The sequence below is a fragment of the Salvelinus fontinalis genome, chromosome 5, assembly GCF_029448725.1.
Source record: "Salvelinus fontinalis isolate EN_2023a chromosome 5, ASM2944872v1, whole genome shotgun sequence".
Taxonomy (NCBI): domain Eukaryota; kingdom Metazoa; phylum Chordata; class Actinopteri; order Salmoniformes; family Salmonidae; genus Salvelinus; species Salvelinus fontinalis.
Window position 1 is genome coordinate 53,846,377 of NC_074669.1, and position 71,870 is coordinate 53,918,246.

The window sequence follows — 71,870 nt, forward strand, 5'->3', positions numbered from 1 at the left end:
CCATACTCGGCCAAAAACAAAGAAATAGACAACATAGAAGGCCCACCCCAAATCACACCCTGACCTAACCAAATAGAGAAATAAAACAGCTCTCTAAGGTCAGGGCGTGACAGTGGTTCCCACCGTGAAGCACGGAGGAGGAGGCGTGATGGTGTGGGGGTGGTTACACTTTGCTGGTTACACTGTCTGTGATTTATTTAGAATTCAAGGCACACTTAACCAGGATGGCTATCACAGCATTCTGCAGCGATATGCCATCCCATCTGGTTTGTGCTTAGTGGGACTATCATTTGTTTTTCAACAGGAAAATGACCCAAAACACACCTCCATGCTGTGTAAGGGCTATTTGACCAAGAAGGAGAGTGATGGAGTGCTGCATCAGATGACCTGGACTCCACAATCACCCAACCTCAACCCAATTGAGATGGTTTGGGATGAGTTGGACTTCAGAGTGAAGGAAAAGCAGCCAACAAGTGCTCAGCATATGTGGGAAGTCCTTCAAGACTGTTGGAAAAACATTCCAGGTGAAGCTGTTTGAGAGAATGTAAAGAGTGTGCAAAGCTCTCATCAATTCAAAGGGTGGCTACTTTGTAGAAATATATAAATATGAAATATATTTTGATTTCTTTAACACTGTTTTGGTTACTACATGATTCCATATGTGTTATTTCATAGTTGTGATGTCTTCACTATTATTCTACAATATAGAAAGTAGTAAAAATAAAGACAAACCCTTGAATGAGCAGGTGTGTCCAAACGTTTGACTGGTAATGTATGTTTGAGAAGAGTAGTTTTCACATACTGACTCCACCAGTAGACAAATGCACTCCAATGGCCGAAGGTAAAGGTGCTGGGGTTTAACATTTGAGATGATATTGTCCGCAGTTGCTCCATGCCAGTCAGGAGAAGCCTACTTCTGCAATGCCTTTCATAGATTTGAAAACTGTAGTCGTAGCTATGTTTATGTACAGCACTTTGTGACATCTGCTGATGTGAAAAGGCTTTATAAATACATTTGATTGATTGGTTGATGTGGATTCTCACGCTGTTACCGTTGTTTGACAAATAAAGCAGCACAGAGACACTATTGAGTCGAGGTTCGAACTAGTGTTACCCCAGACGTGTCGATAACATTATTGATCGAATAGGAATACGCTTAGCAATTACATTAGTGTTACCATTCATTCGAGTGTCTTTTAAAACACTAACATATAAACACAGTTCAACCTAAACTTGTGTTTTTACAGAAATGAGGGCTAGAAATGTTGTTTCCTCTGTTGTTTTACTACTGTTACTGAAAGTCATGTGACCTCTTCAACTCTTTCACTTTCTCAGGCAAACAAACACGCACGCACACACACACACAGTCAAGGTCTCTGCACGTTACTATCTTCACATTATCATGGTGATTCATTAAACTGTTATCACTCCCAATAATCCTTCTCAACATTCTTTTGGAGGTTTGGATTGAATATCAGCATGGGTGGGGTTCAAGTGGAGAATATCCATATAAAAACAATGTTACTGTTATATGTTTAATTATGATGCCCAGATCAGGAGGTCTCTTGATGATGTGAGACCTGAGCCAATTGCCTATTCTGCCTAATGGTAAGTCAGCCAGTGATTAACAACTCACAACTTGGCTGTCAGGTTTTTATTGTTGCTCGGTTTCTGGTGCAGGTTGTTGTTAGAGAGTTATAACTCTATGCCCTTTGCCTATCTGATGGCACTGGTACCAGGAGTCATGACAGCTCGCGGAAATCACCTGACAAATTGGATCATGCTGGCTATACTCCAGAGAAGTGAATGGTGGCCAAATGGTAGATTATTATTATAGTTTTCTTCATGCATAAGTACTTCCACACTATGACGTCATAGATGTTAAAGCTGTAGTGATTGGTTACATAGTATTGTTTAGAGTTTTTATTTATTTAGAAGACATGTATTAGTCATCAATTTTGAAATTGTAAGCACTATTTCTTGTGCCAAAAAGTAAAATGTGTGTGAGAGGGTTTTTCTTTTATCATGGTATCATCGGTATGACACTGTAACAGAAACTGAAAGCAGGCATAGTGCAGTGCATGAAATAAACAAATCTGTGGCATATTCTGGCATTTTTTATATTGCAAAAGTGATGTTCATTGAAGTAGTGTATCAGAAAAGGAGGAAGAGGATTAACAACCTTGACGTTCTTGTTTTAGATTCCGTCTCTCACAGTTGAAGTGTACCTATGACAAAAACTACAGACCTCTACATGCTTTGTAAGTAGGAAAACCTGCAAAATCAGCAGTGTATCAAATACTTGTTCTCCCCACTGTATGAGGAAATAGCAAGCATTTTTTAAACAGCCTGTTTGAGATACAATTTTGAATAGTTTTTTCTCCAATTTTTGCTTTGGCCACAAATACAAGTATTGGACAAATCAACAACATTATTTGGATATGTGAGAACATGCACTTTTAAAAGTGAGATGTTCACTGGGCAGTTACTTTAACTCCACCCAGCACAGCCAGAAGAGGACTGGCCACCCCTAAGAGCCTGTTTCTGCATTAGGTTTCTTCCTAGGTTCCTGCCTTTCGAGGGAGTTTTTCCTAGCCACCGTGCGTCTACATCTGCATTGCTTAATGTTTGGGGTTTTAGTCTGGGTTTCTGAATAAGCACTTTGTGACATCGGCTTTCTAAATACATTTGATTGTTTGACTGATTTAACTGTCTTGTTTTGCTCTTGCCTGGTACTAGCTATACTATACGCCGGTCACCAATCAATGTGAGTTAGTTCACCAAGTTAAATGTACCGTTTGTGAGGGTTTACTGATCATTTTGATAAACCATTGTCATTTAAGAGTGGGCTACTACTGTATCAGAAATAGCTTAGTACTGATTTCTTACTTTATTGTACATATACATATTTGTGCAATAGAATTATGTTTTCAATGACAACCAATAAGGCTAGCCAATCAGGAGGATGATGAACAAAATATACTACGTTTAAACATATATATTTTTTATTTTATCTGCATATATGGACATTCTATTCACCCTTAAATAAACACCTACATATTTCAAGTGTATGCCATCTGTGTTTGTTGACATTTTCACGATTAAACATTGGCCAATAACTGGTTCATAAAATAAATTAACCACATTTGTGGCCACATCGACCTGAGCTAGCATAGGTGTTGCACAAATCTAATGATCTGTTGATGCTCACTCGTTTGGTTGTCACCTGTTCTAGTAGCAGTAGAAGGACAGTCTTCATGGAAATCACCTGACAAAGACAATGGTGCCAAAAATACCAAAAGGAAAGTGTGGTGTTCCTTAATGGACATGGCTTGGATTTCCCCTTGTAGATTAAAGGTTTACATTCAACGGAACAGAAAGAGAAACTCTATGGTTGAGAAGAATATATTTTACATACTGACTCCACCAGTAATAATGGCAAATGCACACCAATGGCCAAAGGTAAAGGTGCTGGGGTTTAACATTAGAGATGATATGGTCTGCAGTTTGCTCCAAGCAGCACAGAAGGAGACTGCTTCTACAATGCCCCTCATAGATTTGGAATCTATAGTGCTTACTATTGATTAATATGCATTTAGAGGAAATATTAGCACACACTGCCACAGCACCATAATCACATAACATTCTTCAACTGGTCGTTCAGAACAGCACCGTTTCCGTTGAATTAATGTTGCTCACTGTAGTGTCCTGCTGAATGCGGCTCTGGCCAAACCGACCGTCGAGCAAATACACAAATGAAATGGTCCTCTCTATTTACCACAATCAGAAAATCATAAACCCCGCCTGTTTCTACAATTTTGATTAAAATGTCATTTTAACCTTTAACCCTAACCTTAACCATGACCTCAACCACACTGAAAACCTTATGCCTAACTCGTGTCACCCCAGATACTTGTTGATAATAGTTGTGATCGAATGGGGAATAAGCTTAGCATTTACATTATTGTTACCAATCATTTGTCCGACTTCTAAAACATTAATGCATAAACACAGTTCAAATTAAAACGTGTGTTTTCACAGAAATGAAGGTTGGAAATGGTGGCGGATTGCACTGTTGTTTTATTAGCTATTATTACTATGACCTCTTCATCTCTTTCCCTTTCACAGGTTTTTATTGTTGCTCTGCATTATCTGTTCCTGGTGCAGGTTGCTGTTAGAGAGTTATACCTCTATGCCCTTTGCCTATCTGATGGAACTGGTACCAGGATGACATCATGACAGCTCGCGGAAACCACCTGCCAAGTAGGATCATGCTGGCTATACTCCAGACAGAGGAATGGTGGCTAAATGTGAATACACTTTGAATTTGGGGAGCTAGGGACTTCCCTCTGGCTTCGGCAGCTTCTGGACCTCCCCTATTGATTTAGTATAAATACAGTTCAAGGTAAAAGAGGATAAGGTTGCTGAATATTCTTCACAAACCCTCTGCAAAATGGCAACGGCACAGCTACAATGGCCAATGGTAAGGTTTATTTATTTATGCACCGGTACTTCAACACTATAATGTCATACTGTCGTGGTTGGTAACATACTTTAGTATTGTTTTGAGTAAAACATTTTTTTTTAGAGGAGATATATATTGGTCATCAATGTTGAAAATGTAGGGACTATTTCTTGTGCCAAAAAGGAAAATGTGTGTCAGAGGATTTTTCTTTTATCGTTCACAATTCTTTATCATGATATCAACTGTACGACACAGTAACAGAAACTGAAAGCAGGCATAGTGGAGTGCATGAAAAAAAACAAATGTGTGGCATTCTCCGTCATTGTTTTACATTGAAAAAGTGATGTTCATTGATGTAGTACGTCAGAAAAGAATAAAGAGGATTAACAACCTTGACGTTCTTGATGATATAGCAAGTGTTTACAGTATGCCATATCTCTCTCCTCTCACACACACTCGATATCTCTCTCTAACCCCCTGTCTCTTTCTCTCTCTCTGTCCCAGGCCTTACCTGTTAGACTCCACGATTGCCCCAGAGGAGACCCACCGATCCCTGTTCCGTACGATCCAACATTCCTGAAGGCAACTCACGCCTCTCTACTGGTTGTCCAAGACCACAAACCGAACCGAGCCTCTCGTTTAACTGTCACCGTGCTCAACGGCTCAGACGGCAAAAGAGTCCCATTGGTCCTCAAGAGCACAGACACCATCGGCAAACTTCAGAGGAGGTTCCTACAGAAGCGGCCTGACCTGACGGGAAGCCTGAACCTCGCCTACAACGGCAAGCCCGTCCAGGGGCACCAGAGCCTGGGAGAGCTGGGGGTGAAGAATGGGGCTACCTTCATTACCTTTCAGAGGTGTAATGGAGGGTAGACGTGGAGCAATACATGTGGAGGAGGGCTGTTTCCGTTCGTCTATCCCTTGGCATACAATATGAACAATATCTGTTAAAGAGTTAGTGATCTATAAAGCATAATTGCATTAGCCACATCAGATGTTCTTTTTGCACTACACGGTAGATTCTTTATTGATTAGAATACCAACCAAAGTGATGCTGTAGCCTATTGAGGGAGAATGCACAATGAATAATATCAATGCATCTCTGTTCTTTCTTTATTTTAAACTAACTTTCCAGTATTTCCAAACTTTTATGAAATATGATCTATCATTACAGACAATATGAGTGAAAAAAAAATTCTTCCAGAAAATGGGAATTAAGTATGTCAAAAAGCATATTTTCTGAGTTGGAATGGTGTGGGCGTATACCGTACGCAAAAAATAGGAATGCGAGTAGACCACTGATTGGCCAGATTATCCTCCTGAGGTTGATAACATCCTTCCTACAGTATGAGGAAATACCAAATGTATTTTAAACGGCATGTTTGAGATACACGTTTGAGGTATGGTTTTTAAAGTGTTTTTTCCCCTCCAATTTATGCTTCGACCACAAATGCAAGTATTGGACGAATGAACAGCATTATTTGGGTATGTGTTAAGAGAATACGAACTTTTAAAAGTGAGATTTTCACTGGGCAGTTACTTTAACTCCACCCAGCACAGCCGGAAGAGGACTGGCCACCCCTCCACTCTAGGTTTCTTCTTAGGTTCCCACCTTTCTACTTCTGCATTGCTTGCTGTTTGAGGCTTTAGGCTGGGTTTCTGAATAAGCACTTGGTGACATCGGCTGTCTAAATGCATTTGATTGATTGACTGATTTAACTCTCTTGTTTTTTTTTAAACTGTCTTATCTGCATACATGTACATTCTATTCACCCTTAAATAAATACCTAAATATTTCAAGTGTATGCCATCTGTGTTTGGTGACATTTTCATGATTAAACATTGGCCAATAACTGGTTCAGAAAATAAATTAACCACACTTGTGGCCACATCGACCTGAGCTAGCATAGGTGTTGCACAAATCTAATGATCTGTTGACACTGACTCGTTTGGTTGTCACCTGACAAAGAGGATGGTGCTGGCTATACATCAGGAAATGGTTTGGCAAAAATAACCAAAAATAAAATCACGGTGTTCCTTAAATGAACATGAGGGGGATACCCTTTGTCTTAGATTTCCCCCTGCAGATTACAGGTATAAAATCCTTATCTTCAAAGGAACAGCAAGAGAAATATATATGTTTGAGAATAATCGTTTTTACATACTGACTCCACCAGTTGACAAATGTACTCCAATGGGCGACGGTAAAGGTGCTGGGGTTTAACATTTGAGATGATATTCAAATCAAATCAAATTTATTTATATAGCCCTTCTTACATCAGCTGATATCTCAAAGTGCTGTACAGAAACCCAGCCTAAAACCCCAAACAGCAAGGAGTAATTGTAATTGTACAAGGAGTCCTATTTCCAGAATAAATCGTTGTTTGGTTTTAGAATGTCCATTTCCTCTGTCGAATTCGTGCCACAATGCTAGCCAAGGTTGCTAACTTTCCCATCCTCTCCTGGCGCAAAGAACGGAAAACTCCAAAAGTCCCAATAACGTTGAATAAACTGATAAAACTCGGTTGAAAAAACCTACTTTATGATGTTATTATCATATGTATCAAATAAAATCAGAGCCGGAGATATTCGCCGTGTATACCAAACGCTTTTCAGAAGACAATGTCGAGGTCCCTCGCGCGCCGTCGAAGACAAAGAAAATACTGGACCTGTCACTCCAAAAGTTCTTATTCGACCTCAGATCAAGCTAGACACCCCATTCCACCTTCCACTGCCTGTTGACATCTAGTGGAAGGCGTATGACGTGCATACATATCGATAAATAAAAGCCAGTTGAATAGGCAGGCCCTGAAACAGAGCCTCGTTTTCAGATTTTTCACTTCCTATATGGAAGTTTGCTGCCAAATGAGTTCTGTTTTACTCACAGATATAATTCAAACAGTTTTAGAAACTTCACACTGTTTTCTATCCAATAGTAATAATAATATACATTTTGTTTGATCTAGAATAGAGTACGAGGCCGTTTAAATTGGGCACCATTTTTTTTCCAAAGTGAAAACAGCGCCCCCCTATTGAGAAGAAGATATAGTACTAAAACACTTGAGTGTCTCTCTTGATCCTAGGTCCTGGCAGAGTTGTGCAGACTCAGGACAACTGAGCTTTGGAGGAATACGCAGATTTAAGGAGGAGTCCGTAATTTGCTTTCTAATGATCATGATCTTTTCCTCAAAGAAGTTCCTGAATTTATTACTGCTGAAGTGAAAGCCATCCTCTCTTGGGGAATGCTGCTTTTTAGTTAGCTTTGCGACAGTATCAAAAATACATTTCAGATTGTTCTTATTTTCCTCAATTAATTAATTAAGTTGGAAAAATAGGATGATCGAGCAGCAGTGAGGGCTCTTCGATACTGCACGGTACTGTCTTTCCAAGCTAGTCGAAAGACTTCCAGTTTGGTGTGGCGCCATTTCCGTTCCAATTTTCTGGAAGCTTGCTTCAGAGCTCGGGTATTTTCTGTATACAAGGGAGCTAGTTTCTTATAACAAAGATTTTTAGTTTTTAGGGGTGCAACTGCATCTAGGGTATTGCGCAAGGTTAAATTGAGTTCCTCAGTTAGGTGGTTAACGGACTTTTGTCCTCTGACGTCTTTGGGTAGGCAGAGGGAGTCTGGAAGGGCATCAAGGAATCTTTAGGTTGTCTGAGAATTTATAGCACGACTTTTGATGCTCCTTGGTTGGGGTCTGAGCAGATTATTTGTTGCGATTGCAAACATAATAAAATGGTGGTCCGATAGTCCAGGATTATGAGGAAAAACATTAAAATCCACAATATTTATTTACAAAACTAGGTCCAGAGTATGACTGTGACAGTCAGTAGGTCCAGAGACATGTTGGACAAAACCCACTGAGTCGATGATTGCTCCGAAAGCCTTTTGGAGTGGGTCTGTGGACTTTTCCATGTGAATATTAAAATCACCAAAAATGTGAATATTATCTGCTATGACTACAAGGTCCGATAGGAATTCAGGGAACTCAGAGAGGAACGCTGAATATGGCCCAGTAGGCCTGTAAACAGTAGCTATAAAAAGTGATTGAGTAGGCTGCATAGATTTCATGACTAGAAGCTCAAAAGACGAAAACGTCATTTTTTTTTGTAAATTGAAATTTGCTATCGTAAATGTTAGCAACACCTCCGCCTTTGAGGGATGCACGGGGGATATGGTCACTAGTGTAACCAGGAGGTGAGGCCTCATTTAACACAGTAAATTAATCAGGCTTCAGCCATGTTTCAGTCAGGCCAATCACATCAAGATTATGATCAGTGATAAGTTCATTGACTATAACTGCCTTTGAAGTGAGGGATCTAACATTAAGTACCCCTATTTTGAGATGTGAGGTATCACGATCTCTTTCAATAATGGCAGGAATGGAGGAGGTCTTTATTCTAGTGATATTGCAAAGGCGAACACCGCCATGTTTAGTTTTGCCCAACCTAGGTCGAGGCACAGACACGGTCTCAATGGGGATAGCTGAGCTGACTACACTGACTGTGCTGGTGGCAGACTCCACTAAGCTGGCAGGCTGGCTAACAGCCTGCTGCCTGGCCTGCACCCTATTTCATTGTGGAGCTAGAGGAGTTAGAGCCCTGTCTATGTCGGTAGATACGACGAGAGCACCCCTCCAGCTAGGATGGAGTCTGTCACTCCTCAGCAGGCCAGGCTTGGTCCTGTTTGTGGCTGAGTTCCAGAAAGAGGGCCAATTATCTACAAATTCTATCTTTTGGGAGGAGCAGAAAGCAGTTTTCAACCAGCGATTGAGTTTTGAGACTCTGCTGTAGAGCTCATCACTCCCCCTAACTGGGAGGGGGCCAGAGACAATTACTTGATGCCGACACATCTTTGTAGCTGATTTACACGCTGAAGCTATGTTGCGCTTGGTGACCTCTGACTGTTTCATCCTAACATCGTTGGTGCTGACGTGGATAACAATATCTCTATATTCTCTACACTCGCCAGTATTAGCCTTAGCCAGCACCATCTTCAGATTAGCCTTAACGTCGGTAGCCCTGCCCCCTGGTAAACAGTGTATGATCGCTGGATGATTCGTTTTAAGTCTAATACTGCGGGTAATGGAGTCGCCAATGACTAGGGTTTTCAATTTGTCAGAGCTAATGGTGGGAAGCTTCGGCGTCTCAGACCCCCGTAACGGGAGGAGTAGAGACCAGAGAAGGCTCGGCCTCAGACTCCGACTCGTTGCTTAATGGGGAGAACTGGTTGAAAGTTTCTGTCGGCTGAATGAGTGACACCGGTTGAGCATTCCTACAGCATTTCCCTCCAGAAGCCATGAGAAAGTTGTCCGGCTGCGGGGACCGTGCAAGGGGATTTATACTAACGTTACTATCTGTACTTAATTTTAAAATGTATCTGTTATTTTACCAGGTAAGTTGACTGAGAACACGTTCTCATTTGCAGCAACGACCTGGGGAATAGTTACAGGGGAGAGGAGGGGGATGAATGAGCCAATTGTAAACTGGGGATTATTAGGTGACCGTGATGGTTGAGGGCCAGATTGGGAATTTAGCCAGGACACCGGGGTTAACACCCCTACTCTTACGACAAGTGCCATGGGATCTTTAATGACCTCAGAGAGTCAGGACACCCCCTTTTAACGTCCCATCCGAAAGACGGCACCCTACACAGAGCATTGTCCCCAATCACTGCCCTGGGGTATTGGGATCTTTGTTTAGACCAGAGGAAAGAGTGCCTCCTACTGGCCCTCCAACACCACTTAATGGTGGCACAGACGCTGTTTCATCCTTTCCTACACTGAAATTACCCTTGCCTAACGATTGCGTCTGAAGCTGGGCTTGCAGCACAGCTATCATCGCCGCAAGGCGATCGTTCTCCTGTATATTATGAGTACAGCGACTGCAATTAGAAGGCATCATGTTAATGTTACTACTTAGCTTCGGCTGTTGGAAGTCCTGACGAACCAACAGCCAATGAAAAAAAAAAAAGTTGAGTGAGGGGAAAACTAAAAATATAAACGGTAATTGAAAAGTAAAAACCGTAAAGTTGTCAGGTAGCAAAGTAAGGTTGACAACAAAACGCACAGCAACACGTAAACAAGTCTGCAAGTTGTGACCGGAAATGACCTTGTCTGCAGTTTGCTCCCTGTCTGCACAGGAGAAGCCTACTTCCGCAATGCTTTTCACAGATTTTGAAACTGGATTGGTTGCTACTGATTAATATGCTCTTAGAGGAAATACTAGCACACACAGCCACAACACCATAATCACATACCATTCTTCAACTGGTCATTCAGAACAACACAGTTTCCGTTGAATTAACGCTGCACACCGTAGAGTCCTGCTGAATGGAGCTCTGGCCAAACCGACTGTTGCGGAAGTGCACTAATTAAAATGTTGCCAATTTTAAACCTAACCTTAACCCTGACCTTAACCACGTCGCTAACCTCATGCCTAACCCTAACCTTAAATGAAGATCAAAAAGCAAATGTTTGTTCACTCAGTGCCACTCAGTCCGGAGCTGCCACTCAGTCCGGAGCTGCCACTCAGTCCGGAGCTGCCACTCAGTCCGGAGCTGCCAATCAGTCCGGAGCTGCCATTCAGTCCGGAGCTGCCATTCAGTCCGGAGCTGCCATTCAGTCCGGAGCTGCCATTAGTCCGGAGCTGCCTCTCTGTCCGGAGTTGCCCCTCTGTCTTGAGCTACCTCTCTGTCCTGAGCTACCTCTCTGTCCTGAGCTACCTCCCTGTCCTGAGCTACCTCTCTGTCCTGAGCTACCTCTCTGTCCTGAGCTGTCTCCTCTATCTAGGGGGGACCTTTGTGAAGGTTCATAGACCAGGGTTGGGGGCGAGGGTCGCCACTCGAAGGACGCTAAGGAGGGGGACAAAGACAATGGTGGAGTGGTGTCCTCGTCCTGCACCGGAGCCGCCACCACGGACAGATGCCCACCCAGACCCTCCCCTTGAGATTTAGGGGTGCGTTCGGAGTCCGCACCTCAGGAGGGGGGTACTGTCACGTCCTGACCATAGTTCTTATGTGTTTTGCTTGTTTAGTGTTGGTCAGGACGTGAGCTAAGTGGGAATTCTATGTTGTGTGTCTAGTTTGTCTGTTTCTGTGTTCAGCCTAATATAGTTCTCAATCAGAGGCAGCTGTCAATCGTTGTCCCTGATTGAAAATCATATATAGGTGGCTTGTTTTGTGTTGGGATTTTGTGGGTAATTGTTTCCTGTCTCTGTGTTTTGTCTGCACCAGATAGGACTGTTTCGGTTTTCCACATTTTGTTGTTTTGTATCGTTGTAAGTGTTCACTGTTTTCGTTAAACATGTTGAGCACTGGCTACGCTGCGTGTTGGTCCGATCCCTGCTACACTCTCTCTTCTAGTGAAGAGAGGGAAGGCTGCCGTTACATAAATATATACAGTAGGGAGAAGAAGTATTTGATACACTGCCGATTTTGCAGGTTTTCCTACTTACAAAGCATGTAGAGGTCTGTAATTTTGATCATAGGTACACTTCAACTGTGAGAGACGGAATCTAAAACAAAAATCCAGAAAATCACATTGTATGATTTTTAAGTAATTCATTTGCATTTTATTGCATGACATAAGTATTTTATACATCAGAAAAGCAGAACTTAAAATTTGTTACAGAAACCTTTGTTTGCAATTACAGAGATCATACGTTTCCTGTAGTTCTTGACCAGGTTTGCACACACTGCAGCAGGGATTTTGGCCCACTCCTCCATACAGACCTTCTTTCGGGGCTGTCGCTGGGCAATACGGACTTTCAGCTCCCTCCAAAGATTTTCTATTGGGTTCAGGTCTGGAGACTGGCTAGGCCACTCCAGGACCTTGATGTTTCTTACGGAGCCACTCCTTAGTTGCCCTGGCTGTGTGTTTTGGGTCGTTGTCATGCTGGAAGACCCAGCCACGACCCATCTTCAATGCTCTTACTGAGGGAAGGAGGTTGTTGGCCAAGATCTTGCGATACATGACCCCATCCATCCTCCCCTCAATATGGTGCAGTCGTCCTGTCCCCTTTGCAGAAAAGCATCCCCAAAGAATGATGTTTCCACCTCCATGCTTCACGGTTGGGATGGTGTTCTTGGGATTGTACTCATCCTTCTTCTTCCTCCAAACACGGCGAGCGGAGTTTAGACCAAAAAGCTCTATTTTTGTCTCATCAGACCACATGACCTTCTCCCATTCCTCCTCTGGATCATCCAGATGGTCATTGGCAAACTTCAGACGGGCCTGGACATGCGCTGGCTTGAGCAGGGGGACCTTGCGTGCGCTGTAGGATTTTAATCCATGACGAGTTCAAACAGGTGCAGTTAATACAGGTAATGAGTGGAGAACAGGAGGGCTTCTTAAAGAAAAACTAACAGGTCTGTGAGAGCCAGAGTTCTTACTGGTTGGTAGGTGATCAAATACTTATGTCATGCAATAAAATGCTAATGAATTACTTAAAAATCATACAATGTGATTTTCTGGATTTTTGTTTTAGATTCCGTCTCTAACAGTTGAAGTGTACCTATGATAAAAATTACAGACCTCTACATGCTTTGTAAGTAGGAAAACCTGCAAAATCGGCAGTGTATCAAATACTTCTTCTCCCCACTGTATATATATATATATGCTATTTTAATTATCAAAGTCAATCAATTTCCCTGTGTGAAAAAGTAATTGTCCCCTTACACTTAATAACTGTTTGTGCCACCTTTAGCTGCATTGACTGCAAAGCATCCCCAAACCATCACACCGCCACCATGCTTGACCATTGGTATGAGGTGCTTACTATGAAATGCAGTATTTGGTTTCCGCCAGGCAAAAAGTTGACTCAAGTTTGCCAAAAAGCATCTGGAAGCACCTTGGTGATCATCAAGACTCTTGGAAGAATGTTCTACGGACAGATGAATCAAAAGTATAACTTTTTGGACAACATGGGTCCCCATTATGCCTGGTGAAAATCAAACACTGCATTCCACATTAAGAACCAAACAGTCAAGCATGGTGGTGGTGTTGTGATGGTTTGGGGATGCTTTGCTGCCTCGGTACGTGGACGACTTGCCTTAATAGAAAGAACCATGAATTCTGCTCGTTCTCAGAGAATTCTAATGGAGACTGTCAGGCTATCCATCTGTGACCCTAAGCTGAAGTCAGACCTAATCCCAATTGTGATGTTGTGGCAGGACTTGAAATGAGCAGTTCATACTTGAAAACCGACAAATGTCGCTAAGTTACAGAAGTTCTGCATGGAAGAGTGTTCCAAAATTCACACCTATGATCTCCACCCGGCACATCCAGAAGAGGACTGCCCAAACTTCAGAGCCTGGTTCCTCTTAAGGTTTCTTCTTGGGTTCCTGCCATTCTAGTGGGTTTTTCCTAGCCACTGTGCTTCTACATCTGCATTGCTTTGCTGTTTAGAGTTTTAGGTTGGGTTTCTATATAAGCACCTTGTGACATCTGCTGATGTAAACAGGGATTGATATATAAAATTGATTGATTGTATATAATGATGCTCATGTCTTAACAATGCAAGTCGTTGTCCCAAAAAGGCAGGAATGCAGGAAACATACTAAGGTCTGCATATTATGCTCATTGAAACACATTGGGCTTATTTAAGGACAGATTTTGGCGAGACTGAGCCCTTTCACTTCTCCTCTTCCTCTCTGCTGAAACTAGCAAGGAAAACAGTGCCCGCCTCTCTTACTATATGCATCCTATGTACCTGATGTTGTCTAACCAGAAAAAAGTTTAACGTGCCATACTTCTTTTGTCCAGAAGATAGCCTGAATGGTCTACATACAGAGACAGAGGGGCGCTGTTTCGCTTGCTCGGATGCTTTATCTGAGATGGATGCATCTTTCTGTCGGCGCGTGTCTCGGTCAAATAGATTATCAATTTGGATGGGCAAGGAAATACAGTAGGGCGGGCCAGTCCCCATAGCCCTGAGGCAATGTGCAACTGGAAAGGAGGGAGATGTAGAAGGGGCTTCCTTTTAACATTAGCCAGCCCGGGGAAAGGGTAGACATTGCATTATACGTGCATGAAAGATAGAAATACTCATTGATTTCAAGAGTTAATTCATATTGACCTTGTCATTTATTGGCCAGAGGTCATAAAGATACACCTCTGTAATGTTACCACACCCTCATTTTAATTACTTGCCAGTATTTTGGCATTCCTTGAGTCTTACCTGCTTGGTGTGCCGGGATGGCTTTAAGAAATGCGTAAATGTGAGTATTTTTTGAAACTCCACTCTAGGTGAGCTGAAACTCAAGGGATTTTGCAGATGTAATCACGTGGTCAATAATTTTGCAACAGATGAAAAACCCCTAATACAAAGATGAGGAACCTAAACAAGGAGCGAGTTTGAATCCTTGTATCTCAGTACTACAAAGGAATAATCGAACAGCGAATCGTTTGTTGAATTACTCCACAGTCAACAGGATGATACATACTCCGAAATCGAAGTTGCTCAGTCGTTTTCATTTAATTCTATTCTATGACTCTTTCAGGTCTAGATGTAGTGCCTAGGAGTATGGTCTAGGGGTCAATTTGGAACGCATCTAGGCCTAAACTTTGATTTTTGGGTTTAACTATCGCTTTGATATCACAGGTTTTCTTTTATTGTGTTACAGCCTCATAAGCCAGTGCAAGGCTCGAGTACATGTAAATCTATGCTCAATCGGACGTAACAAATTATCTTGATATTTGCTAGCAATACTGCATCTTTCATTCGTTCATTTGTATGTTCATTCATTGATCAATTCAGTTATTACACTTTTTTTCAGTTGGCCTCCCCATTGTCAAGACAACTGAAACACAGCACAAACCAGAATAGTCCCAGGTCTGGATAAAATAATAGTTGGTTAGGCCTAGTACCTGGCGTCAATATCCTAAAAAAATACTCTTGGTTACGCCATCGTGGGGTGTTTTCACAGCAGACTTGGGAGAACAAAGGGTTTAGTATGAGGTGTGTGTGTGTTGCAGTACTTGTTATCCTTTGACGGTTTACTTCTTTGTTACTGATATGATCTAAGAGCTCTGGATGTGTAGATGTCTGCGACTGTACTGGGCAACACTTATCTGGACAGTCCATCTGTAGGGTCTCTACAGACTATTAGTAACATTTCAACTACCTATCTACTAACCTTAGGCCTAACCATAACCTTAACCCATATTCTAAACCTTATTCTAACCCTAATCGCAACCTTAGCAAGCAGTTGCTTATCAGCAGACATAGTTTGCTGATAGAATGACCATCTGTATAGCGTCTACAGATGGACAATCCAGACTATCCAATTAAAGTGTGACCCTGCACTGTAATACAATCATGTGCTGCTCTTACTCTCTTACTGTGTGCATGCATGCGTGTGTGTCACACAACCATAGGTTTGATATCGGGGGTATTCCAGAAAGACGGTTTAACAAATTCAGGACATGTTGAACATTTCCGAGGTTCTCTTAACCAGATGAGGAAGTCCAGGATTTGTTTGGTTCCAGAACGGCTGCTTCTAATGAGCAGATTGGTTGATCCGACAACTGGCACACGCACGCAACATTCAAAAAGGTCCTCATGTCGATGACAGAAAAAATGATCGATACAAAATCAAAAGACAGAGCCCAATATTTCACAAGTCTAGAACAAGAAGCAATTGTAACATCGGATATGTTTACGTATTTCCCCAAAAACCCAGAGAGGGAGCCTGGCAATGGAAGAAAATTGAAGACAGAGTAAATGCGCAAGTGAAGTGGAATGATTACAATATCTAACAGCCCTAGCTTGCACACATGGGTTATTAGTAATAATGCTTCCACTTCATAGAGCACTTTTATTGCAACGCTGGTGATGTTACACATCAAGACTATAGACTACTACAACTTACATATTAGGCTATGTCACAATTGTAATGGTAGGCCCAAGTTATTTATTGAATTCATAGTGCTTTTTAATGAGACGGGCAGCAATGTGTTATATCTTTATTTGTAACCCCATGGGAGCAAAAATAACCTGGCAGCAGATCAAAACTAAATGCAAGAACATCATACATACAGGTAGGTGTATTAAATGATTTGTTAGGGATATTTCATGGAAATCAGATGGCTCCCTGAGCTGAAAGTAGCCTCTGGGCCAGGAGAAACTGTAACTCATGTTCTCCCCTGGCCCACAGGCTAATGGTAAGTAAACATCTGACTATCACATAAAATGATGGAACTTGTTATTTAAAGTAATCCCATTCTTTGATTTATCTAAATGTCAATTTGGCTGATTATATGGTTGATTGTGCCGTAAAACCATAACGTTCCAAAAGACAAGCTTCTTAATTAATGACCTCAAGGAGGTCCCTTTGTAATGCACGGCAAACAATGCAGGATTCAATGTCATTGTCACGTTCCTGACCTATTTCTGTTAGTTTGTTGTATGTGTTAGTTGGTCAGGACGTGAGTTTGGGTGGGCATTCTATGTTGTCTGTTTCTATGTTGGTTTATGGGTTGCCTGGTATGGCTTTTAATTAGAGGCAGGTGTTTGGCGTTCCTCTAATTAAGAGTCATATTTAGGTAGGTTGTTTCACAGTGTTCGTTGTGGGTGGTTGTCTCCTGTGTCAGTGTTTGTCGCACCATACGGGACTGTTCGGTTTGTTTGTTCATCGTCATTTATGTGTAGGCTATTTTCCCTGTTCGTGCGTTCTTCGTGTTTATGTGAGTTCGTTGTCCAGGTCTGTCTACACCGTTTGTTGTTTTGTTAGTTTTTAGTCGAGTTCGTGTTTTCGTGTTTTCTTTGAATAAATTATGTGTTCACAACCCGCTGCGCCTTGGTTCCATCACTACTCCTCCTTTTCGGTTGAAGAGGAGGAGGACCACCGTTACAGAACCACCCACCAAATCTCCAGAACCAAGCAGCGGATGTTCGAGCGGGATTATACACAGGACTACTGGACTTGGGAGGACGAGCTGGATGGAAAAGGTCCTTGGGCTCAACCAGGGGAATATCGCCGCCCTAAAGCTGAGCTGGAGGCAGCGAGAGCAGAGAGGCGGCGATATGAGGAGGCAGCAAGGAAGCAAGGCTGGAGACCGGAGAATCAAGCCCAAAACCGGCGTTATGAGGGGACGCGTCTTGCACGGAAGCCCGAAAAGCCCGTGAGTACCACCCAAAAATTTCTTGGAGGGGGGCTAAGAGGTAGTGGGCCAAGGGCAGGTAGGAGACCTGCGCCCACTTACCAGGCTAACCGTGGAGAGCGGGAGTACGGGCAGACGCCGTGTTAAGCAGTAGAGCGCACGGTGTCTCCTGTACGGGTGCATAGCCCAGTGCGTGTTATTCCACCTCCCCGCACTGGTAGGGCTAGATTGGGCATTGAGCCAAATGTCATGAAGCCGGCCCTACATATCTGGCCACCAGTACGTCTCCTTGGGCCGGCTTACATGGCACCAGCCTTACGCATGGTGTCCCCGGTTCGCCTACATAGCCCGGTGCGGGTTATTCCACCTCCCCGCACTGGTCGGGCGACGGGGAGCATTCAACCAGGTAAGGTTGGGCAGGCTCGGTGCTCAAGAGAGCCAGTACGCCTGCACGGTCCGGTATTTCCGGCACTACCTCCCCGCCCCAGCCCAGTACCACCAGTGCCTACACCACGCACCAGGCTTCCAGTGCGTTTCCAGAGCCCTGTTCCTCCTCCACGCACTCTCTCTATGGTGCGTGTCTCCAGTCCGGTGCCTCCAGTTCCGGCACCACGCACTAAGCCACCTGTGCGTCTCCAGAGCCCTGTACACACTGTTCCTTCTCCCCGTACTCGTCCTGATGTGCGTGCACTCAGTCCGGTGCCTCCAGTTCCGGCACCACGCACCAGGCCTACAGTGCGTCTCAGCTGGCCAGAGTCTGCCGTCTGCCCAACGGCGCATGAACTGCCCGTCTGCCATGAGCCTGCAAAGCCGCCCGTCTGCCATGAGCCTGCAAAGCCGCCCGTCTGCCATGAGCCTGCAAAGCTGCCCGTCTGCCATGAGCCTACAGAGCCTTCCGCCAGACAGGAGCCGCTAGAGCCTTCCGCCAGACAGGAGCAGCCAAAGCCTTCCGCCAGACAGGATCAGTCTGAGCCATCCGTCTCCGCAGCGCCATCTGAGCCATCCGTCTCCTCAGCGCCATCTGAGCCATCCGTCTCCTCAGCGCCATCTGAGCCATCTGTCTCCCCAGCGCCATCTGAGCCATCCGTCTCCCCAGCGCCGTCTGAGCCATCCGTCTGTCCCGAGCCATTAGAGCCGCCCGTCTGTCCCGAGCCGTCAGAGCCGTTAGTCAGTCAGGAGCCGCTGAGCCATTCGTCAGTCAGGATCTGCCAGAGCCGCCAACCAGACAGGATCTGCCAGAGCCGCCAACCAGACAGGATCTGCCAGAGCCGCCAACCAGACAGGATCTGCCAGAGCCGCCAACCAGACAGGATCTGCCAGAGCCGCCAACCAGACTGGATCTGCCAGAGCCGTCAGCGAGCCATGAGCGTCCAGAGCCGTCAGCCAGCCATGAGCGTCCAGAGCCGTCAGCCAGCCATGAGCGTCCAGAGCCGTCAGCCAGCCATGAGCGTCCAGAGCCGTCAGCCAGCCATGAGCGTCCAGAGCCGTCAGCCAGCAATGAGCGTCCAGAGCCGTCAGCCAGCCATGAGCGTCCAGAGCCGTCAGCCAGCCATGAGCGTCCAGAGCCGTCAGCCAGCCATGAGCGTCCAGAGCCGTCAGCCAGTCATGAGCTGTCCCTCAGCCCAGAGTGGCTATTTATTCAGAACTGCCCCTCAGTCCAGAGCTGTCTCTCTGTCCGGAGCTGCCTTTCAGTCCGGAGTTGCCCCTCTATCCTGAGCTACCTCTCTATCCTGAGTTACCTCGCTATCCCTCTGTCCTGAGCTATCCCTCTATCCCGGTGCTGCCTCTGGTGTCGATGTTACCTAAAGGATTTAGTGGATGTAAGATGAGGGTGGTCATTTGTAGGGGGAAATGTAAGCTGGGATTGACTATGGTGGGGTGGGGACCTCACCCTGAGCCCGAGCCACCACCGTGGTCAGATGCCCACCCAGACCCTCCCCTAGACTTTGTGCTGGTGCGCCCGGAGTTCGCACCTTATGGGGGGGGGGGGGGTTATGTCACGTTCCTGACCTATTTCTGTTAGTTTGTTGTATGTGTTAGTTGGTCAGGACGTGAGTTTGGGTGGGCATTCTATGTTGTCTGTTTCTATGTTGGTTTATGGGTTGCCTGGTATGGCTCTTAATTAGAGGCAGGTGTTTGGCGTTCCTCTAATTAAGAGTCATATTTAGGTAGGTTGTTTCACAGTGTTCGTTGTGGGTGGTTGTCTCCTGTGTCAGTGTTTGTCGCACCATACGGGACTGTTCGGTTTGTTTGTTCATCGTCATTTATGTGTAGGCTATTTTCCCTGTTTGTGCGTTCTTCTTGTTTATGTGAGTTCGTCGTCCAGGTCTGTCTACACCGTTTGTTGTTTTGTTAGTTTTTAGTCGAGTTCGTGTTTTCGTGTTTTCTTTGAATAAATGATGTGTTCACAACCCGCTGCGCCTTGGTTCCATCACTACTCCTCCTTTTCGGTTGAAGAGGAGGAGGACCACCGTTACAGTCATTTGGATTTACCGTAAAGGGACAGGCCATAGTGACTGACAAGAATTTGATTGGTGGAAAAGACCCATCTTTATTCACCAGAACAGGCCAAGATCAAGCTAAACAAGTAGGTAGCAGGTTTGCTTCAGAGCATTCGTTGCTGTGGTTTCTGATGAGGCTATACATGAGCTCTTTTTCTGGAACTGGAATTCTGAGTTTGCTCAAATTCTGGTTTGACAGATCTCACTAACTCACTAATCCCGCTTTCTGGAACACCCCTCTGGCCATGAATCAAACGTTTTAAAACCTCTTACTGGCATTCTAACTTAAGCTGTTTATCATTTCCAATAAAATCAATTCAAAACTAAAATGTCCAGATTCATTGATTCCCATGTTTTATTTCCACAATGTCCACATCGTCAGTTTACAGGTCATAAATACAGCACAGGCATAAACTCACTATTTATTTTGTGAACACATTGTTCATTGCAGTGGCTTAATTGCCTTGTACTTTTTTTAGTACCTAAAGTGGCTTAGTAACTTTAGGCTCAAAGTTCAACTCTATCGTTCAGCATACATAGTCTAAATCTATTTCTTGTCTCAATATATATAGTCCCTTCAGAAAGTTTTCAGGCCCTTTTACTTTTTCCACATTTTGTTGTGCTACAGCTTAAATAAACAATTTATGAAATTGAGATTTTGTGTCACAGATCTACACACAATACCCCAGAATGTCAAAGTGGAATTTTGTTTGTAGAGCATTTTTTAAATTAATACAAAATTAAAAGCTGAAAATGTCTTGAGTCAATAAGTAGTCAAACCCTTCGTTATGGCAAGTATAAATAAGTTCAGGTGTAAACATTTGCTTAACAAATCGCATTCTGTGTTCAATAAGGGATAATCAATGAGGGGCTATGCGTTCTATGGAAAATAATGAATTACGTGGGAGGTGTGTTCCATATCGCGCTAGCAGAGTGGAACTGACCTTCCACGGAGTTGCATTATTTTCCAGAGAACGCATAGAGCCACGAGTTGATTATACCTTTCATACCATGGCTATATTTTAACACATTTGCCCCAGAGATGTGTTCATTTGCCATTAGAAATGTGTTCAACATCCACTAAAGTAGCTAGCAAGTTTACTAGAAAGCTACAGTAGTTGTTGTGTTAACCAAATAAACAGACTTGCAAGTTTAGCTAACCAAACCATCAGTCCTAACTTGAAATTATGAAAATCAAATTCAACAATGCCAATAATGTTTTAAATTAGACTTTTGCTTTTAAAAGCAGCTCAAACATAGAACATGTAAGATCGAACTACAGCCATTGAATTACACCGTGCAAATATACTGTGCGTTATAGGGAAATAATACACACTCTAGAATGCCCTTCAAGCCAATAAGAAACAATTATACAATGGTATAATTAAGCAATAAGGCCCGAGGAGGTGTGGTATATGGCCAATATACCACGGCTAAGGGCTTTTCTTAATCACGACGCAACGCGGAGTTCCTGGACACAGCACTTAGCCGTGGTATATTGGCCATATATCACAAACCCCTGAGGTACCTTATTGCTATTATAAACTGGTTACCAATGTAATTAGAACAGTAAAAATACATGTTTTGTCATACCTGTGGTATACGGTCTGATATACCACGGCTGTCAGCCAATCAGCACTCAGGGCTCAAACCACCCAGTTTATAATAGTGGTTATACCACAGAATTGTTGAGTACTCATTTCTGATTGGTTAGAAAGGTATTCTAGAATGGACATTAACCTTTGACTGCAGTGGGCTAAAACAGGGTAACAGAGTGTTTCTTGTTAGTCTTAAGCAAATCTATTTTGAAACAAAAGCATACACCTCACACACATGGCTATGTTCTTAAAAAAGAAGACACCTGTAGCATGTCAGATATAGAGTTGCAATGTATTCAATTTTGAGTTTGTGTCCCAATGTTACACTTTATATACATCACAGAAGACTGAAATATAACAAAACTGTTTGACATAGAAACACAGGATTTCCATCTAGATCAGTATTTCTTACTATTTTTTTAAAGAAAAGCTAATTTTTTGACCATTAAAATAACATAAAATTGATCGGAAATACAGTGTAGACATTGTTAATGTTGAAAATTACTATTGTAGCTGGAAATTATAGTATTGAATGCCAGCATCCCGGAGTCACCTCTTCACTGTTGACACTGAGACTGTTGTTTTGCAGGTACAATTTAATGCCACTGATTTGTTTAACACTTTTTTTTGGTTACTTCATGATTCATATGTGTTATTTCATAGTATTGATGTATTCACTATTATTATACAATATAGATAATAGTCAAAATAAGGAAAAACCCTGGAATGAGTAGGTGTCCAGACTTTTGACTGGTACTGTATACCTACAGATAAATGTGTGCTTTCATTTAGTAAAAAGAAAATCCAATGTGGGTATAAGCGGTATAAACCCCTTTGTTTTGTACATTACCTTTGGACAAATGAACTCTGCAAAGGGACTAGGCCCCGACTCAATCTGCTGCGTTGTCCATTTTTTCCAAGGTAATGTGCAGAACATTGGCATTTATCCCTTACTTAACATGATTTTGTATAACTATCCCGTCTTTGTACCCCAAAAATACAATTGAGTAGTGCATTTTTTTCAATGCCTCACAAAAAAGGGCACCAATTGCTAGATGTGAAAGTTTTCTTCTTTTTTAAAGAAGACGCCTATTACCCCTTTGAGCGTGGTGAAGTAATTCATTAGGTTCTGGATGGTGTACCAATACACCCACTCACTACAAAGATACAGTAGGATTTCACCATGAGGCCAATGCTGATTTGATTTTAAAACAGTCACAGTTTAATGGTTGTGATATCAGATCTGAGCATGGATCAAAAACATTGTAGTTACTCCACAATACTAACCTAAATGACAGATTGAAAAGGAAGCTTTTTACAGAATAAAAATATTCCAAAACATGCATCCTGTTTGCAACAAAGCACTTCAGTAATACTTGATTGACAACAGTCACCTTGTCCAAGAGAGATTTAATGTACATGGTTATCAAAATGTCACGCCAGGGTAAGCCTACACGAAAAACACAGGCCTTATTTTATGTATTTCTAAAATTCCTTATGGGAAAAATGAAACCATTTTCCTGTATGACCGCTATGTTTTATGGGTATTATGACACCTCCACTGTGGGACTCTATGCTGGTTGTGGGGGGTGCCTGACGCTCTAAGTGGTAGCTTTCTCCGGGCACATCAATGGGTTATATATTATATGTTTGGATAAAAATAGAAAAATTCATGTACAGTGTGTGCAAATGTAGAAGAGTAGGGAGGTAGGCAATAAATAGGCCCTAGAGGCGAAAATCATTTCAATTTAGCATTAATATTGGAGGAATAGATGTGCAGATGATGATGTGCAAGTAGAGCTACTGGGGTGCAAAAGAGCAAGAGGCTAAGTAATACTATGGGGATGAGGTAGTCGGGTGTGCTATTTACAGATTGGCTGTGTACAGGTAGAGTGATCGGTAAACTGTTCAGGCAGCTGATGCTTAAAGTTAGAAAGGGGGATATAAGACTCCAGCTTCAGAGATTTTTGGAAGGAACTGTAAGGAAAGGCGGCCAAAGGAAGTGTTGGCTTTGGGGATGACCAGTGCAATATACCTGCTGCAGCGCGTGCTACGGGTGGGTGACCAGTGAGCTGAGATAATGCAGGGCTTAACCTAGCAAAGACTTATAGATGACCTGGAGCCAGTGGGTTTGGCGACGGATATGTAGTGAGGTCCAGCCAACAAGAGCATACAGTTCGCAGTGGTGGGTAGTATATGGGGCTTTGGTGATTAAACGAATGGCACTCTGATAGACTACATTCAATTTGCTGAGTAGGGTGTTGGAGGCAATTTTGTAAATGACATTGCCAAAGTCAAGGATCAGTAGGATAGTCAATTTTACGAGGGTATGTTTGGCGGCCTAGTTCTACATTTTTTGAATTGGGCATGCTTATTTAAGATGGAAAGGAAAGCACTTTTGAAGAGAAACCAGGCATCCTCTACTGACGGGATGAGGTCAATGTCCATCCAGGTTGATTAGAAAGGCCTGCTGGCTGAAGTGTTTTAGGGAGATTTTGACAGTGATGAAGGGTGGTCATTTGACCGCAGACCCAGTACGCACGCAGGCAATGAGGCAGTGATTGCTAAGATCCTGGTTGAAGACAGCAGAGGTGTATTTAGAGGGCAGGATGATATCTAAGAGGGTGCCCATGGTTATGGATTTAGGGTTGTACCTGGTAGGTTCCTTGATGATTTGTGTGAGATTGAGGGCATCTAGCTTAGATTGTAGGATGGCCGGGGTGTTAGGCATGTCCCAGTTTAGGTAACCTAAGTACGAACTCTGAAGATAGATAGGGGTCAATCAGTTCACATATGGTGTCCATGACACAGCTGGGGGCAGAGGGTGGCCTATAGCAAGAGGCAACGGTGAGAGACTTGTTTCTGGAAAGGTGGATTTTTAAAAGTAGAAGCTCAAATTGTTTGGGTACAGACCTGGATAGTATGACAGAACTCTGCAGGCTATCTCTGCAGTAGATTGCAACTCCGCCCCCTTTGGCAGTTCTATCTTGTCGGAAAATGTTTTTGTTTGGGATGGAAATCTCAGGGTTTTTGGTAGTCTTCCTGAGCGAGGATTCAGACATGGCTAGGACATCTGGGTTGGCAGAGTGTGCTAGGGCAATGAATAAAACAAACTTAGGGAGGAGGCTTCTAATGTAATGTTAACATGCATGAAACCAAGGCTTTTATGGTTACAGAAATCAACAAATGATAGCGCCTGGGGAATGGGAGTGGAGTTAGACACTGCAGGGCCTAGGTTAACCTCCACATCACCAGAGGAACAGAGGAGGAGTAGGATAAGGGTACGGCTAAAGGCTAAAAGAACTGTACGCCTAGTACGTTCAGAACAGAGAGTTAAAGGAACAAATTTCTGGGAGCGGTAGAAAATATTCAGGGCATAATATACAGACAAAGATGTGAATACAGTGGGGGTAAACCTGTGCATAGAGTGACGATGAAAGAGATATTGTCTCTAGGAATATCATTTAACCCAGGTGATGTCACCGAATGTGTTTGAGGTGGAATTAAAGTGTTCACTAAGGCGTATTGAGCAGGGCTAGAGGCTCTACAGTAAAATAAGGAAATATATACTAACCAGAACAGCATTGGACAAGGCATATTGACGTTAGGGAGAGGCTTTCGTAGCCGAGTAATCATCAGGCAGCTAGAGTGCCGGGGCTAGCAGCTAGCAGAAGGGCCTTAGAAGGACGTCGCGACGGAAGAAAGTCTGTTGTGCCCCCCTCGTGCTGAATATGTCGGCAGACGGATCGACAGGGCTCCGTGTGGTAAACCAGGCCAATAGGCAAAATAGGTATAGTGGCCGAAGAATTTGTCCGATAGGTCTCTTAAGCTAACAGTCCGGTGTGCTCTAGACAGCTAACGTTAGCGGGCCGCGGCTAGCAGTTCTGCGGAGCCAGTTTGAGTACCCCCTCGAGCAGATTTCGTCAGTAGTCCAGTTGTGAAGGATAAGCGGGGTTCCGTGCCCCGTACCGGCAGTAGAAGGGGGTCCGGGTCAGTTGGCAAAAAGGGTATTATAGCCCAGGAGTGGCTGTTGGGCTTCTTCTGCTAGCCGGGATATGGGCCTAGCTCCTGGCTAATTGGTGCTAGCTTCAGGACAGGGACGTGACGTTAAACCAGGAATAGTCACTCGGGTTGCAGCTAACCACTGTCTATGATTTTGTTGCCGTTGTACATAAATGGCCTGTTTAGCTTGAAATGTATATACGGTTAGGACTCAAACTCAAAGTAAATGAAGAAATCTTTATTATCACAAACTCAGTACAGGCTTGATGAACAACTCTGAAAGGGAGGTTATACTGCTACACATCAGCATGGTTGGTTCCTGTATGTGACTAACACCACATCAGGCTTTTTCATCAGGCCTTGAAACTCCAGTTCCCAGAGCAATGTTCTGGGCGTACTGCCAAATTACTTATGAGTGATAATTTGGTTTCCTCTGTGCAGTCATACACACAGAAACATTTCCATCACAGGTTGCTCATAAAAATCTAATTTGTACACACTTAGAAAGGTGCTGTCTAGAACCTAAAAGGGTTTCCCATAGAAAAACCCTTTGAAGAAACCTTTCGGTTGGAGGTATAAATAACCCTGTTGAGTTCCATGTAGAGCCCTTTCCACAGAGTTTTCTACATGGAACCCAAAATAGTTCTACCTGGAACCAAAAAGGGTTATCCTACGCGGACAACTGTAGAACCCTTTTTCAACCCTTTTATCATAGAAATAAAGTGATATTTGTGCTCTGTGAACAAGGCATGACATACCGGAGATTCTTTTCACGTCATGGAATGCATTGAATTTCATTTCTTAATGAACCTGTTACAGAAAATGAAATCCAGCATTTTCTTCTTTCAAAGTGTGGATAATACTGAAATCCCAAACAATATAAATACACATTCCAGTTATAATACATTTTACATATACACAAAGTTAAATATCAAGGTAGTGCAGTAAGTAGAAGGATAACTACCCAGATTCACAGACTTGTGTTGATAATTGTCAATACTGCTGTTTTTTACTTTGTCAACAAGCTGTTCAATGCTCTTGTGTTGTCCATAGCAATTCATGTTTACCCTGTACATTTGTGGATAATATATAACAAAGAATACTATACAATTATATGATAATATTAAATATGATTCGATTGTCTGGTAAGTTGCACTGTCACTGTGGTCATCAGTCTATGAGTTTTAGTGAAGAAATTGTGACAATACAACCAAACAGATAGTGAGAAGACTTGTCTTGTAGCTTATTCCACTGGAGGCAGAAGCTGTGGTTGTTGTTGCAACACCTAATGTTGTTGAAGCAGCTGTGTTTGCTGTAGGACCAGCTGTTGTTGTTGTCGGGGTGGCTGTGGTTGTTGTAGTTGTTGTCCCTGTAACACCACAGAAGTTATCTCATTAAAATGCACCCAATATAGAGTGCCATGAGTCAATGTTGAGAGTGACGACAATGACAAGGTCAGCAGTGACGGCTTAACTTACTTGCAGTGATGGAGGTTGTATCAACGTTGAGGAAGGTGTTCCCGTGAGACAGAGAGTCAGTCAATCCCTGCTCTGCACTAGTTGCATTGGGAACCACTGTCTGGTTCTTGAAAATAAGGATCATGTTGACAATAATTGAGCCACTCCTGTAAACAAGAAATGTGTTTTTCTTTTCAGGTCAGATGCTTAAACAGTTATTTCCCCCAAAAAGTATTAAGAAAACAAAACAATGTGTATTGTAATTATTTTGAAGTGTTGTTTATGTAATATTCAAACTTGTTATATCACTGTATCACTGTTATTTCTAGATCATTGTATTTGAATGGAGACATTCTCCGACTTACAGAAAACAATGAATTGTTACTTACGCAAATGTAATAATCCTACACCTTAGGTATGTTAAAGGGAAAATGATTTTGTAACCATGATTCACCTGTGAAAAAAGTATTCTATTAGTATCAATAATATCAATCAATAATTTCAGCAGTGAAGTCAGAATGTTGTTCAAAGACGCGCTGATTACCTCTGTGCTAACATTTGCCGCCAGTTCCTGATATGCTGTTGTGGAAGAATCAGTATAGTCACTTTGGAATGTACGGAACATTCTGAATCCTAAGCCCAGTGACCCCTCATTCTCTGTCGGTGCCACTGTTGTGGTTGCAGCGGCTGTGTTGATTGTTGGAGCAATTCTGGTTGTCGTTTGTGCAGCTGTGGTTGTTGTGAGAGCAGCTGTGGTTGAAGTTGGTGCAGCTGTGGTTGTCATCACAGAAGCTGTGGTTGTTGTCGAAGCAGCTGTGGTCATTGAGGCAGCAGTGGTGGTGGTGGCAGCTGTGGTTGTCGTGGCAGCAGAAATGTTTGTCATGGTAGCAGCTGTGGATGTAGTGGAAGCAGCTGTGGTTGTTGTGGTAGCAGGTGTTGTTGTTGTGGTGGTAGCTCTGGTTGTTGTGGCGATATTTGTGTAATCAACTGTGTTAGTGGTAGCAGCTGCTATGGTTGTCATGGCATCAGCTGTGGTTGTTGTGGCAGTATCTGTGGTTGTTGTGGCAGCATCTGTAGTTGTTGTTGGAGAAACAGTGGTTGTTGTGGCATTACCTGTGGTTGTCGTGGCAGCAGCAATGTTTGTCATGGTAGCAGCTGTGGATGTGGTTGCGTCTGCAGTGGTTTTGGTTGGAGCATCTGTGGTTGTTGTGGCAGCATCTGTGGTTGATGTGGCAGCAGCTTTGGATGTTGTCGAAGCAGCTGTGGTCATTGAGGCAGCAGTGGTGGTGGTGGCAGCTGTGGTTGTCGTGGCAGCAGCAATGTTTGTCATGGTAGCAGCTGTGGATGTAGTGGAAGCAGCTGTGGTTGTTGTGGCAGCTGCTGTTGTAGCTGCTGTCGTAGCTGCTGTGGTTGTGGTGGCTGCTCCGGTGGTTGTAGATTGAACAGCTGTGGTTGTCGTGGCAGCAGCTGTGGTTGTGGTTGCGTCTGCAGTGGTTTTGGTTGGAGCATCTGTGGTTGTTGTGGCAGCATCTGTGGTTGATGTGGCAGCAGCTTTGGATGTTGTCGAAGCAGCTGTGGTCATTGAGGCAGCAGCGGTGGTGGTGGCAGCTGTGGTTGTCGTGGCAGCAGCAATGTTTGTCATGGTAGCAGATGTGGATGTAGTGGAAGCAGCTGTGGTTGTTGTGGCAGCTGCTGTAGTAGCTTCTGTAGTAGCTGCTGTGGTTGTGTTGGCTGCTCCGGTGGTTGTAGTTTGAACAGCTGTGGTTGTTGTGGCAGCAGCTGTGGTTCTTGTTAGAGCAGGTGTGGTTGAAGTTGGTGCAGCTGTGGTTGTCATCACGGAAGCTGTGGTTGTAGTCGAAGCAGCTGTGGTCATTGAGGCAGCAGTGGTGGTGGTGGCAGCTGTAGTTGTGGGAGCATTAGTTGTTGGGCTTTGGGCATTCCCTGATGCTGTTGAAAATTAAAGCATAGATTTTAGAATACATTTTTGCATTTCAAAATGATCTACAATATAAATACCAGTGGATCAACTTACCAACAATCAGAAGGACTGTGAGAACGTTTCTGTTCATCTTTGAAACTGTTTCCTTTTTAATCTACACTGCTCAAAAAATAAAGGGAACACTTAAACAACACAATGTAACTCCAAGTCAATCACACTTCTGTGAAATCAAACTGTCCACTTAGGAAGCAACACTGATTGACAATATATTTCACATGCTGGTGTGCAAATGGAATAGACAAAAGGTGGAAATTATAGGCAATTAGCAAGACACCCCCAATAAAAGAGTGGTTCTGCAGGTGGTGACCACAGACCACTTCTCAGTTCCTATGCTTCCTGGCTGATGTTTTGGTCACTTTTGAATGCTGGCGGTGCTTTCACTCTAGTGGTAGCATGAGACGGAGTCTACAACCCACACAAGTGGCTCAGGTAGTGCAGCTCATCCAGAATGGCACATCAATGCGAGCTGTAGCAAGAAGGTTTGCTGTGTCTGTCAGCATAGTGTCCAGAGCATGGAGCCGCTACCAGGAGACAGATCAGTACATCAGGAGACGTGGAGGAGGCCGTAGGAGGGCAACAACCCAGCAGCAGGACCGCTACCTCCACCTTTGTGCAAGGAGGATTAGGAGGAGCACTGCCAGAGCCTTGCAAAATGACCTCCAGTAGGCCACAAATGTGCATGTGTCTGCTCAAACGGTCAGAAACAGACTCCATGAGGGTGGTATGAGGGCCCGACGTCCACAGGTGGGGGTTGTGCTTACAGCCCAACACCGTGCAGGACGTTTGGCATTTGCCAGAGAACACCAAGATTGGCAAATTCGCCACTGGCGCCCTGTGCTCTTCACAGATGAAAGCAGGTTCACACTGAGCACATGAGCACATGTGACAGAGTCTGGAGACGCCGTGGAGAACGTTCTGCTGCCTGCAACATCCTCCAGCATGACCGGTTTGGTGGTGGGTCAGTCATGGTGTGGGGTGGCATTTTTTGGGGGGGCCGCACAGCCCTCCATGTGCTCGCCAGAGGTAGCCTGGCTGCCATTAGGTACCGAGATGAGATCCTCAGACCCCTTGTGAGACCATATGCTGGTTTGGTTGGCCCTGGGTTCTTTCTAATGCAAGACAATGCTAGACCTCATGTGGTTGGAGTGTGTCAGCAGTTCCTGCAAGAGGAAGGCATTGATGCTATGGACTGGCCCGCCCGTTCCCCAGACCTGAATCCAATTGAGCACATCTGGGACATCATGTCTCGCTCCATCCACCAACGCCACGTTGCACCACAGACTGTCCAGGAGTTGGCAGATGCTTTAGCCCAGGTCTGGGAGGCGATCCCTCAGGAGACCATCCGCCACCTCATCAGAGGCATGCCCAGGCGTTGTAGGGAGGTCATACAGGCACGTGGAGGCCACACACACTACTGAGCCTCATTTTGACTTGTTTTAAGGACATTACATCAAAGTTGGATCAGCCTGTAGTGTGATTTTCCACTTTAATTTTGAGTGTGACTCCAAATCCAGACCTCCATGGGTTGATAAATTTGATTTCCATTGATCATTTTTGTGTGATTTTGTAGTCAGCACATTCAACTATGTAAAGAAAAAAGTATTTAATAAGAATGTTTCATTCATTCAGATCTAGGATGTGTTATTTTAGTGTTCCCTTTATTTTTTTGAGCAGTGTAGAATCACAGAGAGATGGGGATAAGTCAGAGAATCACAAACAGAAAGACATTGACACATTTAATATATACTGGAATATTGTGGAAGGAGATCGTTAATGGTAAATGCCCATCAGTATTTTTTTGTCTGATATTGCACTGTTGTAAAATGTTATGGAAGGAGATCACTAGTATTTTAAGAGTTTGAACCAATATGTATTTACCCAGGAAGTCTCATGAAGGTCAGAAGGGCTCTTTTATACTGGAGACCTGGCTAAGAGGGCAGCTAACAAAGAACCCCGGAAAGATACAGTAGTGTAAATGTGTAAAAAAATGTAAATGTATAGCTTTCCTGCTACAGCACATCTGTAGATTTACCAATGAGAATGGAATCTTTTAGAAGCACATTTTTTTTCACATTTACCATAGCACATACACAGCACAGCGAAAACATGAATATAAATTACAATAATTACCCACCATCATTATAAAACACATGTAATCATCGAGTTGAAACAGTTCCACGACTCCTGCAGCAAGTTTGCAACTATAACCTTGAATTCCTCTATCAGGTCAAAACACTCTAGGTTTAAGGAGTTCTTGAGATTATTCTCGGGACCAAGGTGCCAGAAAGTTAAAAACAGTTCTACTAAGTTCTGATCTGGCCCTTTAGTACCTAGAACAAGAACTTCACTTGAGATGATCGGAGATTATAAGAACCAAGGATGACCGAGGTCAAGGAACAGGGGAAGTTTACCAGTTATAGCCTTGCCAATTAAGATGAACAAATGTTTCTGCCAAAAGTTCCCTTTTACAAATACGCACAACTCTGACCATAACAAAAAAGATAACACAATAATTGAAAACCACACTTACCCCAAAAATGATATTGTATCTGAACTCCTCTGAAAGCTCAGTGTTCAGTAACAGTGCACCTCCAAACTCTACTAAGCTGCTGCATTGCTACAGTCTTTATAGTTTAAAAAACAACCTTGATGACATCATTATGATGAATGAGATGTAAAGGAAAATGTGTGTTTATGCCACCTTGTAAAAAAAAGAGTGTGCTGAAGTGTGTCCTGTGACTCATCTTTTGAAGAAGAATGAAGAGGCCTCCGCCACATTATGACAGAATTCCTAATCTAGCAGTACATGGAGACACACAGACCAGGGTGTGTGTCTCCAGTTTGTAACTGTACAATCATTTGTACAGTTACAAAATGTTCTGTTTTACAACGAAAACTATTGTTTCTACATTCCTTAGCTGTTTGCTGAACCTGTCCAATAAAAACGCAATTGTAATGAATACACCCCTGGACCCGTTTGATGTATCAATTGCCATTGATTGTAAAACATAATGTAATGTAATCTACTACATAACGAGTGTGATAGATTGATTGTGCTTTCATCAGTCTGATTTTTCCAATGACACACACCCATATCTACACTCAAACGTGTGCACACAGCCATTGATGACACGCAGGATGTGCACATCTACAAACCACATCTTTGATTAAGTAAATAATGGCTATTATTATGACAATGATAATGATCTAAGAGAAATTAACATTCAATTCTCTGGCAACAGCTCTTGTGGACATTCCTGCAGTCAGCATGCCAATTGCGCGCTCCCTCAAAACTTGAAACATCTATGGCATTGTGTTGTGTGACAAAATTGCACATTTTAGAGGGGCCTTTTATTGTCCCCAGCACAAGGTGCACCTGTGTTATAATGATGGTGCTTAATCAGCTTCTTGATATGCCACACCTTTCAGGTGGATGGATTATCTTGGCAAAGGACAAAGACTCACTAACAGGGATGTAAAACAAATTTGTGCAAAAAATTTGAGCGAAATAAGCTTTTTGTGTGTATGGAAAATTTCTGTGATCTTTATTTCTAGCTCATGAAACATGGGACCAACACTTTACATGTTGCGTTTATATTTTTTGCTCAGTATAAAGTAGCACTTAGTTAAACCCAATACTCACAATGAGTAGCTGGATTTATTTAGCATACTTTGTTTTTCACTCTCAGTGAAATTGAATGGTCCACAAATGGCTTGTGTTTATTAATATAAAATTAGAGTTTGTATTGCATAGGAGTTCAAAATAGGGATAGCCCATTTTTCCGGACCTATTTGCGCTCTTGATAGAACCAATAGGCAACATCATTGTACTGTATATTGCCGCTTTAAATCAAAGGAACAACCCATCATATTTCCCTTTGAGCTGATCACATTTGGATGTACTTATATGATATGGCAAACTCTGTCCCTCAAGTCCTTAACCTTTTTGAAGAATTTGGTTATTTTCCGGGCTTCAAGATGAATTGGTCTAAGTCTATTTTAATGCCATTGAACGCCACAGTCAAGGAAGTGAATTTTCCATCATCACCTGTCTCTCTGGGATGTCACAGCTTTACTTACTTTACTTTTTTTGTCAAGTTTACAATTAAAGACAAATTATATGGAAAATATCTGGTTACCCAGCCTTTGGCCAAGACAACTGCCAACAAATGCTTCTTCTAGCCACCAATGAGCTTGCTGCACCTTTTAACTGACAATGTTTCAGCAACAAACTGCTCTAATTCTTCAGTGTTTGAGTGGTACCCTCCACCAACTGCTGTTCTCAGCTCTTGCCATACGTCATTGATGTGATTCAGATCGGAACTCTTCCGCTGGCCATTCCAGAAGAGTCCAGTGTTTCATATTGAACCGCACCAGAGTTGCTTTTGATGCGTGTTTGGGGTTATTGTCCTGCTGGAAGACCCACAACCGCATGTATCTTTTCCATTTCAACTTATTTGAGAAGAAATAGGGAATGATTTAATTACAGTGCATGGATGCCAATATATTTGATTGCAACTGTATATTCTGAGTGCTATCTTCAACCAACAGGGTCTTGTTGGTTGAAGATGTTCGAAAGATCTGAAGAGATCTCAATCCCTGGCTCATCATGGTTTTTCTACCTTATTAAACTACGCACAGCTCTGAAAACGTATGGTGTACAAAACCCTCTTACAAAGTTGATCTCCTCTACCAGAATAACTGGGCGTGTATCCGTAATTGTCCCCCACAATGAAATTGGGGGGCTGTGCATCTGTCTCTGTCCTTAGTATTTTAGTCACACGTGACATCTTGGACACCACTGGCCCAATTTTGACGAAACTTGGTTGAAAGGTATGTCTTGCAATAGAAATATGTAATTTGCAAATTTACTCTGATTGGCTCAAGGTTGGGAGCTGCATCATTCATGGGGGACAACATGTTTACTCTTTCCTTTAAAAATATATATATATATTGGGTCTGTTTTTCAGTCAGAGTAGTTCAGGACCAATGTTCCCTCTAAACTGCGTGCGCAGAAGCCCCGAAACTGCCTTGCAGCTCTCCCAGGGACTGCTGAGCAGAAATATCAGCCCACAGTGAGAAGAACTAGATTGAACTTCAATCAATTTTCTAGAGCAGTGGTCACCAACCGGTCCATCGTGATGAACTGGTCGATCTCCAAGGCATTCCTAGTCAATCGACAAACATTTCTGTAAAACAACAACACCGATAAAGCCTTGTGTTCCTATTATTTGTATTTATTTGTCTCGAGTTTTGGTGGTAGTTGCACCCTAATCAGCTGTCCTGCGCGCCGGGTAGGTGAACCATTTTGAACCATGTCATGTGTCTGAAGGTACAATCTCTGCCTTCCCAGGGAGGCCCAGAGAGCAAATCAAGTGCATTATAGGTCACTGCAGCCCAAAGCCCAATCGGATGGCTCAGATCACTGTGGTAGTAACATAGCAGGCATAAAAAAAAGCTACAGTAAAGTTGATACTGTGAGATTTCAAAATGTTTAAAACCATGACCAGAGAGAGACTGTCACCAAACACAGAAAAGAGCTGCTGTTTTTGAGTTCATTTTTAAGTTCTCATTCAGCACTGTCAACAGTGTATTCAACACTTTTATAAGCCATACAATGTGCGTTCTTCCTATTTCAACTCAGCGCTACAACAAGCACTGTGCAGTAATGAATGAGTAGGAAAGTGTATCTATAGGCTTGCGTTGTTGTTATTATTAGCGGCTTGTGTCTTTATTAATATCAAGGAATATTTCACGTTCTCTGTTCATAGGAGTAACAACATGAATTTGTGCATGAGGCAGAAATAATGTGGTGCGACTCGAGTTTTACAATCAGCTGGAAGACGGTGTCCCTTTTTGGTCGGTGTCCTACGGAAAGTATTCCGACCCATTGACATGTTCCACACTTTGTTACGTTACGGCCTTATTCTAAAATGCATTACATTTATGAAAATCCTCATTAATACCCCAAATGACAAAGCGAAAACAGTTTTTTTGAAATTTTAGCAATCATTTTTTTTTACCAGAAATAGCTTATTTACATAAGTATTCAGACCATTTGCTATGAGACTCGAAATTGAGCTGAAGTGCATCCTGTTTCCATTGATCATCCTTGAGATGTTTTTACAACTTGATTGGAGTCCACCTGTGGCAAATTCAATTGATTGGACATGATTTGGAAAGGCACACACCAGTCTATAAGTCCCACAGTTGACAGTGCATGTCAGAGCAAAAACCAAGCCATGAGGTCGAAGGAATTGTCTGTAGAGTGCCGAGACAGGATTGTGTGGAATCAGGGGAAGGGTACCAAAACATTTCTGCAGCATTGAAGGGCCCCAGGAACACAGTGGCCTCCTGGAGGTGACCAAGAACCTGATGGTCACTCTGACAGAGCTCTAGAGTTCTTCTGTGTTGATGGGAAAAACTTCCAGAAGGACAACCACCTCTGCAGCAATCCCCCAATCAGGCCTTTATGGTAAAGTGGCCAGACAGAAGCCACTCCTCAGTAAAAGGTACATGACAGCCTGCTTGGAGTTTTCCAAAAGGCACCTAAAGACTTTCAGACCATGAGAAAAAGATTCTCTGGTCTGATGAACCCATGATTCAACTCTTTGGCCTGAATACCAAGTGTCACGTCTGGAGGAAACCTGGCACCATCCCTACAGTGAAGATCATGCTGGGGGGGGTGGCTCAGAGGCAGGGATACAAGTCAGGATCGAGGCAAAGATGAAGGGAGCAAAGTACAGAGTTCCTTGATAAAAACCTGCTCCAGAGCATCCAGGACTTCAGACTCGGGCGAAGGTTCACACAGCCAAGACAACGCAGGAGTGGCTTTGAATGTAACGTTTGTCTACTTCTTCCTCCTCCTCAGACGAGGAGAGGAGAGAGGGATCGGAAGACCAATGTGCAGCGAGGTATGTAGACATAATGAATTTATTAGACACGAACTATACTTGAAATATTACAAAATAACAAACAACGTAGACTGACCTGAACATGTAAACTACATAATAACGAAGCACGCAATGAACAGGAAAAACGAACGAGACGAGACAGTACCGTGTGGTGCAATAAACACAGACACAGCGACAATCACCCACAAACAAACAGTGAGAACAACCTACCTTAATATGACTCTCAATCAGAGGAAACGCCAAACACCTGCCTCTAATTGAGAGCCATACAAGGCAACCCTTTAACCCAACATAGAAACACAACACATAGAAATGCCCACCCAGCTCACGTCCTGACCAACAAAACAACAGATAAACACAAGAACTAGGGTCAGAACGTGACATTGAATATCTTTGAGTCTTTGAATGTCCTTGAGTGGCCCAGCCAGAGCCCAGACTTGAATCCGATCGAACATCTCTGGAGAAACTTGAAAATATCTGTGCAGCAACACTCACCATTCAACCTGACAGAACTTGAGAGGATCTGCAGAGAAGAATGGGAAAAACTCCCCAAATACTGGTGTGCCAAGCTTGTAGCGTCATACCCAAGAAGACTCAAGGCTATAATTGCTGCCAAAGGTGCTTCAACAAAGGTATTAGTAAAGGGTCTGAAAACTTAAGTAAATGTGATATTTCTGTTTTTCTTTTATTATAAATTAGAAAACCTCTTCTTGCTTTGTCATTATGGGTTATTGTGTGTAGATTGATGAGGGAAAAAAACGAAGTAATCAATTTTAGAATAAGGCTGTAACCTAACAAAATGTGGACAAAGTCAAGGGATCTGAATACTTTCCGAAGGCACTGTAGCTACCTATATTCTTTAAACATAATTTAAAAAAATGTCCCGAACAACAATGCATTGGCAGGGCAATTCAAGCAAAGCTAATAAGATTATTACTACAGCACCATTTTTAATTGGTTAATGTTGCATAGGCTTACGTTAAGTCATATTAAAATGAAATCCGAGCGTTAGATCTCAGCTTGCATTTTGACTCAAAGTGATCTTGACTCAGAGAATGTTGGTGACCACTGTTCTAGAGTTTTCCCTGTTAACACTATCAACGTTTTCCTTAACTGTGGCAGTTTTGATCGAATTAATGCAATATAAGCCAATTTCAATGCAACTTATCTGTAACGATTGTCGTCGGGAGAAAGAGAAGAGGACCAAGGTGCAGCGTGGTAAGTGTCCATATTAATAATTAAATCAAAACTGAATACTAAACAAAATAATAACGAGGAAAAAACGAAAACGAAACAGTTCTGCAAGGTGACATACACTAAACCGAAAACAATCACCCACAACTCAAAGTGGGAAAACAGGCTACCTAAATATGTTTCTCAATCAGAGACAACGATAGACAGCTGCCTCTGATTGAGAACCACACACAGCCAAACACAAAGAAATAGACAACATAGAACGCCAGACATAGAATGCCCACCCAAACTCACGCCCTGACCAACCAAAATAGAGACATAAAAAGGATCTCTACGGTCAGGGCGTGACATTATCGAAACAAAATGAACTATGCAAGGTATTTTGTTGGTGGCAGAAGCATTCCGAGTAGAATTATATTGTATTGACACACACTACTAAGCCTGTACTCTACACAGACACGTGTGGCATAAACAATCTGACCTGCAGTCAGCCTATATGCAAATAGAACATTGTCATATATGGATCTGTGCCATTTACTTTGAACTGGATTGTGTTTACAGCATGAGCAGTTGTGAGTCGATGCGTTTGTTTTGAGATCAAAGAGAGAGCTGTATGTAGCCATGTGTGCACATTTTGTTCACATCCTTTGCTAGTTAGTGAGTTATTAGCCCAGTTGTAGATCATTGTAGTCAGCAATAGGGGAGTGATTGCTTTCGACAACAGCACAAAACGTATACAATTCTAAACATCCTTGAAAAGCAAGTCAAGTAAAGAGCTTACTTTTGTCTTCAATGGGCAGTGTTGTATTTTGAGACAGTCTTGAATAAGCTAAGTAGCCAATAGGCAGAGGGTAGCATAATTTGTCTGATTCTCTGTAATAATGTCATGAGAATAATAATGCATTTTATTTTGTAAAGTGGTTTCTTGCATCAAACAACGCAACAGCATTTTCAGTCACCTCCTTGTCTGAAGAACAAGTGGATTAACAGGTTAATGTCAAGCCCTGCATGTTTTTTTCAAAAGTCTCATGGAATGTAGGCCTATGTCGAACATCACACTTTGGCTGCTACTGTAGACTGAATGATAGAACAGCTATTTCCATGCTAAAATGTAAAATGTAAAAATGTTAAATGTTATGGGGTGCATTTTCTCCATTGTTTCTGATGGTAGGCCACTCTGGTAGGCCTACATTATGTTCAAATAGCCACAGTAGCCTACATGGCCACTCTTAAAACGTAATGTAAAGGCAGTCATTGTTGTTCTCCCCCTTAGACGAGGAGGAGCATGGATAGGACCAAGATGCGGATTGAGGGAAATAAGCCATCTTTTAATGAAAAACAGCAAACAAGACACTACAAACTACAAAACAACAAACGTGACTAACCTTCAACTGTCCTGTGAGGACACAGGAACAAACACCCACAAAACACCAGTGAAACCCTGGCTGCCTTTGTATGACTCTCAATTAGAGACAAACAATACACACCTGTCTCTAATTGAGAATCATACCAGGCCGAACACAAAACCCCACATAGAAATACAAACATAGACAAACCCACCCAACTCACGCCCTGACCAACTAAAATGAATACAAAACAAAGGAAAACAGGTCAGGAACGTGACAGAACCCCCCCCTTAAGGTGCGAACTCCGGGCGCACCAGCACAAAGTCTAGGGGAGGGTCTGGGTGGGCGTCTGTCCACGGTGGCGGCTCTGGCGGTGGACGAGGTCCCCACCCCACCATAATCAATCCCCGCTTCTTTATCCCCCTCCCAATGACCACCCTCCCACTAACCCCACCTAAATGAAGGGGCAGCACCGGGACAAGGGGCAGCACCGGGACAAGGGGCAGCACCGGGACAAGGGGCAGCACCGGGACAAGGGGCAGCACCGGGACAAGGGGCAGCACCGGGACAAGGGGCTGCAGGTCCTGGCTGAGGGACTCCGGCAGGTCCTGGCTGAGGGACTCCGGCAGGTCCGGGCTGAGTGGCAGCTCCGGACTGTAGGGCAGCTCCGGACTGTAGGGCAGCTCCGGACTGTAGGGCAGCTCCGGACTGTAGGGCAGCTCCTGACTGGCGGGCGTCTCCGGCAGCTCCTGACTGGCGGGCGTCTCCGGCAGCTCCTGACTGGCGGGCGTCTCCGGCAGCTCCTGACTGGCGGGCGTCTCCGGCAGCTCCTGACTGGCGGGCGTCTCCGGCAGCTCCTGACTGGCGGGCGTCTCCGGCAGCTCCTGACTGGCGGGCGTCTCCGGCAGCTCCTGACTGGCGGGCGTCTCCGGCAGCTCCTGACTGGCGGGCGTCTCCGGCAGCTCCTGACTGGCGGGCGTCTCCGGCAGCTCCTGACTGGCGGGCGTCTCCGGCAGCTCCTGACTGGCGGGCGTCTCCGGCAGCTCCTGACTGGCGGGCGTCTCCGGCAGCTCCTGACTGGCGGGCGTCTCCGGCAGCTCCTGACTGGCGGGCGTCTCCGGCAGCTCCTGACTGGCGGACGGCTCTAGCGGCTCCTGACAGACGGGCGGCTCTAATGGCTCGTGGCAGACGGCTGGCTCAGATGGCGCTGGGCAGACGGATGGCTCAGACGGCGCTGGGCAGACGGATGGCTCAGACGGCGCTGGGCAGACGGATGGCTCAGACGGCGCTGGGCAGACGGATGGCTCAGACGGCGCTGGGCAGACGGATGGCTCAGACGGCGCTGGGCAGACAGATGGCTCAGACGGCGCTGGGCAGACAGATGGCTCAGACGGCGCTGGGCAGACAGATGGCTCAGACGGCGCTGGGCAGACAGATGGCTCAGACGGCGCTGGGCAGACAGATGGCTCAGACGGCGCTGGGCAGACAGATGGCTCAGACGGCGCTGGGCAGACAGATGGCTCAGACGGCGCTGGGCAGACAGATGGCTCAGACGGCGCTGGGCAGACAGATGGCTCAGACGGCGCTGGGCAGACAGATGGCTCAGACGGAGCTGGGCAGACGGGCCGTTCAGGCACCGCTGGGCAGACGGCAGACTCTGGCCGGCTGAGACGCACTATAGGCCTGGTGCGTGGTACCGGAACTGGAGGTACCGGGCTGAGGGCACGCACCTCAGGGCGAGTGCGGGGAACAGGAACAGGGCACACTGGACTCTCGTGGCGCACTCTAGGCCTGGTGCGTGGTACCGGAACTGGAGGTACCGGGCTGAGGGCACGCACCTCAGGGCGAGTGCGGGGAGAAGGAACAGTGCGTCCAGGGCTCTGGAGACGCACAGGAGGCTTGGTGCGTGGTGCCGGAACTGGAGGCACCGGGCTGGAGACACGCACCATAGGGAGAGTACGTGGAAGAGGAACAGGGCTCTGGAGATGCACTGGAAGCCTGGTGCGTGGTGTAGGCACTGGTGGTACTGAGCTGGGGTGGGAAGGTGGCGCCGGATATACCGGACCGTGAAGGAGGACACGTGCTCTTGAGCACCGAGCCTCCCCAACCTTACCAGGTTGAATGGACCCCGTAGCCCTGCCAGTGCGGCGAGGTGGAATAGCCCGCACTGGGCTATGCAGGCGAACCGGGGACACCACCTGTAAGGCTGGTGCCATGTACACCGGCCCGAGGAGACGTACTGGAGGCCAGATACGTTGGGCCGGCTTCATGGCATCCGGCTCGATGCCCAACCTAGCCCTCCCAGTGCGGCAAGGTGGAATAGCCCGCACTGGGCTAAGCACGCGTACTGGGGACACCGTGCGCTTCACCGCATAACACGGTGTCTGACCAGTACGACGCCCTCTTACTCCACGGCAAGCCCGGGGAGTTGGCTCAGGTATCCAACCCGGCTTCGCCACACTCCCCTTTAGCCCCCCCCCCCAAGAAATTTTTGGGTGAGCCTCTCGGGTTTCCAGCCACTCTGCCTTGCAAGCGCCTCATAATGCCGCCTCTCCGCTTTCGCTGCCTCCAGCTCCGCTTTGGGGCGGCGACACTCCACTGGCTGTGCCCAGGGTCCTTCTCCGTCCAGAATCTCCTCCCAAGTCCATTCCTCTTTTCCCCATTGCTGTAGTTCCTTTTCTCTCTCCTCAATCCGCTTGGTCCTGTTGTGGTGGGTGTTTCTGTAAAGGCAGTCATTGTTGTTCTCCCCCTTAGACGAGGAGGAGCATGGATAGGACCAAGATGCGGATTGAGGGAAATAAGCCATCTTTTAATGAAAAACAGCAAACAAGACACTACAAACTACAAAACAACAAACGTGACTAACCTTCAACTGTCCTGTGAGGACACAGGAACAAACACCCACAAAACACCAGTGAAACCCTGGCTGCCTTTGTATGACTCTCAATTAGAGACAAACAATACACACCTGTCTCTAATTGAGAATCATACCAGGCCGAACACAAAACCCCACATAGAAATACAAACATAGACAAACCCACCCAACTCACGCCCTGACCAACTAAAATGAATACAAAACAAAGGAAAACAGGTCAGGAACGTGACACGTAAAGCAGGTACAGACTCAGTGTTCACAGTAAACGTGCGTTGGAAGGTGTACAGAATTTTCACAACTCAAGGTTGCGCTCAGCAGACCTGAAATATGCTCAGTGTCAGAAAAAATTTGCCGGAACATTGTTCAGGACCCCTGTCTAAATAAATGTAAGCATCCATGCCTGATGGCATCAATAGTCTAGTGTGTTGATGGATCATAAAAGTATTTTGATGATTGTCCCCCACAATGAAATCGTTGAGGGGACTGTGGTTCTGTCTCTGTTAGTACGTTCATACCTTTGTCACACGCAATAGTGATCAATGTCACAAATGTTATTTTGCTGAAATAGGAATGTAACTGCATATGTCTTGGCAATGTTTAACTGTGGAATCTCTTTGGAAATATATTGTTAACGGAAAGGAAAATTCTAAGTAAAATCCTTGCAATTTGACCTGCTGTTATGCTCTTTGGTTACAACCCACTTTTTCAAAAGCATTTTTAAGAAAAGCAACTAATTTGAGCTGCTTCAACAGATGTGAAAAAAACTATTCTCAAAAGATGGTTTAAACCCTATATTGTATTGTACAAATATTGTGTATTAATGTTCAACGACATTTGTATATTAGAGAGGTGAACATAAAAAATGAATGGACCCTGTGTGGAGACTAACCAACTGGTCCAAGGCCATCACGTACCCACATAATTTTAGGATGTCCACAGTCATCACTTTAGTATATTTGGCTGCTTTTATAGGCTTCATTTGTGTTTGTGTATTTTTCGCAGTCCTCTTGTGCATTAATGTGTCTTAGCACCATCGTGTGTCCCAAACGTGTAATTACACTGCTCATTATAATAGTTGTTTATTTACCACAGAATACACGAGAACTGCAGCACTATCTATTTTGTGTTTAATATTCTTAGCTTTATTTATTCCTTGATTTTTTTCACTTTCATTTTGATGTTTCTACCCCTGTGTACTGCTTTCATGAACTGCTTGTTTGTTACCTTATACTGAATATACAGTGCCTTCACTGGGGGGGTGGGAAGCAATGCAAATAGTCTGGGTAGCCATTTGATTAGCTGTTCAGGAGCCTTATGACTTGGGGGCAGAAGCTGTTTAGAAGTCTCTTGGACCTAGACTTGGCGCTCCGATACTGCTTGCCATGCGGTTGCAAAGAGAACAGTCTATGACTAGGGCGGCTGGAGTCTTTTACAATTTTTAGGGCCTTCCTCTGACACCGCCTGGTATGGAGGTCCTGGATGGAAGGAAGCTTGGCCCCAGTGTATTGGACCACGTTAGTTTGTTGGTGATGTGGACCCCAAGGAACTTGAAGCTCTCAACCTGCTCCACTACAGCCCTGTCGATGATAATGGTGGCGTGCTGTCACTGGACAGCACTCGGCTGTTCTTACCTTTGTAGTCTGTAATAGTTTGCAAGCCCTGCCTCATCTGATGAGTGTCGGAGGCGGTGTATTACGATTCGATCTCAGTTCTGTATTGACACTTTTACTGTTTGATGGTTCGTCGGAAGGCAGTGCGAATGTTGCCTGTAATCCATGGCTTCTGGTTGGGGTATGTATGTATGTACAGTCACTGTGGGGACGTTGTCCTCAATGCACTTATTGATAAAGCAAGTAACTGACATGGTGTACTCCTCAATGTCACCGGAAGAATCACGGAACATATTCCAGTCTGTGCTAGTAAAACAGTCCTGTAGTTTAGCATCTGCTTCATCTGACCACTTTTTTATTGATTGAGTCACTGGTGCTTCCTGCTTTAATTTTTGCTTGTAAGCAGGAATCAGGAGGATAGAGTTATGGTGGAGGGCGAGGGAGATCTTTGTACGCGTCTCTGTGTGTGGAGTAAAGGTGGTCTAGAATTTTTCCCCCCTCTGGTTGCACATTTAACATGCTCATTGAGTGCAGTTTTAGTGCCTGCCTCGGTCTGTGGGGGTATTTAGACAGCTACGAAGAATACAGATATAAACTCTCTAGGTAGATAGTGTGGTCTAAAGCTTATCATGAGATACTCTACCTCGGAGTGGTACAACATTCCACAGGCCACAATCAACAGCCTGTTCAACTCTGTGCGAAGGAGATGTGTCACGCTGCATGAGGCAAATAGTGGCAAATAGTTCTCATCCACGCCCCTACCTTTATTTTTAGGTGTCTTTGAACAACAGTAGCATATCTGCATTCCCAGTCATGAAAAATCCATAGAATAGGGCCTAATGAAATTATTTAAATTGACTAATTTCTTTATATGAACTGTTACGCAGTAAAATCCTAGAAAGGATTACCTGTTGCGTTTATGTATTTTTCAGTATATACAGTTTGGAAAGTATTCAGACCCATTTAATTTTTCCCCAAAAAATGTTACGTTAAGACCTTATTCTAAAACGGATTAAATCGTTTTTTTCGTCATCAATCTACACACAACACCCCATAATGACAAAGAAAAAACAGGTTTTTAGAATTTTTTGTCAAAGTATTAAATAGGTACATAAGGATTCAGACATTTTACTCAGAACTTTGTTGAAGCACCTTTGACAGCAATTACACCCTCAAGTCTTGTTGGGTATGACGGTACAAACTTGGTACACCTGTATTTGGGGAGTTTATCCTATTCTTCCCTGCATATCCTCTCAACTTCTGTCAGGTTGGATGGGGAGCGTCGCTGCACAGTTATTTTCAGGTCTCTCCAGAGATGTTCAATCAGGTTCAAATCCGGGCTCTGGCTGAGCCACTCAAGGACATTCAGAGACTTGTTCTGAAGCCACTCCTGCATTGTCTTGTGTCATGTCTGGACAATTATTAAATGTGATGACTTATTTATATCGAATCAGTTCTCTAGGATTAATTATTACTGTGATTAAACTAATCATGTAAACATGAATTAACTAGGAAGTCGGGAGTCCATGGAAAATGTTGAGATTTACAGTTATAATTTTCCAAACATAACTCTTCAGATATTTTAATATCTGATCGATTAGTCATTCTCATTAATGTATTAATATTACCTCATCGGTTCCCATTACTGAATGTCGCAAAAAGGTAAGTCTGGCAATTTTACTTATTAGTTAAATAGAATGAGACATCGATATCCAATCAGTTGAGATTGGCTAGATATCATAAGTAAACGTGACACACGTTTGGGTATCACCTAAATATATACTGTATATGTATTTTTAAATGTACTAGCGATTCTTCACCCCCAGGAGTCACTGATCACAGAAGGCTGAAATGAAACGGAATTACAAAGGGCGGTACTTCCGTCGCCCAAGACGGAGGAATTTCAACGTGACACAGAAAAACAAAATGGCTGCTTTTCCTTTGTTAGCTTATCATCTCATGAAAGCTAATCCTACTTTGTACACTTTCAAGCATAACATAGGATCCCCTGAAACAAGAGAACGGTTTCACTAGTAACGTCTTTACTAGTAACGTCTAACTCTTTTCAGGGATCTTCTTTGCTAGGACTAAGTTACCGGAACTCGCGTTAATTTTATGAAAAAGATATACATGTGCCCTACCCAGAATAAAGAAAACGCAGGGGACCAAGATTTATCGCTTGGTCAGCTAATATCTCCTCAAATTTCAATCGGCTGGCTCTGTGTCCTCGCGCGAGAAATGAATAATTACCGAATCTACCCAGTTCTGAAACGCAGGAGACAGAAATAGCACGTTAGGACCAACGCATCTATTTGTCAAATTTCTATAAGTAGCTGGATCGTGTCTTAGCACTAGAAATGTAATCGCTAAATACCAACTCATTGTCACGCCCTGGCCTTAATATCTTTGTTTTCATTATTATTTTAGTTAGGTCAGGGTGTGACATGGGGAAGTTTGTGTGTTTTTGTATTGTATAGGGTGTTGTATGGTTTAGAGGGTTAAGGTGTATAGATGGTTTAATGTTGTGTGTAGTTGTTTAGGAAAGTCTATGGTTGCCTGAATGGGTTCCCAATTAGAGACAGCTGGTTTCTGTTGTCTCTGATTGGGAGCCATATTTAAGGTAGCCATAGGCTTTAGTTTGTTGTGGGTAATTGTCTATGGTGAACGTTTGTAGCCTGTGTGTGTGCACTACGTTTATAGCTTTACGGTCGTTTATTGTTTTGTTAGTTTGTAAGTGTTTTGTTTCGTTTTTCCTTCTTCACAATAAAAAGAAGATGGCTTATTTTCCACATGCTGCGTTTTGGTCCGTCTATCCCCCACACGATCGTGACACTCATAAGACACTCTGAAGTCATTAGATATGCAACACCAGGACAACTTCTTGGGCAACGCACACATCAAACTGCTCTATACGTGTCTCACGCAGTCTGTTTGTACAGTAATCTGTTTGCACAATTAATATACTTAATTCAATCATGAAGACCTCATTTTATTTTAGATTCCTCGCACGGGGCATCAATATGTCGTGTCTGAATTATCTTATGTTGTCACGTTCCTGACCTATTTATGTTAGTTGTTATGTGTGTTAGTTGGTCAGGACGTGAGGTTGGGTGGGCATTCTATGTTTTCTGTTTCTGTGTTGGTTTTGGGTTACCTGGTATGGCTCTTAATTAGAGGCAGGTGTTTGGCGTTCCTCTAATTAAGAGTCATATTTAGGTAGGCGTTGTCACAGTGTTCGTTGTGGGTGATTGTCTTCCGTGTCAGTATGTATGTTCGTGCCACACGGGACTGTAGCGTTTGTTTGTTTCGTTTCGTTTCGATGTCGTCTGTTTCCTGTACGTGAGTTTATGTTTAGTTATGTAAGTTTATGTTCAGGTTTCGTTCTACGTCGTTTTCTTATTTTGTAAGTTTGTTTAAAGTGTTTGTTTTCGTGTTGCCATCTTCATCGTTGTTATAAATAAAAAGATGGCTTATTTCCCGCAAGCTGCGTTTTGGTCTGAAGATCCTTCTCTCCTCACCTCATCCGAGGATGAGGAGAGCGTCAGCCGTTACATATGTGAAGACTTATTTATATAAAATCAGTTCTCTAGGTTTAATTATTATGTGATTAAACTAATCATGTAAACATGAATTAACTAGGAAGTCAGGGCACCATGGAAAATGTTGAGATTTATAGAGTTATGTTTTTCTAAATAACACTCTTCAGATATTTTAAAATCTGATCGATTAGTCATCTTCATTAATGTATTATTATTACCTCATCTTGGATATTTGCACAAACCCTAGCCTAAATCATGAATCAGAGATATACAAATTGGCTTAATTATTTATTTACTAACTAACTAAATAATCACACAGAATTACATAACAAGCAAACAGTAGATATTTGGGTTACTACATGAAACAAAGAAAAAGTCCCTAGCCGACATAACCGATACGACGGCTTGGTAGACAAAGAAAAGGGATGGAGACTGAGAAAGAGCAGGAAAGACAAAATGGATTCACTACACACAGTTGGTAATTATATGAATTGAAATGCTAATCCCATGCACATGAACGGCCGCTCATTCGAGAATAATTGCAATGTATATATTTACACCCGTATGTAATTGTTGTCTTCTCTGTTGGAATCCAGTCCGTCTGCTGGAGATTCAATCGGCAGAAAGTCTCTGGTTGTGTTCATAATGCATACGTCAGGTATATACATGGTTGTCGCATAGAATAGATGTTTGGTGGTTGTTGCTATTCCCATACTAGACGTACGTAATTTCCAGCTCCAGACTAGTAATTATACATCTAAGATTTGCTCTTATTCTGTAGTGATCAATAGTCTCAGAGTTTAACAATTTCCAGCCGTGTAGCCAAAACTACAGCTGTATGGTCTAATGGTCTATAGATTTGTAGCCATTCCAACGTGGGTTCTCCACCCCGGTGTTCTCTGACTTAATATATATTTTGTAGGAAGTGGGTTTTATACTCTGTGGAAAAAGGAGCAGTTCTATGACGCCTGATGTAATGTCTGGGATCATGGGGCTGTGGCCACTGACTAGATAAAACTCTATAACTAAACAAGTATTTCGTTTAGAAGGCCAACATGACATTACATCTTTTCACAAATAGTTTCATATTCGATCATATATTTTACACAACATTCAGGTAGAAAACTAATAACTGAGAAATGTACACTTCCAAAGCTACTGTTATTCTGTGCTTACCGTCCTTCCTGATGTCACAAAATTATACAGCTTCGACAGGATTGTTCTTTAAATACCCACGGACCATTCCCACATTCTCAAAAATAGAAATATTGTTAAATCCTCCAATTTTGTGGAAAAGGAGTTGAACAAAGAAAAGCTCTTTGTTCCATAGGTTTATCTCCCTCTCTTTCTACGTGACCGGGGGAGAGAGTCTCTGCCAGGAATTTATGACCTGTCGTAAAGTCAATACATCTTGTGGTGGGAGAGAGAGAGTGAGAGAGGGGTGTAGCCACAATATACACCCCAAAGGGCCACGTCGTGACACTTGGCTGTGTGGTTAGGGTTGTTGTCCTGTTGGAAGGTGAACCTTCACCACGGTCTGACGTCCTAAGCGCTCACTATCAGGTTTTCATCAAGGATCTGTCTGTACTTTGCTCCTTTTCATCTTTCCCTCGATCCTGACTAGTCTCCCAGTCCCTGCCGCTGAAAAACATCAGCAAAGCATGATGCTGCCACCACCATGCTTCACCGAAGGGACGGTGCCAGGTTTCCTCCAGACGTGACGCTTGGCATTCAGGACAAAGAGTTCAATCTTGTTTCAGCAGACCAGAGAATCTTGTTTCTCATGGTCTGAGTCCTTTAGGTGCCTTTTGGCAAACTTCTTCCATTTAAGAATGATGGATGCCACTGTGTTCTTGGGTACCTTCAATGCTGCAGAACATTTTTGGTACCCTTCCCCAGATCTGTGCCTCGACACAACCCTGTCTCTGAGCTCTACAGACAATTCCTTACACCTCATGGCTTGGTTTTTGCTCTGACAATCACTGTCAACTGTATGCCTTATAAAGACAGGTGTGTGCCTTTCCAAATCATGTCCAATCAATTTAATTTACCAAAGGTGGACTCCAATCAAGTTGTAGAAACATCTCAAGGATGATCAATGGGAAACATCATGCATCTGAGCTCAATTTCGAGTCTCATAGCAAAGCGTCTGAATACTTATGTAAAAAATGTGTTTCTGTTTTTATTTTTAAAACATTTGCATAAATGTCTAAAAACCTGTTTTTCTTTTTCATTATAGGGTGTAGATTGATCAGAATTTCTTTAAAAAAATCCAGGCTGTAACATAACAAAATGTGGAAAAAATATAATATGTTTATAAAAAATCTTCCACATTTCATGTCATACAGCTAATTCATGTGTTATAATAATGTTATAATAAGTTCAAATGGCAGTACATTTGCAAAAATACATTTGCAAAAATACATGTACAATACATTTGCAAAAATGTCTAAACCTGTTTTTTTATTATAGGGTATTGTGTGTAGATTGATCAGAATTTCTTGAAAAATATATATATTTTAGAACAAGGCTGTAACATAACAAAATGTGGAAAAAATACTTTCGTAATGCACTGTTTATAAAAAATCTTCCACATTTCATGTCATACAGCTAATTCACGTGTTATAATAATGTCACTTCAAATGGCATACAGTACATTTTAATACATCAAATACATTAGAAATCCAATACAGAAAATAAATACATATTACCTAATACATTTTTCTTCATTTATTCAAAGTATTCAAAGCATTTTTGTTTAATACTGAATTAAAGTGAGATACAAAATAGCACAAAATAAAATATTGAGTTATAATAAATCCCCAAAACTAAATATGTTATTGCTGTGACTACAAGGATGATTACTTAAAGGTTAAGGGAACAGCATAGCAGCAGTTGTTTTACAAGATCATACAGCTATTTCATGTTCTCTATAGGAATCTTTACCGTCTTCAAAATAAATATTATTTTCATTATATATTTAAGCAATAAGGCCAAAGGAGGTGTGGTATATGGCTGTTTTTAGGCACGCGGAGTGCCTGGATACAGCTCTTAGCCATGGTATATTGGCCGTATACCACAAACCCCCGAGGTGCCTTATTGCTTTTATAAACTGATTACAAGTGTAAGATTTGATATGTGTATCTTGAGGTATGCTATCAAGATGATGATTTGTCTACCGGTATGAGTGAAGCAGATATGACATCACAGCCAGGCAGATTGTGAGAAGACTTGTCTTGAAGCATATTCCACTGGAGGCAGCAGCTGTGGTTGTTGATGCAGCAAAGATGGATGTTGTGGTGACAGCCGTGGCTTTTTTAGGAGCAGCTGTAGTTCTAGTTGGAGCAGCTGTGATTGTCGGAGCAGCAGCTGTGGTTGTTGTCAGAGCTGCTGTGGTTGTGGGGGCAGCAGCTGTAGTTGTGGTGGTGGCTTCTGCTGTGGTTGTAATTGGAGCAGTTGTGGTTGAAAGGGCAGCAGCTGTTGTTGTAGTTTGAGCAGCTGTTGTTGTAGTCGGAAAAGCTGTGGTTCTTGTGGCAGCAGCTGTGGTTGACATGACAGCAGCTGTGGTTGTTGTGGGAGCAAATGTGATAGTTACGGCAGCTGTAGTTGTGGTGGCGGCTACTGTGGCTGTAGTTACAGCAGCTGTGGTTGTTGTGGCAGCAGTTGTGGTGATACTTGGTTTAGCTGTGGTTGTCGTGGCAACAGTTGTGATTGTCGTGGCAAGAGCTGTGGTTGTCATGGCAACATCTGTGGTTGTTGTGAGGGCATTAGTTATTGTGCTTTGTGAATTCCCTGATGCTGTTGTAAATTAAAGAACACATTTTAGAATATATTTTATCAATTTTTAATTATTTACAATTTAAAGACTGGATCAACTTACCTATAATCAGAAGAAGAACTGTGATAATTGTTGCATTCATCTTCAAACGTTTTTCTTATAATTCTATAATAAGGGTGTAAGGGTGAAGTCATTAGGACAATGTCATTCATAAGGTAAAAGACAAATAATGACAAACAGAATGACAATGACAAATTAAATATAGGAGAACACTATAGTAACTGCCCTTCACAATTTTTTTCTGTTATTGCACAACCTTTGGGATCTATGATTTTCACTTTTCAAACAAAGTCATCCATGAGTGCTGGGGTGGCAGGTAGCCTGGTGGTTAGAGTGTTGGGCCAGTAACCGCAAGGTTGCTGGGTCGAATCCCCGAGCTGACAAGGTAAAAATCTGTCTTTCTGCCCCAGAACAAGGTTGTTCCTAGGCCGTCATTGTAAATAAGATTTTGTTTTTAACTGACTTGCCTAGTTAAATAAAGATTAAAAAAAAAATTTGGGCTAGCAATTTCATTCATTCATCCTTTCATTTGTATGTTCATTCATTGATCAATTCAGTTATTACACTTTTTTCAGTTAGACTCCCCATTGTCAAGACAACAGAAACTCAGCACAAACCAGAATAGTCCCAGGTCTGGATAAAATAATATTTGTTTAGGCCTAGTACCTGACGTCAATATCCTAAAAAAAGACTCTTGGTTACGCCATCGTGGGGTGTTTCACAGCAGACTTGGGAGAACAAAGGGTTTTGTATGTGTTGTGTGTGTGTTGCAGTACTTGTTATCTTTTGACGGTTGACTTCTTCTCAAAGACTTTTTTGTTACTGATATGATCGAAGAGCTCTGAATGTGTAGATGTCTGCGAATGTACTCGGCAACACTTATTAGGATAGTCCATCTGTAGATGGTCTACAGACTATCAGTACCATTTCAACTAACCCTAGCCCTAGCCCTAACCATAACCTTTACTCTAATCCTAATCTTAACCTATGCCCTGACCAGAAATGTAACCCTTACCCTAACCCTTATTCTAAACCTAACCGGAATCTTTGGAAGCAGTTTTTTATCAACGGATAGTTTGTTGATAGTATGATTATCTGTATAGTGTCTACAGATGGACAATCCAGACTTTTCTTAACCAGATGAGTAAGTCCAGAATTTAATGTCATTCCCCCAAGACATGCTAACCTCTCACCATTACAAAAATGGGAGGTTAGCATTTTGAAAGGTGTATGATATTTGTGCGTCTAACTTTCTCACTCGTCATTATTCACGATTCGTTCAGGACTATACGTAATCATGGTAGCATCCACATTAATGTAGAAGTGTTTAGAAACATTTTGTATTCTTATTTACAATAAAATGACTCCAAAATGACATGATTTACAGAACCATTCATTTCTATTGGGCACAACATAATCTGAAGCACAACCAAAACAAACTGCAAATGCATCCAACAAGTTTGTAGAGTCACACGGTTGATGTAATAATTGTGTGCTAGGAATATGGGACCAAATACAACAGTTTTGACTACTTTAATGCACATATAAGTGAATTTTGTCCAAATACTTTTGGTCCCCTAAAATGGGGCAGTATGTAAATAAAGTATTGTCACTTCTAAACGGCTCATCCGATATGGATGAAAATTCCCTCAAATGAAAGCTGACAGTCTGCACTTTACCTCATAGTATCATTTCAAATCCAAAGTGCTGGAGTACAGAGCCAAAACAACAAATGTGTCACTGTCCCAACCCTTTTGGAGATCACTGTATATTACCATGGCAACGTTTTCCCGGGTTGACAGGCAGCATTTTACACATACCCGTAAACCATGTGCGAATGACCAGTGTACCAGTGTTGTATTGAGCAGCCTGCTGACCTAAGGTGCAGTGGGCAGCTGTATCACAGTGTCGCTGGCGGTAGCTAGTAACGTTTCCCTCCTATGATTCTATTTCAAGTAAGATGGCAGCCTACACAATAATAAACTCATATTGGTAGCCATCTAGATGTCACCGTGATATAGTCTACTAGTCAATGGGGAGAGCATGAACAGCAACCACACCAGGACACAGTGACCTCCTCAACCCTGTGGGATTCGTTCGCTCGGCTCTCAGCTGGACGACATATGTCATCGGTCATCGTTTTGCAGGCCAGGAGTGTCCGTATACCCTCTCCCCGCTAACCATTTTGTTCAATTTAAACAACAATATAACAGTATTAGTAAATCTGTTCACGTTACAAGTGGTATGAAAACATTTGGTGGCACAGAATTATTTTTACTTTTTGTGAGTCTGGTCAATTAATCTGCATTATTGTGTAGCAATGTTTTGTTAGTTAGCAAGTGGTTTGAAGTAGGTGTGTCTAGTTGTCTTATTTGTATTTGTTCAATGCCTCAATTGATTTCACAAACTGTATTGGATATATGCTGTAGGTTGGAATCAACCCAAGATGATGAACCCTGAAGATGGAACAAAGTGCATGACAAGGTGGCCCAAAGGAATCCAGCTTTTCTCAACCTCTCCATTTGCCCCATTCTTCCAAGAGTTCACAGAGTTTGAATTAAGTCCTCTAGTGAGGTATGTACACACACACATGTACACACATACAACACCAGCTTGACATCTCCCTTGTCAGCTGTCTTTTGACCCTCAGAGTAACAGCCCTCGTACTCTCTGTCTCTCATTCTATTCTTTCTTTTTCTATGCTTGTCCTAATTAAAGGTGCGAAGAGCTAGCAAATCAGAACTGAGGAAGATTATTCCAGAGCCCTATGAGAAACATCTGACTTTCCTGCTCAAACTGTCTCGTTGTGTGTTTCACCGCCTCTGAACCCCATTACCCTGAATAGTTGCCCCTGATCATAGATCTAGGATTGTACCCAATCCCAATTTTAATTTCAAGCTCTCTCTTTGTCTTTCTCCCCCACACCACCCACACAGAGGCACACAATATAGTTATTAGATTAGATTAGTGTTGTAATGATGCTCTTATTTGGTTAATGTTGTTAACAATTTTAATAAATGGATTTTATGTACAAATCGATTGGGAAAAAAGAAGAAACATGCACACTGCTCCTGATAGTATCACTGCTCTTTAATAATCTTTACGTATCGGCCTCACGACATCCGTCAAAGCTTATTAAAGAGCAGTGATACTATCAAGAGCAGTGTGCGGGTTTCTTCTTTTTTCTCATTTTATTCAACTGTTGCCATGCACCTGCAGAAAAGATAGCTCAGATGTGCGAGTGCCTTTTGAATTTTGATATACATAGGTATTGTTTTTCTTTCATTAGATTTCAGTGTCAATTTACAGCTCATAAAAAGGGGATAGGCCTAAACTACATTTTTATCGATATTAACATAATCTTAATTGTGGTGGCTTAGTTCCGTAGTATCTTTTTCTAGCTCCTAAAGTTGCTTTGTAACTTCAGGCACACATTTCAACTCTATTGTTCAGCATACGTACATCTATTTCTTAACCCAATATACGCTGAGTATACAAAACATTAAGGACTCTCTTTCCATGACACAGACTGACCAGGTGAAAGGTATGATCCTTTATTGATGTTACTTGATAAATCCACTTCAATCAGTGTAGATGAAGGGGAGGAGACAAGTTAAATAAGGATTTTTAAGCCTTGAGACAATTGAGACATGGATTGTTTGTGTGCCATGGGCCGTAATTTAAATTAATAAAAAAATTAAAATTAATAATTAATAATTAACAACATACTCCCAGAACACCCTTCAGTTAGCATAGCATGAACATTTTGTGCTTAGGCCTTTATTTGCCACCAAAATGTTCCTGATTCACAAATGTTTATCTTTTTGCCTTGATGTGATACGTGACACAGTTTTGTGTACATGAGAGACAGACACTGGTTTTGTAATGTCTGTAAGGCCTCTCTCTAATACATCCACTCTAGCAGAAAAATACATAGATACACAATTGGCGAAATCAGGGTGACAAAAAATCGATCGAGGTGTGTTCAAAGCCCTCCCTCAAGACTATAGGAGATGAACAATGAAATATGTAAGCAGAACAAAAAATGACATCTGAAAGGACTAATCTCGTGTATCCCATTTTTAAAGTGTGTTGACGACAGATTTCACATCAAACACCCATTAACATATTACAGCCAGTCTAATATGTTAATGAATTTAAACCTATGAAATATACCTTCAGTTAATTATGAATTTACTAAAACCTTTCTGCGATTACTGTCCAACTTTACCATATTCCTTGTCTATGTTTTTGTTGCCGTTGCAAACAGATGTCCTGTTCGGCTTGAAATTGATCTTCTGATATTCATATCATCTCATTGCTATCATATAAATAAAGTGGTATTTATGTTGAATGTGAACAAGGCGTAACAGATGCAGTTGGCACACAAGAATAATTTTTGAAATGTAACTTAAGGGAAGTGAATGTCTTTTCAGGTAATGGATTGAATTTCATTTAATTTCTTCATTAATCCGGTACAGAAAACGAAACCAGCATTTTCTTCATTCAAAGTATGAGTAATAGTGAATTACAAAACAGTATAAATACACCATTCAGTTACAATAAATATTAGTGCAGTAAGTAGAAGGAATAACTATCAAGATTCTTAGAATCTTGTTGATAATTGGTAGAACAGCTGTCTATTTTTTTAACATTATCCTCTTGCTGTACAATATTCTCATGTTCTCCATAGCAATTCATCTTTACCCTGTACATTTTTGGGTAATACATAATAATAAATACTATACAGTTCAAATAATAAATATGATTAGATTGTCTGGTAAGTTTCCCTGGCACAGTGGTGATCAGTTATATCAGTATAAGTCAAGCAGTTGTGACAAAACAACAAGACAGATGAGTAGACTTGTCTTGTAGCTTATTCCACTGGAGGCGACAGCATTGTTTATTGTTGATTTAACAACAGATGTTGTTGAAGCAGCTGTGTTTGTTGTAGGACCAGCAGTTGTTGTTGTTGTGGCGGTGGCTGTGTTTGTTCTGGTAGTTGCGGCAACTGTGGTGGCTGCGGAAGTTGTAGTTCCTGTAACACCACAGAAGTTATCTCGTTAAAATGTACCCAATATAGAGTGCCATGAGTCAATGTTGAGAGTGACGACAATGACAAGGTCAGCAGTGACGGCTTAACTTACTTGCAGTAATGGAGGTTGTATCAACGTTGAGGAAGGTGTTCCCGTGAGACAGAGAGTCATTCAAGCCCTGCTCCACACTCGTTACATTGGGAACCACTGTCTGGTTCTTGAAAATAAGGGTCATGTTGACAATAATTGACCCACTCCTGTAAACAAATAAATATATAAAGATTTAGTTTTCATTTCGAGGTCAGATCTTAAACCGTTGTTTCCAAGAAAACAAGACAATGTATAGTAATTATTTGTATTTGTTCGCTTAATATATTATTCAAACGTATATCACTATCACTGTGATTTTGAGATAATTATATTTGAATGGAGACATTCATAGACTTACAGAAAACAATGATTGTTACTTACGTGAACTGAATAATCCTACATCTTACGTATGTTAAAGGGTAAATTATTTTGTAACCATGATTCACCTGTAAAAAAATACACAAATTAGTATCAACAGTTTCAACAGTGAAGTCAGTGACACAATGTTAGTGACACAATGTTGTTAAAAGATGAGCTGAATACCTCTGTGGTAACATTTTCTGCCAGTTCCTGATATGCTGTTGTGGAAGAATCAGTATAGTCACTTTGGAAATTACGGAACATTCTGAATCTTAATCCCATTGACCCCTCATTCGCTGTCGGTGCCGCTGTTGACTTAGTTGTGGTAGCGGTGGCTGTGGTGGTTGTGGGAACAATTTTGGTTGTCGTTGGTACAGTGGTGTTTGTGGCAGCAGCTGTGGTTGTAGTCGAAGCAGTTGTGGTTTTCGTGCCAGCAACAGTGGTGGTGGTGGCAGCTGTTGCTGTAGTAGCTCTGGCTGTTGTAGAAGCAGCTGTGTCTGTGGTGGGAGCAACTGGGATAGTCGTGTTGCCAGCTGTGGATGTGGTGGGGGCATTTGTGGTTGTTGTGGCAGCAGCTGTGGTTCTTGTGGGAGAAACTGTGGATGTTGTGACTCCATTTGTGGTTGTAGTTGGAGCATCTGTTGTTGTCATGGCAGCAGCTGTGTTTGTACTAGGAGCAGTAGTGGTTGTGCTGGCGGCTGCTATGATTGTGGTGGTTGCTGCTGTTGTTGTAGTCGAAGCAGCTGTGGTTGTTGCGACCGGAATTGTGGTAGTCGTCATGCCAGCTGTAGTGGTCGTGGGGGCAGCTGTGGTTGTGGTTGCAGCAGCAGCTGTGGTTGTAGTTGGAGCAGTAGGGGTTGTGGTGGCAGCTCCTGTGATTGTGGTGGTTGCTGCTGTTGTTGTAGTCGAAGCAGCTGTGGTTGTTGTGACCGGAATTGTGGTAGTCGTCATGCCAACTGTAGTGGTCGTGGGGGCAGCCTTGGTTGTCATGGCAGCACCTGTGGTTGTTGTGGGAGAAACTGTGGTTGTAGTTGGAGAAGCTGTGGTTTTAGTTGGAGCAGTAGTGGATGTGGTGGCAGCTCCTGTGATTGTGGTGGTTGCTGCTGATGTTGTAGTCGAAGCAGCTGTGGTTGTTGCGACCGGAATTGTGGTAGTCGTCATGCCAGCTGTGGTGGTCGTAGGGGCAGCTGTGGTTGTGGTTGCAGCAGCAGCTGGGGTTGTAATTGGAGCAGTAGTGGTTGTGGTGGCAGCTCCTGTGATTGTGGTGGTTGCTGCTGATGTTGTAGTCGAAGCAGCTATGGTTGTTGCGACCGGAATTGTGGTAGTGGTCATGCCAGCTGTGGTGGTCGTGGGGGCAGCTGTGGTTGTGATGGCAGCACCTGTGGTTGTTGTGGGATAAACTGTGGTTGTAGTTGGAGCAGCTGTGGATGTAGTTGGAGCAGGAGTGGTTGTGGTTGCAGCTCCTGTGATTGTGGTGGTTGCTGCTGTTGTTGTAGTCGAAGCAGCTGTGGTTGTTGTGACCGGAATTGTGGTAGTCGTCATGCCAACTGTAGTGGTTGTGGGGGCAGCTGTGGTTGTCATGGCAGCACCTGTGGTTGTTGTGGGAGAAACTGTGGCTGTAGTTGGAGAAGCTGTGGTTGTAGTTGGAGCAGTAGTGGTTGTGGTGGCAGCTCCTGTGATTGTGGTGGTTGCTGCTGTTGTTGTAGTCGAAGCAGCTGTGGTTGTTGCGACTGGAATTGTCATAGTCTTCATGCCAACTGTAGTGGTCGTGGGGGAAGCTGTGGTTGTGATGGCAGCACCTGTGGTTGTTGTGGGAGAAACTGTGGTTGTTGTGACTCCATTAGTGGTTGGAGCATGTGTGGTTGTCATGGCAGCAGCTGTGGTTGTAGTTGGAGCAGTAGTGGATGTGGTGGCAGCTCCTGTGATTGTGGTGGTTGCTGCTGTTGTTGTAGTCGAAGCAGCTGTGGTTGTTGTGACCGGAATTGTGGTAGTCGTCATGCCAACTGTAGTGGTTGTGGGGGCAGCTGTGGTTGTCATGGCAGCACCTGTGGTTGTTGTGGGAGAAACTGTGGCTGTTGTGACTCCATTAGTGGTTGGAACATCTGTGGTTGTCATGGCAGCAGATGTGGTTGTTGTGGGAGAAACTGTGGTTGTAGTTGGAGCATCTGTGGTTGTCATGGCAGCAGCTGTGGTTGTAGTTGGAGCAGTAGTGGTTGTGGTGGCAGGTCCTGTGATTGTGATGGTTGCTGCTGATGTTGTAGTCGAAGCAGCTGTGGTTGTTGCGTCCGGAATTGTGGTAGTCGTCATGCCAGCTGTGGTGGTCGTAGAGGCAGCTGTGTTTGTGGTTGCAGCAGCAGCTTGGGTTGTAGTTGGAGCAGTAGTGGTTGTGGTGGCAGCTCCTGTGATTGTGGTGGTGGCTGCTGTTGTTGTTGTCGAAGCAGCTGTGGTTGTTGCGACTGGAATTGTGGTAGTCGTCATGCCAGCTGTGGTGGTCGTGGGGGCAGCTGTGTTTGTGATGGCAGCACCTGTGGTTGTTGTGGGAGAAACTGTGGTTGTAGTTGGAGCAGCTGTGGTTGTAGTTGGAGCAGTAGTGGTTGTGGTGGCAGCTCCTGTAAATGTGGTGGTTGCTGCTGTTGTTGTAGTCGAAGCAGCTGTGGTTGTTGCGACCTGAATTGTGGTAGTCATCATGCCAACTGTAGTGGTCGTGGGGGCAGCTGTGGTTGTGATGGCAGCACCTGTGGTTGTTGTGGGAGAAACTGTGGTTGTAGTTGGAGCATCTGTGGTTGTCATGGCAGCAGCTGTGGTTGTAGTTGGAGCAGAATTGGTTGTGGTGGCAGCTCCTGTGATTGTGGTGGTTGCTGCTGATGTTGTAGTCGAAGCAGCTGTGGTTGTTGTGACCGGAATTGTGGTAGTCGTCATGCCAACTGTAGTGGTTGTGGGGGCAGCTGTGGTTGTCATGGCAGCACCTGTGGTTGTTGTGGGAGAAACTGTGGCTGTAGTTGGAGAAGCTGTGGTTGTAGTTGGAGCAGTAGTGGTTGTGGTGGCAGCTCCTGTGATTGTGGTGGTTGCTGCTGTTGTTGTAGTCGAAGCAGCTGTGGTTGTTGCGACTGGAATTGTCATAGTCTTCATGCCAACTGTAGTGGTCGTGGGTGCAGCTGTGGTTGTGATGGCAGCACCTGTGGTTGTTGTGGGAGAAACTGTGGTTGTTGTGACTCCATTAGTGGTTGGAGCATCTGTGGTTGTCATGGCAGCAGCTGTGGTTGTAGTTGGAGCAGTAGTGGATGTGGTGGCAGCTCCTGTGATTGTCGTGGTTGCTGCTGTTGTTGTAGTCGAAGCAGCTGTGGTGGTTGTGACCGGAATTGTGGTAGTCGTCTTGCCAACTGTAGTGGTCGTGGGGGCAGCTATGGTTGTGACGGAAGCAACTGTGGTTGTTGTGGGAGAATCTGTGGTTGTTGTGACTCCATTAGTGGTTGGAACATCTGTGGTTGTCATGGCAGCAGATGTGGTTGTTGTGGGAGAAACTGTGGTTGTAGTTGGAGCATCTGTGGTTGTCATGACAGCAGCTGTGGTTGTAGTTGGAGCAGTAGTGGTTGTGGTGGCAGGTCCTGTGATTGTGATGGTTGCTGCTGATGTTGTAGTCGAAGCAGCTGTGGTTGTTGCGTCCGGAATTGTGGTAGTCGTCATGCCAGCTGTGGTGGTCGTAGAGGCAGCTGTGGTTGTGGTTGCAGCAGCTGCTTGGGTTGTAGTTGGAGCAGTAGTGGTTGTGGTGGCAGCTCCTGTGATTGTGGTGGTGGCTGCTGTTGTTGTTGTCGAAGCAGCTGTGGTTGTTGCGACTGGAATTGTGGTAGTCGTCATGCCAGCTGTGGTGGTCGTGGGGGCAGCTGTGTTTGTGATGGCAGCACCTGTGGTTGTTGTGGGAGAAACTGTGGTTGTAGTTGGAGCAGCTGTGGTTGTAGTTGGAGCAGTAGTGGTTGTGGTGGCAGCTCCTGTAAATGTGGTGGTTGCTGCTGTTGTTGTAGTCGAAGCAGCTGTGGTTGTTGCGACCTGAATTGTGGTAGTCATCATGCCAACTGTATTGGTCGTGGGGGCAGCTGTGGTTGTGATGGCAGCACCTGTGGTTGTTGTGGGAGAAACTGTGGTTGTAGCTGGAGCATCTGTGGTTGTCATGGCAGCAGCTGTGGTTGTAGTTGGAGCAGAATTGGTTGTGGTGGCAGCTCCTGTGATTGTGGTGGTTGCTGCTGATGTTGTAGTCGAAGCAGCTGTGGTTGTTGCGACCGGAATTGTGGTAGTCGTCATGCCAGCTGTGGTGGTCGTAGCGGCAGCTGTGGTTGTGGTTGCAGCACCTGTGGTTGTTGTGGGAGAAACTGTGGTTGTTGTGACTCCATTAGTGGTTGTAGCATCTGTGGTTGTCATGGCAGCAGTTGTGGTTGTAGTAGGAGCAGTAGTGGATGTGGTGGCAGCTCCTGTGATTGTGGTGGTTGCTGCTGTTGTTGTAGTCGAAGCAGCTGTGGTGGTTGTGACCGGAATTGTGGTAGTCGTCATGCTAACTTTAGTGGTTGTGGGGGCAGCTGTGGTTGTGATGGAAGCAACTGTGGTTGTTGTGGGAGAAACTGTGGTTGTTGTGACTCCATTAGTGGTTGGAGCATCTGTGGTTGTCATGGCAGCAGCTGTGGTTGTAGTTGGAGCAGTAGTGGTTGTGGTGGCAGCTCCTGTGATTGTGGTTGTTGCTGCTGATGTTGAAGTCGAAGCAACTGTGGTTGTTGCGACCGGAATTGCGGTAGTCGTCATGCCAGCTGTGGTGGTCGTGGGGTCAGCTGTGGTTCTGGTTGCAGCAGCAGCTATGGTTGTAGTTGGAGCAGTAGTGGTTGTGGTGGCAGCTCCTGTGATTGTGGTTGTTGCTGCTGTTGTCGTAGTCGAATCAGCTATGGTTGTTGCGACCGGAATTGTGGTAGTCGTCATGCCAGCTGTAGTGGTCGTGGGGGCAGCTGTGGTTGTGATGGCAGCACCTGTGGTTGTTGTGGGAGAAACTGTGGTTGTAGTTGGAGCATCTGTGGTTGTCATGGCAGCAGCTGTGGTTGTAGTTGGAGCAGTAGTGGTTGTGGTGGCAGGTCCTGTGATTGTGGTGGTTGCTGCTGTTGTTGTAGTCGAAGCAGCTGTGGTTGTTGTGACCGGAATTGTGGTAGTCGTCATGCCAACTGTAGTGGTTGTGGGGGCAGCTGTGGTTGTGATGGCAGCACCGGTGGTTGTTGTGGGAGAAACTGTGGTTGTTGTGGGAGAAACTGTGGTTGTAGTTGGAGAAGCTGTGGTTGTAGTTGGAGCAGTAGTGGTTGTGGTGGCAGCTCCTGTGATTGTGGTGGTTGCTGCTGTTGTTGTAGCCGAAGCAGCTGTGGTTGTTGCGACCGGAATTGTGGTAGTCGTCATGCCAACTGTAGTGGTCGTGGGGGCAGCTGTGGTTGTGATGGCAGCACCTGTGGTTGTTGTGGGAGAAACTGTGGTTGTAGTTTGAGCAGCTGTGGTTGTTGTGACCGGACTTGTGGTAGTCGTCATGCCAACTGTAGTGGTCGTGGGGGCAGATGTGGTTGTCATGGCAGCACCTGTGGTTGTTGTGGGAGAAACTGTGGCTGTACTTGGAGAAGCTGTGGTTGTAGTTGGAGCAGTAGTGGTTGTGGTGGCAGCTCCTGTGATTGTGGTGGTTGCTGCTGTTGTTGTAGTCGAAGCAGCTGTGGTTGTTGTGACCGGAATTGTGGTAGTCGTCATGCCAACTGTAGTGGTCGTGGGGGCGGCTGTGGTTGTGATGGCAGCACCTGTGGTTGTTGTGGGAGAAACTGTGGTTGTTGTGACTCCATTAGTGGTTGGAGCATCTGTGGTTGTCATGGCAGCAGTTGTGGTTGTAGTAGGAGCAGTAGTGGATGTGGTGGCAGCTCCTGTGATTGTGGTTGTTGCTGCTGATGTTGTAGTCGAAGCAACTGTGGTTGTTGCGACCGGAATTGCGGTAGTCGTCATGCCAGCTGTGGTGGTCGTGGGGTCAGCTGTGGTTGTGATTGCAGGAGCAGCTATGGTTGTAGTTGGAGCAGTAGTGGTTGTGGTGGCAGCTCCTGTGATTGTGGTTGTTGCTGCTGATGTTGTAGTCGAAGCAACTGTGGTTGTTGTGACCGGAATTGTGGTAGTCATCATGCCAGCTGTAGAGGTCGTGGGGGCAGCTGTGGTTGTGATGGCAGCACCTGTGGTTGTTGTGGGAGAAACTGTGGTTGTAGTTGGAGCATCTGTGGTTGTTATGGCAGCAGCTGTGGTTGTAGTTGGAGCAGTAGTGGTTGTGGTGGCAGGTCCTGTGATTGTGGTGGTTGCTGCTGATGTTGTATTCGAAGCAGCTGTGGTTGTTGCGACCGGAATTGTGGTAGTCGTCATGCCAGCTGTGGTGGTCGTAGGGGCAGCTGTGGTTGCCGCAGCAGCTGGGGTTGCAATTGGAGCAGTAGGGGTTGTGGTGGCAGCTCCTGTGATTGTGGTGGTTGCTGCTGTTGTTGTAGTCGAAGCAGCTGTGGTTGTTGCGACCGGAATTGTGGTAGTCGTCATGCCAGCTGTGGTGGTCGTGGGGGCAGCTGTGGTTGTGATGGCAGCACCTGTGGTTGTTGTGGGAGATATTGTGGTTGTAGTTGGAGCAGCTGTGGTTGTAGTTGGAGCAGTAGTGGTTGTGGTGGCAGGTCCTGTGATTGTGGTGGTTGCTGCTGATGTTGTAGTGGAAGCAGCTGTGGTTGTTGCGACCGGAATTGTGGTAGTCGTCATGCCAACTGTAGTGGTCATGGGGGCAGCTGTGGTTGTCATGGCAGCACCGGTGGTTGTTGTGGGAGAAACTGTGGTTGTTGTGGGAGAAACTGTGGTTGTAGTTGGAGAAGCTGTGGTTGTAGTTGGAGCAGTAGTGGTTGTGGTGGCAGCTCCTGTGATTGTGGTGGTTGCTGCTGTTGTTGTAGCCGAAGCAGCTGTGGTTGTTGCGACCGGAATTGTGGTAGTCGTCATGCCAACTGTAGTGGTCGTGGGGGCAGCTGTGGTCGTGATGGCAGCACCTGTGGTTGTTATGGGAGAAACTGTGGTTGTTGTGACTCCATTAGTGGTTGAAGCATCTGTGGTTGTCATGGCAGCAGCTGTGGTTGTAGTTGGAGCAGTAGTGGTTGTGGTGGCAGCTCCTGTGATTGTGGTGGTTGCTGCTGTTGTTGTAGTCGAAGCAGCTGTGGTTGTTGTGACCTTAATTGTGGTAGTCGTCATGTCAACTGTAGTGGTCGTGGGGGCAGCTGTGGTTGTGATGGCAGCATCTGTGGTTGTCATGGCAGCAGCTGTGGTTGTAGTTGGAGCAGAATTGGTTGTGGTGGCAGCTCCTGTGATTGTGGTGGTTGCTGCTGATGTTGTAGTCGAAGCAGCTGTGGTTGTTGCGACCGGAATTGTGGTAGTCGTCATGCCAGCTGTGGTGGTCGTAGCGGCAGCTGTGGTTGTGGTTGCAGCACCTGTGGTTGTTGTGGGAGAAACTGTGGTTGTTGTGACTCCATTAGTGGTTGTAGCATCTGTGGTTGTCATGGCAGCAGTTGTGGTTGTAGTAGGAGCAGTAGTGGATGTGGTGGCAGCTCCTGTGATTGTGGTGGTTGCTGCTGTTGTTGTAGTCGAAGCAGCTGTGGTGGTTGTGACCGGAATTGTGGTAGTCGTCATGCTAACTTTAGTGGTTGTGGGGGCAGCTGTGGTTGTGATGGAAGCAACTGTGGTTGTTGTGGGAGAAACTGTGGTTGTTGTGACTCCATTAGTGGTTGGAGCATCTGTGGTTGTCATGGCAGCAGCTGTGGTTGTAGTTGGAGCAGTAGTGGTTGTGGTGGCAGCTCCTGTGATTGTGGTTGTTGCTGCTGATGTTGAAGTCGAAGCAACTGTGGTTGTTGCGACCGGAATTGCGGTAGTCGTCATGCCAGCTGTGGTGGTCGTGGGGTCAGCTGTGGTTCTGGTTGCAGCAGCAGCTATGGTTGTAGTTGGAGCAGTAGTGGTTGTGGTGGCAGCTCCTGTGATTGTGGTTGTTGCTGCTGTTGTCGTAGTCGAATCAGCTATGGTTGTTGCGACCGGAATTGTGGTAGTCGTCATGCCAGCTGTAGTGGTCGTGGGGGCAGCTGTGGTTGTGATGGCAGCACCTGTGGTTGTTGTGGGAGAAACTGTGGTTGTAGTTGGAGCATCTGTCGTTGTCATGGCAGCAGCTGTGGTTGTAGTTGGAGCAGTAGTGGTTGTGGTGGCAGGTCCTGTGATTGTGGTGGTTGCTGCTGTTGTTGTAGTCGAAGCAGCTGTCGTTGTTGTGACCGGAATTGTGGTAGTCGTCATGCCAACTGTAGTGGTTGTGGGGGCAGCTGTGGTTGTGATGGCAGCACCGGTGGTTGTTGTGGGAGAAACTGTGGTTGTTGTGGGAGAAACTGTGGTTGTAGTTGGAGAAGCTGTGGTTGTAGTTGGAGCAGTAGTGGTTGTGGTGGCAGCTCCTGTGATTGTGGTGGTTGCTGCTGTTGTTGTAGCCGAAGCAGCTGTGGTTGTTGCGACCGGAATTGTGGTAGTCGTCATGCCAACTGTAGTGGTCGTGGGGGCAGCTGTGGTTGTGATGGCAGCACCTGTGGTTGTTGTGGGAGAAACTGTGGTTGTAGTTTGAGCAGCTGTGGTTGTTGTGACCGGACTTGTGGTAGTCGTCATGCCAACTGTAGTGGTCGTGGGGGCAGATGTGGTTGTCATGGCAGCACCTGTGGTTGTTGTGGGAGAAACTGTGGCTGTACTTGGAGAAGCTGTGGTTGTAGTTGGAGCAGTAGTGGTTGTGGTGGCAGCTCCTGTGATTGTGGTGGTTGCTGCTGTTGTTGTAGTCGAAGCAGCTGTGGTTGTTGTGACCGGAATTGTGGTAGTCGTCATGCCAACTGTAGTGGTCGTGGGGGCGGCTGTGGTTGTGATGGCAGCACCTGTGGTTGTTGTGGGAGAAACTGTGGTTGTTGTGACTCCATTAGTGGTTGGAGCATCTGTGGTTGTCATGGCAGCAGTTGTGGTTGTAGGAGGAGCAGTAGTGGATGTGGTGGCAGCTCCTGTGATTGTGGTTGTTGCTGCTGATGTTGTAGTCGAAGCAACTGTGGTTGTTGCGACCGGAATTGCGGTAGTCGTCATGCCAGCTGTGGTGGTCGTGGGGTCAGCTGTGGTTGTGATTGCAGGAGCAGCTATGGTTGTAGTTGGAGCAGTAGTGGTTGTGGTGGCAGCTCCTGTGATTGTGGTTGTTGCTGCTGATGTTGTAGTCGAAGCAACTGTGGTTGTTGTGACCGGAATTGTGGTAGTCATCATGCCAGCTGTAGAGGTCGTGGGGGCAGCTGTGGTTGTGATGGCAGCACCTGTGGTTGTTGTGGGAGAAACTGTGGTTGTAGTTGGAGCATCTGTGGTTGTTATGGCAGCAGCTGTGGTTGTAGTTGGAGCAGTAGTGGTTGTGGTGGCAGGTCCTGTGATTGTGGTGGTTGCTGCTGATGTTGTATTCGAAGCAGCTGTGGTTGTTGCGACCGGAATTGTGGTAGTCGTCATGCCAGCTGTGGTGGTCGTAGGGGCAGCTGTGGTTGCCGCAGCAGCTGGGGTTGCAATTGGAGCAGTAGGGGTTGTGGTGGCAGCTCCTGTGATTGTGGTGGTTGCTGCTGTTGTTGTAGTCGAAGCAGCTGTGGTTGTTGCGACCGGAATTGTGGTAGTCGTCATGCCAGCTGTGGTGGTCGTGGGGGCAGCTGTGGTTGTGATGGCAGCACCTGTGGTTGTTGTGGGAGATATTGTGGTTGTAGTTGGAGCAGCTGTGGTTGTAGTTGGAGCAGTAGTGGTTGTGGTGGCAGGTCCTGTGATTGTGGTGGTTGCTGCTGATGTTGTAGTGGAAGCAGCTGTGGTTGTTGCGACCGGAATTGTGGTAGTCGTCATGCCAACTGTAGTGGTCATGGGGGCAGCTGTGGTTGTCATGGCAGCACCGGTGGTTGTTGTGGGAGAAACTGTGGTTGTTGTGGGAGAAACTGTGGTTGTAGTTGGAGAAGCTGTGGTTGTAGTTGGAGCAGTAGTGGTTGTGGTGGCAGCTCCTGTGATTGTGGTGGTTGCTGCTGTTGTTGTAGCCGAAGCAGCTGTGGTTGTTGCGACCGGAATTGTGGTAGTCGTCATGCCAACTGTAGTGGTCGTGGGGGCAGCTGTGGTCGTGATGGCAGCACCTGTGGTTGTTATGGGAGAAACTGTGGTTGTTGTGACTCCATTAGTGGTTGAAGCATCTGTGGTTGTCATGGCAGCAGCTGTGGTTGTAGTTGGAGCAGTAGTGGTTGTGGTGGCAGCTCCTGTGATTGTGGTGGTTGCTGCTGTTGTTGTAGTCGAAGCAGCTGTGGTTGTTGTGACCTTAATTGTGGTAGTCGCCATGTCAACTGTAGTGGTCGTGGGGGCAGCTGTGGTTGTGATGGCAGCATCTGTGGTTGTCATGGCAGCAGCTGTGGTTGTAGTTGGAGCAGTAGTGGTTGTGGTGGCAGGTCCTGTGATTGTGGTGGTTGCTGCTGATGTTGTAGTCGAAGCAGCTGTGGTTGTTGCGACCGGAATTGTGGTAGTCGTCATGCCAGCTGTGTTGGTCGTGGGGTTAGCTGTGGTTGTGATGGCATCACCTGTGGTTGTTGTGGGAGATATTGTGGTTGTAGTTGGAGCAGCTGTGGTTGTAGTTGGAGCAGTAGTGGTTGTGGTGGTTGGTCCTGTGAATGTGGTGGTTGCTGCTGATGTTGTAGTCGAAGCAGCTGTGGTTGTTGCGACCGGAATTGTGGTAGTCGTCATGCCAGCTGTGGTGGTCGTGGGGGCAGCTGTGGTTGTGGTTGCCGCAGCAGCTGGGGTTGTAGTTGGAGCAGTAGTGGTTGTGGTGGCAGCTCCTGTGATTGTGGTGGTTGCTGCTGATGTTGTAGTCGAAGCAGCTGTGGTTGTTGCGACCAGAATTGTGGTAGTCGTCATGCCAGCTGTGGTGGTCGTAGGGGCAGCTGTGGTTGGGGTTGCCGCAGCAGCTGGGGTTGTAGTTGGAGCAGTAGTGGTTGTGGTGGCAGCTCCTGTGATTGTGGTGGTTGCTGCTGATGTTGTAGTTGAAGCAGCTGTGGTTGTTGTGACCGGAATTGTGGTAGTCGTCATGCCAACTGTAGTGGTCGTGGGGGCAGCTGTGGTTGTCATGGTAGCACCGGTGGTTGTTGTGGGAGAAACTGTGGTTGTTGTGGGAGAAACTGTGGTTGTAGTTGGCGAAGCTGTGGTTGTAGTTGGAGCAGTAGTGGTTGTGGTGGCAGCTCCTGTGATTGTGGTGGTTGCTGCTGTTGTTGTAGCCGAAGCAGCTGTGGTTGTTGCGACCGGAATTGTGGTAGTTGTCATGCCAACTGTAGTGGTCGTGGGGGCAGCTGTGGTTTTGATGGCAGCACCTGTGGCTGTTGTGGGAGAAACTGTGGTTGTTGTGACTCCATTAGTGGTTGGAGCATCTGTGGTTGTCATGGCAGCAGCTGTGGTTGTAGTTGGAGCAGTAGTGGTTGTGGTGGCAGCTCCTGTGATTGTGGTGGTTGCTGCTGTTGTTGTAGTCGAAGCAGCTGTGGTTGTTGCGACCGGAATTGTGGTAGTCGTCATGCCAGCTGTGGTGGTCGTGGGGGCAGCTGTGGTTGTGATGGCAGCACCTGTGGTTGTTGTGGGAGAAACTGTGGTTGTAGTTGGCGCAGCTGTGGTTGTAGTTGGAGCAGTAATGGTTGTTGTGGCAGCTCCTGTAATTGTTGTGGTTGCTGCTATTGTTGTAGACGAAGCAGCTGTGGTTGTTTTGACCGGAATTGTGGTAGTTGTCATGCCAACTGTAGTGGTCGCGGGGGCAGCTGTGGTTGTGATGGCAGCACCTGTGGTTGTTGTGGGAGAAACTGTGGTTGTTGTGACTCCATTAGTGGTCGGAGCATCTGTGGTTGTCATGGCAGCAGCTGTGGTTGCAGTTGGAGCAGTAGTGGTTGTGGTGGCAGGTCCTGTGATTGTGGTCGTTGCTGCTGATGTTGTAGTCGAAGCAGCTGTGGTTGTTGCGCCCGGAATTGTGGTAGTCGTCATGCCAGCTGTGGTGGTCGTGGGGGCAGCTGTGGTTGTGATGGCAGCACCTGTGATTGTTGTGGGAGAAACTGTGGTTGTTGTGACTCCATTAGTGGTTGTAGTTGGAGCATCTGTGGTTGTTGTGGGAGAAATTGTGGATGTTGTGACTCCATTTGTGGTTGGAGCATCTGTGGTTGTCATGTCAGCAGCTGTGGTTGTAGTTGGAGCAGTAGTGGTTGTGGTGGCAGCGCCTGTGATAGTGGTAGTTGCTGCTGATGTTGTAGTCGAAGCAGCTGTGGTTGTTGCGACCGGAATTGCGGTAGTCGCCATGCCAGCTGTGGTGGTCGTGGGGGCAGCTGTGGTTGTGGTTGCAGCAGCAGCTGTGGTTGTAGTTGGAGCAGTAGTGGTTGTGGTGGCAGCTCCTGTAATTGTGGTGGTTGCTGCTGTTGTTGTAGTCGAAGCAGCTGTGGTTGTTGCGAACGGATTTGTGGTAGTCGTCATGCCAGCTGCAGTTGTCGTGGGGGCGGCTGTGGTTGTGATGGCAGCACCTAAGGTTGTGGGTGAAACTGTGGTTGTAGTTGGAGAATCTGTGGTTGTCATGGCAGCAGCTGTGGTTGTAGTTAGAGCGGTAGTGGTTGTGGTGGCAGCAGCAGCTGTGGTTCTGGTTGTAGTTGGAGCAGTAGTGGTTGTGGTGGCAGCTCCTGTGATTGTGGTGGTTGCTGCTGTTGTTGTAGTCGAAGCAGCTTTGGTTGTTGCGACCGGAATTGTGGTAGTCGTCATGCCAACTGTAGTGGTCGTGGGGGCAGCTGTCGTTGTGATGGCAGCACCTGTGGTTGTTGTGGGAGAAACTGTGGTTGTTGTGACTCCATTTGTGGTTGTAGTTGGAGCATCTGTGGTTGTTGTGTGAGAAACTGTAGTTGTGATGGCAGCACCTGTGGTTGTTGTGGGAGAAACTGTGGTTGTAGTTGGAGCAGCTGTGGTTGTAGTTGGAGCAGTAGTGGTTGTGGTGGCAGCTTCTGTGATTGTGGTTGTTGCTGCTGTTGTTGTAGTCGAAGCAGCTGTGGTTGTTGCGACCAGAATTGTGGTAGTCGTCATGCCAGCTGTAGTGGTCGTGGGGGCAGCTGTGTTTGTGGTTGCAGCAGTAGCTGTGGTTGTTGTGGGGGCATTAGTTGTTGGGCTTTGGGCATTCGCTGATGCTGTTGCAAATTAAAAAGCATAGATTTTAGAATACCTTTTAGAATTTCGAAATGATCTACAATTTTAAGACTAGAGAATGAACTTACCTATAATCAGAAGAAGGACTATGAGAATTTTTCTTTTCATCTTTGAAACTGTTTTCTTTTTAGTCTGTAGTCACAGAGAGATGGGCACACATGATTAATGTAAAGGTAAAAGACAAATAATTATCAACAGAATGACATTGACCAATGTAATATAAACTGGAATATTGTGGAATGAGATCACTAATGGCAAATGCAGTATTTTTGTCTGTTTTTGTACAGTAAGTCTTGTTTGTGATGGTTTTAATCAAGTGATCCACAACTTCTTTGTCTTGATATTTAATATTTTATTAATTCACATTTGTATTTTTGACTTTTATTTATTATATTAACCATGATTTATTTATCCAGGAAGTCCAGTTAAGGTCACAAGGCATATTTTATGATTTAGACCTGTCTAAGAAGTCAGCTGAATAAAAACCCATAGATACAGTACAGTGCATGTGTTAGTGTATAATCCGTAAATTTATAGATTTACCACTAAAACTGTAGATTTGCAAATGAGAATGGATTCCTTATATTTAGTGTTTTTCCACATTTACCATAACACATACACAGCAGAGCAAAAACATGAATATGAATGACTATAATTACCCACCATCAATCATTAAACACATGTAGTCATTAAGAATTGAAACATTTGCACACCTCCTGCAGCAAGTCTAAAACTTTAGCCTTGAATTCCTCTATCAGGACAAAGTACTCTAGGTTAAACAAGATGATTCCTGGACCAAGGGGTCAGAAATTCTGACCTGACCCTTGGTAACTGGAATAAGAATTTCACTAGAGATTTTTTGAGATGACAAAATCCATGGCTGAACGAGGTCAAGGAACAGCGGTATAGAGGAAGTTTACGAGTTATAGCCTTGTCAGTTAACATACACAAATGTTTCTTCCAAAAGTTCACTTTTAAAAAAACACAGAAGTCTGATCATAATAACCAATATGATATGTAACACAATAATTGCAAACCACACTTACCAACTTTTTAAAATTGTGATGTTGTAGCTGAAATTCTCAGTGTTCAGTAACAGTGCACCTCCAAACCATACTAAGCTCCTGCATTGCTACAGCCTTTATAGTTTAAAGCACAACCTTGATGACATCATTAAGATGAATGAGATGTAAAGGAGAATGTGTGCTTACGTCACCTTGTAGAAAAAGGTGTGCTGAGGTGAGTTGTATTCATCTTTTGAAGAAGAATGAAGAGGCCTCCCCCACGTTATGACTGAATTCCTAATCTAGCAGTACATGGAGACACACATACCAGGGGTGCAATCATTTGTACAAACAGTTGCAAAATGTTATCTTTTACATCTACACCTATTGTTTCTATTGGACAGATTCAGATAGGTCCCTCCCTGTTTGCTGAACTTGCTCAATATAAACGCTATTGTAATGATTGCACCCCTGGACTCATTTAATGTATCAATTGTATTTGATTGCAATACATCATGTAAATGAATGTATTACATAATCATTGTGATATATTTATTTTGTTTTCATCAAGCTAATTTTCACAAGGAAATGCCAAAACCACTAACACACAAGGTTCTTTTTCCAATGACACACACCCATATGTTTCCGCATACGTATGAAGACAACCATTGATGACACCCAGGATGTGCACGTCTACAAACCACGTCTTTGATAAAGAAAATAAAGGCTATTGTTATGCCAATGATAATGATCTAAGAATAGCTGTATTACAGAATCTTGACTTTTTACACATTTTGTTGTGTTACAGACAGCATTTAAAATGTATTAAATTGAGACTTTGTGTCACTGGCATCCACACAAACCCCCATAATGTCAAATTGGAATTATATTTTTTTATAATGAAAACATAATAATAACAAAAAAGTTGAAATGTCTTGGGTCAGAAAGTATTCAACCCAGTTGATATGGCGAGAATAAATACATTCTGGAGTAAAAATGTACTCGCATAATAAATTGCATGGACTCGCTCTGTGTGCAATAATAGTGTTCAACACGAACGACTACCTCATCTATGTACCCCACACATACAATTATCTGTAAGATCCCTCAGTCGAGCAGTGAATTTCAAACCAATACTGAACAAAAATATGAACGGAACAAAGTGTTGGTCAATTGTGAGGTGAAATAGAAGATCCAAGGATCTGTACACAATTCCGTGAAGCTCGAAATGTCTTAGTTCTTCCGTAGCCTGCATACTCACCAGACATGTCACCTATTCAGCATGTTTGGGATGCTCTGGATTGACGTGTACGACAGCATGTTCCAGTTTCCGCCAATATCCAGCAACTTCGCACAGCCATTGAAAAGGAGTGGGACAACATTCCACAGGCCACAATCAACAGCCTGATCAACTCTATGTGAAGGAGATGTGTTGCACTGCATGAGGCAAATGGTGGTCACATTCGATGCTGGCTGGTTTTCTGATCCACGCCCCTACATTTTTTTTGAAGGTATCTGTGACCCACAGATGCATATCTGTATTCCCAGTCATGTGATATCTATTGATTAGGGCCTCATTTCAATTCATTTCAATTGACTGATTTCCTTATATGAACTGTAACTCAGAAAAAGTCTTTGAAATTGTTGCATGTTGCGTTTATGTT

The 71,870-nt window shown here is 44.4% G+C and overlaps 2 protein-coding genes across 2 annotated transcripts; both read right to left on the minus strand.

The window, feature by feature from the left end:
• Nucleotides 1-28,235: 28,235 nt before the first annotated feature.
• Nucleotides 28,236-52,578, minus strand: LOC129856114 (histidine-rich glycoprotein-like). Its single transcript, XM_055924220.1, has 2 exons — nucleotides 52,502-52,578; nucleotides 28,236-29,025 (listed from the first exon to the last, which is right to left on the minus strand). The coding sequence occupies exons 1-2, from the start codon at nucleotides 52,576-52,578 to the stop codon at nucleotides 28,236-28,238; spliced, it is 867 nt and encodes a 288-aa protein (XP_055780195.1).
• A 4,397-nt stretch (nucleotides 52,579-56,975) lies between these two features.
• LOC129856115 (histidine-rich glycoprotein-like) lies at nucleotides 56,976-59,391 on the minus strand. Its single transcript, XM_055924221.1, has 4 exons — nucleotides 59,387-59,391; nucleotides 58,894-59,103; nucleotides 58,237-58,452; nucleotides 56,976-57,726 (listed from the first exon to the last, which is right to left on the minus strand). The coding sequence occupies exons 1-4, from the start codon at nucleotides 59,389-59,391 to the stop codon at nucleotides 56,976-56,978; spliced, it is 1,182 nt and encodes a 393-aa protein (XP_055780196.1).
• Nucleotides 59,392-71,870: the final 12,479 nt, after the last annotated feature.

What these genes read in the sequence shown, in the direction of transcription:
- LOC129856114 (XM_055924220.1), bottom strand. Translation starts at nt 52,578, where the DNA reads ATGACCGATGACATATGTCGTCCAGCTGAGAGCCGAGCGAACGAATCC. An exon ending in GAGGAGGTCACTGTGTCCTG is followed by an intron (nt 29,026 to 52,501) that starts GTGTGGTTGCTG and finishes CCACAACTACAG; the next exon opens with CTGCCACCACCACCACTGCT.
- LOC129856115 (XM_055924221.1), bottom strand. An exon ending in TTCTCCCACAACAACCACAG is followed by an intron (nt 58,453 to 58,893) that starts GTGCTGCCATGA and finishes CAACAACCACAG; the next exon opens with GTGCTGCCATCACAAACACA. An exon ending in CTCTACGACCACCACAGCTG is followed by an intron (nt 57,727 to 58,236) that starts GCATGACGACTA and finishes CAACAACCACAG; the next exon opens with GTGCTGCCATCACAACCACA.